Source organism: Chelon labrosus (genome assembly GCF_963514085.1).
Source record: "Chelon labrosus genome assembly, chromosome: 22".
Classification (NCBI taxonomy): Eukaryota; Metazoa; Chordata; class Actinopteri; order Mugiliformes; family Mugilidae; genus Chelon; species Chelon labrosus.
The window spans coordinates 15,084,284-15,156,372 of record NC_140355.1 but is presented as its reverse complement, the minus strand read 5'-3'; the positions used below and the strand labels follow the sequence as shown (position 1 = coordinate 15,156,372).

The 72,089-nt window shown below is 42.1% G+C and overlaps 1 protein-coding gene across 1 annotated transcript; it reads right to left on the bottom strand.

The window, feature by feature from the left end:
- Nucleotides 1-36,358: 36,358 nt before the first annotated feature.
- Nucleotides 36,359-47,160, bottom strand: tmem38b (transmembrane protein 38B). Its single transcript, XM_084572363.1, has 6 exons — nt 46,398-47,160; nt 40,322-40,478; nt 39,509-39,693; nt 39,255-39,342; nt 38,505-38,622; nt 36,359-37,400 (listed from the first exon to the last, which is right to left on the bottom strand). The coding sequence occupies exons 1-6, from the start codon at nt 46,522-46,524 to the stop codon at nt 37,098-37,100; spliced, it is 978 nt and encodes a 325-aa protein (XP_084428489.1). The 5' UTR covers nt 46,525-47,160; the 3' UTR covers nt 36,359-37,097.
- Between the last annotated feature and the right edge of the window lie 24,929 nt (nt 47,161-72,089).

Sequence of the window (72,089 nt, the reverse complement as noted above, 5' to 3'; positions counted from 1 at the left end):
GTGTCTTCTTCTGCTTTTTCTTTTTCTCCTCTTCCTCTGAAAAGATTTCAGAATAAAAGTTGATGCACCGAACTGACAGTGTAGTGTAGATTCATGCATTTTGGGCTGTAAATCTGCATCAGACAGAAGGACACCGTGGTTTTAGCATAATAATGCAGCTTCTACTGTACATTAATATTCATATTTATAGACTCTGCTGCTCCTCTGACAACTTGCACCTGCCAGACATCTGTGTCACAGCAACAAGCCAAAGTGTGTCTTTGCACTTTTGCACGTTTGTGTTTAAATGATCTGGTTTACTCTTTTAGATTGTCGTTCTTCCACCCATACAGGAATGAGAGGTTAACACAAAAAGGGTTTAAATTAATAAAAGTTTTATTCATCCTTTATCCAGTTGTGTTAACTTTGGCTCCATCTGTTGCCTAGGCAATTTAGATTTCTGACTGATTTACCTAATGGCTCCTTAAAACACATCTAAAGCATTTGAGAGACAAAGAGGCGGGAAACACCTATTATTGTGCAAATGTATTCATTAACAGGGCACTTCATCAAATATTTACTGGAATAATGAATTAAAATAACTGTGTCAGTTTCTCATTTGTGAGAGTTAAAGGGCCTGCTCTTAATTTAAGCCGAGCTGACAAACTTGAATGACAAAGCTGATAATGGATTTTAGCTGTTTTGAGACACATTACAGCCGTTAATGGTCAATAGGCTCAACAAACACTAACAAATTATGAGATAAACTGGCTCATATTAAGCATTTATTACATTTTGTATTTCACTGACCCATCTGATGTGTAATGACTTGGTAGAAAAATGTGGCAGAAGAACTCTGGTTTGTTTTAGTTAAGGTAACAGACTCTACCTATCAGTTTATGGTGGTGCAGGACTATATTGCATTACATCGTAAAGGGGTTTTGATGATTTTTACCACCTTATTTACATCAACTTCTGCATTTTTTTTTTTTTTTGTCTTTTTTTTTAACGTTGCAAAAATGGCATTCATCAGTGAAATCCCTTAAGGGGTGCTAATGCAAAAAGGCAGCACCTCTCAGGCCCTGTTCAGACCTTGCATTAACACCCAGGCCTGGGTAATCTGATCGCAGGTGGCCAGCTTAGGTTACTTCCAAATCATATGGAGTGCGAGGACAAAATACTCACATTTCACTCATTTATTTTGGTTCAAAGTCATGGGATAGAGAAAGTGGTTATCACTGAAATTAAATTGTGTATCTTGAAGGAAAATTACCGTTTTTTACAACCTGGACCTTATTTCTGGCATAAAATACGTTCGTTTACTCACCCATGTAACTTTGGTGTCATTTGGAGTCGTTCAGAAGATATTTAGATCCAGCAGAGCGCCGCGTATATCCATATAGTGGGAGTGACTGGGGCACCAAAACACAGCCTCTAAATAACGCATTATCTGCCAATATTTTGTTATTGTCTATTCGCTGCACGCCCGCGAATAGACAACAGGTAACTCCGGACTCAACGGGGAATAGCACTAGCGTATCATAACAAAATATTGGTGAATTTTTGGTGAATGAACGAGTTTCGTGGCGTTATTTAGAGGCTGCGTTTCGGTGCCCCATTCACTTCTTATATGGATATACGCTGCGCTCCGCTGGACTCCAAATGACACCAAAGTTATATGGATGAGTAAACGATTGTATTTTATGCCAGAAATAAGGTAAAAAAAAACGGTTATTCCCCTTTAAGTTTTTGAAGAAGGCCCCGTGCCAAACGGTGTGAGCTTAATTTTGCACAATGAGCCAAAATAAATTAAGTCATTAAATTTGACATGTGGTACCTTTTTTGCATATTTTCAATTTTAACTCCGTTTGAGCTTTTGCTTCTTTCACTTCAATAATTCTTCCAAATCAAAAAACACACGTACGAGGAAAACATTCCAGACAGTGTCTTACAAGAGGAACAATGCATGCTTCGGTTTTACTTCTTGAGGTCTGTCTTGAGTTTCCCCTGAGCCGCTGCAGCTGTGTTGCCTTGTCTTCCAGTGCGACTCATGCATCCTCTGGCCCCACGTGCGCACCATCATGTTACTCATACCATCCTAAACCACACACAGACACACAACATCTTACTCATTTCATCCAAAATACAAGGTCTGCTCAGGCCATATTGCATCACACGCCTGCCATCTATAACAAAAAAAAAAGAGCAACAAAACAGGGATTCTTCATTGCTTATTTACATTTCCTGTTCCTTTGGTTCTCTTATTCTCCTTGGAGATTTCCCCCATCTACTTTATATTATTGAAAAGGTTTGTAGACATAGTAGATAAATAAACAACCTCTCCAATCCCTAAAGTCTCTCCTTGCAGAAGCTTTACTGATACCACAAAATCTGGTCAAATTTGATCTATGTCTGAGTCATTTCAAATTTCTATCACTCTTCCAAAGCCTTTCATTTAAATCTGTACATATATGTGCTTGAGACACATTTGGTTCCTCTTTAGAAATGTAATACTTCCACATGTCACTCTGGCATTTTCATTATTAGTGATCATCTTTTCTGTTTGCCGGAAAAAAGGCGGAGGGATGTATCAGAGGAATCGGCTGCTACCCTTCAGGGGAGAAAACAAGGAGCTCGGTTTTGTCATTTAACCGAGAAACAAAAGCAAAGGTGATTGCTGTAGAATTAGAATTGGGAAAGGGAAGCAACAACACTTGGGATTCGGGGATATCATCAGAGGACGAGAGGAACAAAAGGTGGTTTTGCAGGGTTTGCAGATGAGGGGAGGCTGTGTTTATATTACCACGTAGACATTTTGTCCCCAAACAATCACATTTTGTCCGTGTTTTGATCTAAACCCGTTCTCCACGGATGACGACGGATCTTTGCTATTCGGGAACCTGTCTTGGGTGACACTTTTTATTGCGACAGAGACGGTGAAAAATAGTTGGTTCCTCGCGTAGATGTCGGGCTCGTTCTCAGAGGTGAGCGCCGCACAATTAGTATGCAACCAAGACGCCTCGATGTGGCCATAATCTGAATAGAGAAAATGAAAGTTGTGGAAAATATGATGTGTTTTCAGAGCCATGGGAGAAAGGAGCTAATATGCATGTCAGTCAAGCCCACTGGCAGCAGATAAAGCCGAGCTACCATTTTATGCCTGATAGTGGCTATAAGATATTGGTGTGAACCAACTGACCGGATGCAGTTTTCAGTCAGTGACCTCCAAACAGAGATTTATGCAGAGCAGGGGGAGTGTGCAAGAAGGGAACAGTGATTCTCATTTGTCCCGGATGTCATTCAAATAGGGAATGGAGTGACACTTCAATTAACTCCCCGTCCTCAACAAAGTTTACCCTGGTCTCCAGAAAGACTCTGCATTTCAGCTCATCCTGCAGGATTAGCCAATCATATTTCCAATCTCAGACCTGTCACAAAGGTGTCGCTCTGTGGCAGCTGGTAGTCATATTGACAATCTAGTCTTCAGGAAGGGAAGAGCTGTTTTCCCCCCTCAAATTTCCAAAGTGGAACATTGTGTTTTTTACTCTTTCATATTTTCTCCTTTATATTAAACCCAGTGTTTTTGTCTGCCGCTATTCTGTTTATCCATCTGTTTGTCTGTCTACCTATCTGGACTTGTTGCATCACTGTTCATCTGTCTCTCCATCTGTCTGAGATTTTTTTTTTCTCAGTTGGAAGAACCAAAAGATTATATTTCAGGTGAAGTTTGATTTTTTTTTTAAACTTGTATTTACTTCGTCCTAACATTCCACCTCAGGACTGAGTCATACCAGAGGTTTGTATCTACAACCCTGGCCAGCCTTGTCTTGTGATGTATTGGGATTCTGGTCCAACACCTTCCACTCTCACAGTGAAACAAAAACGTGGTTTTAAAAACCCCGAATCTGGTTTGAAGAAACACTGGGGATTCTTGGGATTTCAGCGAGGCAGCATATGGACCAGTGGAAACTGACATTGTTCCAGATGTTGCAGTAGGACTTCATTGGCCGGCATCACCTCCCTCTGCTTCTGGACTAAAGCACCAAGAGACAATTGAGGAATGCAAGCAGATGTTTAGCATTACTGTACGTAGGCCTCGCTTGGCTCGATTGTCACATGGTGGAGGCTGTGATGGCTGACAAAAAGCGACACTGCCTCCACTGAAAAAATACACAGTTGTGGAGACTGGAGGCATATTTTCACATGATACAGGCCTACACATGTACATGGTATACATGACTAGTACCACAATGACAATTTACTTCATCAATCCATGTTATGGCTCTCACGTACTGCCTGTTTCACATTGCATCACAACATTTCACTTTGATTCAAATCTAGCTTTTGTTTTCCTTGCCTTGGCCATTCTATAGACTTTTGAGCCATTCCTTGGTGGATTAGTCTGCGTGCTAAGAATTATTATGCTCCAGAAAGGTCCACTTGCAGTTCAACATTTGGACAAATGGCTTCTTATTACCTACAAGCATGCAGAATTCATGGTCGAATCAATAGCTGAAAGCTGCACAGTTCCCCAAGACAGCAAAGAAAGAGCGAATCTTAACATTTTGCTTCAGTGTTGGTATGAGCTTCCTCTCCAGAAAAGCTGTCCTCGGTCAAACCGGCCAAAATACTCTATCTTTGATTCATCTGTCCAGAGCACATTATTCCAAAGGAGCCCGGTCGTAGCGTCTATGTTATTTGGCACCCTGAAGTTTTCTTTTAATGCTCTTTTTGGACAGCGAGAGCTTTCTTTCCTGGCAAAGCTCACGCTCGGGTCAAATTTGTCCAATCTCTCTCTATCAGATGGATGCACTTGACACCAACATATTTACATGCGGATGCCGCTGACAGGGGCTGACAGTCCTGGACAAACAGGCAGCCGTTTGAAATCTACACCAGTGGTAGGTGAATTTCCGGACGATTTATAGGCTCATAGACATCCAAAACCTTTTTTTTTGTGTAAGCTTCAAAAGCAAAACGATTTCTATAATGCCTTCTAAGGCCTCTGTGGCTTTTTCATGTCTGAGAAAACTGAAAAAGTGGCACCTGCAGGCCTCATAAACCTTCGTAATTCCAATTATCTTGCATGCCTCACAACACAAATATCAACTACAGCTGCCTTCTCTTTTTCTCTCAACATATCTCACAACCTATTTACAGTATATAGACATAAAAGAGAACAAAGTAAGTCAGTAAACAGTACACAAGGTTCACAAGAAACATGTAGACCACTGTAAAAGTGAAGAAGTGAAACAGGAAGTGTGCATTTTCCTGCTTCATTCTTCCCCGGCAGCCTTCACGCGTGCTTGCCACATGAACTTGACAGTGACTGGGCTTGAGAGCAACAGTAAGTGTGAGAACTGGTTTCCCACAGTAAAGCTTTGTGTTGTTGTTGTTGTTTTTTTTTATTCTGCGACAAGCTACTGCAGCTACACCACGATAAACATTCATGATCACGTACTCAGACAATCACATATGTCGGGCCTGCGTCGCCCGCAGTCATTATATCCGTTTCTGAAGGTGTGTACGTCAAGTACCTGCAGCTTGAATCTGACACAGAACCATAAATCTGGCTTAAGTGTGGTGAACAACCAGCGGAGGACCATGCTGAGGCCTTAATGAAAACATGCTGCTAAACTGCATTATGGGACGTGCAGGATCCGGTGTAGTTTTAGCTCAAAAAGTCACGATATTTCATTCTGCGTCATCTTCATGCAGCGTTGGATGAGAATTTGTGTTTTATCTTAACATCAATCAAAAGAACTAAAAGCTGAGGTTTTTGATTGAATTGCGCCCCTCCCCCGCCCCTACTCTTTTTCTTGAATTCATTCCTTAATCTTTTAGTATTTGTGGGAGAAAATCGGTGCAGAGGCCACATGCATGCTGACGGTGGCTTTAAATTGCCTCATTTGTGCAAATTAAAAGGCTTTCTCTCTCTGTTGCTATCTAGTTGATGCTCTGACACATGACCCTTTTATTTATGCGTATGTGTATACATTTGTATTCATGTTGCATTGTAATGAAACCTTAGCTGAGTAAAAAAATTTATATTTGAGCTCACTTGATTTATAGGGGTGCTGCTCTACACAACACAATCATAATGTCACAATTGAAGGTTGCCCCCCCCCCCCGTCTTTCTTTGTCTCCACTCTCTTGTTTTCCATTTATTTTCACTTTAATTGTACCTCTCAGCTAAAACGTGTCCCTAATTGAATGCATCTGTGACATTATAATGTTTACCCGAACACATTCGTCGCTTTAACATCTTTAAAATAAAGTTCTTCCTCGACTGCTTCACCTTCCAAATCTAATATTCCTCCCTGAACAACAAACAACTCTCCTGCGTTAGACTTGCATCACATGTGAGACTAGATGATCAAAAACCGCTGTGAGTCACACACAAATCTAATATACTTCTTTTTTTTCCCAGCCCCAATCTGAGTGAAGGTGTCATCCTGTGCGTGCAACACTGGCTCATTCCAGCTGATGCAAACATAACAAATATTATTCCCTCTATAGCCTCGTGTGGTAGGACATGACTCCTCCATCATTACACACCTTCGAATGTGCATCTGCGGTCATGAATATAAATTCAGGGCTCCATAAAGGAATGGGTCTCGACTACAGCATCTAATAAGAATATTCATACTGTATATCAACCAAGACATGCATGAATAAATATAATTGAGCGACGTGGTGCAAAGGTAAAAGAGAGGAAATGACAGACAGGAGAAGTACTGTAAGGAAAGCGAGAGGTGGAGGCGTCGAGAGTGGTGAGCTGAATGCAGACCTTAATGACGAAAATAAAGCTGCTGTTTCCTGTTGCGTCCAAATATTATTATCAGCACTGCAGACTGTGCTAGAAAAGTCACATGGAAGATGTAATTAGCTGCTATTTAAAATACATTACTGATGACTCAACAACAAAGGTATTTTACTTTCAATCATTCGTCTTCTGTAACCGCTTGTCCTGTGAAGGGTCGCGGGTTTTGCAAACTCTTAATTCTTCTCTGGAGCCTATCCCAGCTGTCATTGGGCGAGAGGCGGGGTACACCCAGTCTATCTCAGGGCTAACACAGAGACACAGACAACCATTCACACTCACATTCACACCTACGTCCAATTTAGAATCCCAATTAACCTAAAAAGCATGTTTTTGGACAGTGGGACCCACACAGACACAGAGAGGACATGCAAACTCCCCACAGAAAGGCCCCAATCGGCCTGGATTCGGGTATTTTACATTTAAATTAATTTACACTAATTAATTCACCTTAATTTCTTCAGCCCACTTCTGTTAATCTGTCTTTAAACAAACACTAAGCCACATGCTTCGTATCTAATAAGCATTTACAGGTGTTTACTGACAGCAAGCTACGTTAGCTTAACGTTAGGCCCATTTCTGACCTTGACACAGTGCCGCTCTGTGCGCTCAATGTGGCTAATCTTTGTTTATGGGATTTTAAGCTCTGGTTTCACCACGAGTTAAACATTTTATCTTCTTACCCTGTTAGATTGACTGAGTAGTACGCAGACGTCAGGGGTCGAGATTTCAGGTATAAAGAGTCAGCTAAACAGAACTAAATTCAGACTACCATAACTAGACTGAACCAAAGATTACCAACTAGCTGTAAATACAATGAAACAGGACAGCTGGTCTATCAATTTAAAGACTTTTAACAATTTGAACAAAACTAAAGTATCCACAAAACTAATATAATCAAACAGAAATAACAATCTCTAATTCCCTCTTCTTGAATTTGTTCCTCTGTGCAAGGTACGATAAGAAAACGCCCAAAAATAAACACAACTAAGATAAGAGTTTGATGGTTTTGTGACAATTAGTAGTTGTAGTGAGTCTAGATTGTTACTTCTTCTTGTTTTAGGCAATTGAAAAAACATTTTACAGTGCCTTACTGCTTTTTGAATTGGAGTGTAGAGTCTGTGATTTAGGCTTGTGTTGTTGTTATGATGCTAAAGTTTGATGGATTGTACTTCCTTGAGCTGATACTTAACGTACGGATGACATCTGAGTTCCATGCAGAAGCTGGATAGGCTACGATTTGTGTTGTTATAGTTTCCTAATACAACATTTAGCTTATTAAACAGCAGGGCTGAAGTTATTTTTTCACTTGGATGTGGCTTACGTACATTTACACCGAATCATTTCACATCTACGAGCCCTGCTCAGGCCAGAGCATTGATCGTATCTAATGATGAACAAACCCTTTGTGACTTCACTCACAGGATTTCTGATGAGCCATTTACAACCTCATTGTGGGGGTGGGTCTTACCATAGACTGTGTAAATAAGGACAATGTGTCTCCACTGCCTTGCATTTTCCTGGGTATACGGGGGGCGCCATCTTGCGAGTTTGGAACCAGAGTCTGAGCAGTATGATCCGAGGGTGGAGCCATGTGGGACCATGATATCGATGACCCCCACCACACTTACGCCACGTCTCGCGTTTTTGTTTAATTAACTCTGCGCTCTGCTCTACCTCCAGCAGTTACAAGGAAATGTTGGATTATACACTGTACTTATTTTTTAAAATGTATTTTTACAACTCTTTAAGGAGCTGTAGGCATGGCAACTGTTAGTCGCCGTAACTATTATAAAACGAAACTTATCCAAAAAATTGACACTTGAAAGTTCATCAGAATTACATTAACTACCTAAAATGACCATCCTTATTTGATGTGTACTTTTGTGTTTTAATTCGTCCCATCCACTAACATAGAGGGGGCGGAGCTTATGCAGACCTATACTGCAGTCGGGCACCAGGGGGAGCTCTACTTGCTTTGGCTTCACTTTTGAGGAGCTGTTCGGTCATTCATCTTTATACAGTCTATGGGTCTGACAGTCGCCATCTTGGCTCTCCCTGACCTCTCGAGCTAGTCTTGATGTTATTTAAACTGGCGAGTTATATAACCTCCAGTTCAGTTGTGATGAATCGGATAATTAGCTATAAAGACGACAGAGGTCACCATTTGTCCCTGGCAAAATAGTGCTCCAGCACCGATAACTGAAAAGAAAGCTGAAATAAGAACAACTCAAAGGTGTGGATGTTCAGAAGTTTATTAAAGCTGAACTCTACAGGGTGTAAAAATGTGTCATTTCTGTTTGCTGATGTCAATGGAGCTACAAGGTGCGCAAGGTCAAACTAAGTAATTAAAACATGTCTGGCAGCAAATAGAGCCTATACCTCGAAGGGCTGGCCATGACTGAATGTGGGGACCAAACTGAAAATGAACGGTTAGGCCAATACCGACCAGAGAACGTGGGAAATGGCACTGGCACGCATGCTGCGTGAAGCCAGCGAGTCGTCTAACCTGTTCTGAACAGAATAACTTAAGGCATACCTGGCCGTAACAAGTAGCGACAGTGCCACCAAAGAAGGAAATAAGAAGTTTAAAAAGCACCCTCACAATTCTTGGCTGACGGCCCAAATGAAGAAGAATAAATTAAAACATTGATTCTGTGTTGTTCTTTACCGCTCCGGAAGGTGAGGCCTTTTATAGTTCTTTCATACTTCACACAATAACCCCGCTCCTTTGATCCCGAGCAGCTGGCACACGGTACATACATGCTTTCTGCTTCTGAGACGCTCATACATGTCGACGTGTGATGATTATCATTTTCAAACACTGGCCACAACTTGTGATAGCAGCGTTTCCTCTCTCTTTCTCCAGACATGACACTCAGTTGCATTTCCTGAAAAGACTGCAAGGTTAACAGAGTTTATTTCAAGAAGACGTACTTGTCAGCCAACTTTCAGTTCAGCGTCTGCACAGTCGAAACTTTGTTTATTCGTAAAAGATAACGAATCAGAGACAATATAGCATTGCAAGTAGCATAAATTCAAAGCTATCAGTTTTTTAAGGGTTTAATACACACACATTTCTTTATGGCAAATGGGTAAACTCAATCCACTGACAAAAAAACACAAGATGTGACCGAAGGGTCCAAAAGAAATAAGTTATAGTCCTTTCAACAAATCAAACCTGGTTTCTGATTATACTTATGGAGTGCATTTGATTCTGTTTGTGTATTGGTTTAAAGATAGCTGTACTCTCATGAGAGATTCACAGGAAACTATGCATGTTCAAAATCATTAAAAACACAATTTATTTGCCATTTATGTACAGTATACACGCACAACTCGACCAAGTGTGCAGACTTGGAGCAGAGGGCATCCATGCAAGGTGCCTGGGGAGCAGTTTGTGGTTTGGGGAGTTTGCTTAATCCTCCTCAGCCATGGGCACACGTCCCTCCCCCTCACTCTTTACTTTTCATTGTCTATCAAATCTGTCGATACACGTTGAACATCCCAATGCTGCTGTTTCACACTGAAAGATTCATATATACAATACGAGTCAATACTTCCTCAATGCTTTGTCTTTGTTTTTACCGACTGTTGCCACCGTTTGCTTTCATGACAGATTTGCAAACTCTTAATTCTTCTCAACCAGCTTCACAAATTCGTCAGCTGGAGCTCGTCCACCGGCCTTGAAGGAGCTCCCACATGTGCTGAGCACTTGTCGGCTGTGTCGCCTTCACGCCAAACTCATCCAAAACCACCTCCGTTGGGTTAGGCAGGGTTATATTTGAGGTCAGGTCATGTGATGTGCGAGAATCCAGCCTGAAGTTGTGTTTTGGCTCATTGTACAGCTGGGGGGGAAATAAATAAATGGTGGTCCTACTTAGCACACACCAGATGTTAATGGCTGCAGCATGTTTTTGCTGGTAATGATGACTGCAGTCTGAATACCTTTTCAACACGGACACCACCATCTGTTCACCTTCTCACAAAGAGACAGTGGTCGAAATCCAAAATCTCACTTTTGGGTTTATTAGACGATAGTTCAGTTTTCCACTGGTCTAATGTCCATTTGTTTCTTGGCAGGTCTCTTCTTCTGCGATATTCATTCTTTTGTAAAGTCAACTGTATAAAAAGAGGCCCTCTTCGAGAGTGACGGAAATACTTGAACTGGATCTGATTCATCGCACTGACTCTTTCAGTCTCCTGAGTATCATCAACTCTCAAACACAAGAGTTTCCATGACACGTCCTTCAGCAAGTGAAGGCCTGATTCATGCAGCCTCTTCCGAACCGCTCGCGTTGAGATGTCTCTGCTGCTGGGAAGCATTGATGTGGGCTTAACTTTCTGAATATGGTAAAGCTAATGAACCTATCATCTGAACAGAGAGGAATTTTGGAGTTCCCCTGCTGAAAAGAGTCTAAATGAATCGTTCAAGGAAATTTTTAAATTTTATTAGCTATATATAAACAATGACTAGGCACTACACAACAGATGGCCTCAAACACTTTGACCAAAACACTTAAAATTTTTGGACAAGTCTCATCTGTTAATACCAAAAACCATTCCTGGGGATGACCTCATGAAACCTGGTTGATATTGTGCAACGATGCGATCACAGCAAACTGTGAGGAATCTAAAATGCTCCTAAAAAAAGCGTGTTTTGCCTCGTTTCAGCGATTACTATTTAATCCCATTTGTTTGTAGTAAAACTAGAATCACTGCCTCGCTCCCTCTGTCAACCAGTCAAGTTGCACTTTGCATACATGTCTGTCCACACTCGTACGACACAGGCAGTGAATGACTCCAGTGAATCATTTCCAGCGAGACTTGTTTGCACTGAGGAGAACAGAGGACTGATTGAGAGCTTCATATCACGTGGCGCAACAACCACCATCACCTAAAGCGCAGGATCAGCAAAAGCAATGAGTTTGTGGTGGACTTCCAGAGGAACCTTTGGCTCCCTGTCCCGGTTTTCAGTCAGAGGAAGAGGAAGTGAATGCACCAGACTCCCATAGACGTTTGTGTATATTATTTGTTTATTAAAATGTGCTTTGGGAAGTCGTGGTGACCTTAGACCTCTGAGCACTAAAATCTAACCAGGTCATCATTGCGTCCAAGTGCCGGATGTATGTAAATTTCCTTCCTTAAACCCCTGGCATAACAAACGATCAGCATGATTCAGGAGAGACCAGCTCTGCATGACGGTTTGTGGCTCTTCCTTGTTTCGTAGCCTCCCAGGTGATAGTAGCATTACCGGTTTTTCCTTTTGAAGATGGACTAAGACTACTGCCACCTGCTGGTGTGAAGAGTCATTACCTCTCATACAAGTGCAGATGTGTCAGCTGGGCATTGGTCCAGACCTTATAAACACATTATAAACTTGTATTTATATCACTACATTATAGTGCACATACTGTATAGTTTATGTGCTGCTTATGAATTCTAAATAAATAGAATAGGTTCAAATAAATCATTACATTTTTGTGTGTTTTGTTTTTTTTTCCTTATCACTGAACACATTTCACATGGGAGCTATGACAGTTCACCTCTTCCTGCTGCATATTAGTCTTGATCACATTTAAGTGTATAAGCTTAACACCGGTGACCTTCTCCTAGCTAATGACCCTTGTCATCGCGCGGGCCCCACACCAGCACTTTACACCAGGGGAGACAGTATAAACAGCAGCTCCGGTTGACCGGTCCTCAATCACCGCTCCATAATGGCAGTTACCTTGGCACGGCGATATCCATCATCATCACCCAGCGTTAATTCATCATAAGGGATAAGGCGGCGGGAAAGTGCATGGGGGACACAACGTGGCACAGCAGTGACAGGGGCTCCCTCTGGTGTGGTGGAAAAAAACGCAGAGAGATTCAAGCTTTGATGGGCGAAGCATTATTTTATGTCACTGATGAGACAAATGATGTTTGGGTAAAGTGGACAGATTATAGTAATTATAGAGATTGTTTATGTTGTCTAAAAATGTGTTGGCACTTGTTCGTTTTTCTTATTATCTCTACATGTAGTGACTCCTATAATGCACGTCTGATCACCAGGAGCTCAAGAAAGTGGAGCAAAGCCTTAAAAAAGATTGATAATGCAGAGGTCATGCAGTTCTAGTATCTTTAGCAGTAAAATAATTAAGCTGTATTCCTTCCATAGAATGTATCAGTGGCAGCATGGTGAGTTTGTCATGTTGATAAAAGCCACGTTAAAGCCAGATATGATTTCTTGCAGAAAGTATGACAAGAAAGTCTGAATAGGATAAGATGCATGAAATGCTCTACAGAAACTTGTGAGCATCGCAGACCGTGCACACACTGCATGGGATTTTCACTGTGACACTGTGCAAACAAGCCCCAGTTTACAGTAAGTAACATGTTAACAGTAACCCTGGTAGGTTTACAGACAGTTCCATAGGGGCCTTTGAAGAGCAGCTACTGCCTCTAACAGGCTTCCAGAGCAGATGGTTGCCTGGGTGTGCAGGCTCGGTGGCATTGCCTCCTGCCCTTTTTCTTTTCTTTTTTTCTTTTTCTTTTTTTTTTTTTTTTTGTCTGGTCACCCCGGCATCATGCAGCTCCTTCGTGGAGGGCAGCTGACAGCCATTCACCCGCTGATCAGCGCACGCATCATGTTGGAGCTTGTCCTTGGTGTAGGAGGAGGCAGATTAGAACCAGATTGCGGCGCAAGGATTTGAGGATGTTTTCAGTCGCTGATTTACAAAAAACGGAGCAGGATTGGAGGGATAATACTGGAGTTTAGCATGTGTTTTTATTTTCATTTATAGCGCTGCAACCCTATCATCACATTTATGTTGAACAATTTTGCAAAGGCCTTCATCTTGTTTTCTGCAGCATCTTTAAATAGTAACTACAAAAGTGTTTAATATCCCAAAGGATTCTTAATCACTTTCAAGCTCAGTTTAGAAGCTCCAGACGATTCACAACGTTCATGATACAGTAAAAAAAGATCTGAACATCTGCCTCATTAAAGTCACTGTTACTGTTACTGTTAATAACATGAAATACATGTCTGTATATGGATACAAACTCTGGTTTCTTTGCTGGATATTCACAATTTGGAGCAATTCTTGTCAAGAACCAAACATCTGGGACAAAATGAAATGATTCACCTTCAGGTCATGAAGACAGAGGATTGATGCTGAGACTGGTTGATTGTTGAAGACAACAATATAGCACATCTGCTGATCCTAGAAGCATCACTCCTCTGAACTCTGAGTCTGAACTCCACATGTTGATCTGTCTCGATCACATGGTGCCGCCACCTGTTTCCCCGTCCTCTCCAGGGATTTCCTTCGTGTCATGATCCACTTCCTGTTCCTGTTCTCATAATTCTCGTAAATCTGGTCCTCGTTCTTCGTCGCTGTCCACTTCCTCCCCTGGCAAACTCCTTCCTTTGGAAGCTACCACATCTGTAATATTTTCGTCTAACACAGACACACAGGCACAAACACACACACACACACACTCTTGGCCCAGTTTACACAATCAACTTGACCTGTGACACAATTACAGAGCTCAGCCTGCATAAAAAGCATTATTAGCCCAGCCAGTATTGATATTTGCTGTGACTATACAAAAAGCGTGAGGCCTCGCTACTTCTATCTCACTCGTTCTTCCTCTCTCTTTCTGGCTGGTTTCTAATGTATTCTACCCCTTTGGTGGCCTCTGGCCAGCCTCACTCTTATGTTCTTTAACAATGGAGAGGGAGGAGGTCACTTGATGCCTCTCCTAAGCTCGACTCTGCTCTTTTGCTCTCCTCATATTCCCTAATATGCTGTGTCTCTTTTCTTCGGCTCTCTTTTCCTTTTTGCTGTTGACTCCCCTCCCCTCTCTTCCCGTCTTCTCCCCAGCCCTCTGGGTGAGGTTGTCCTACCAGGATGTAACTAAGCTCGCTCCCTCGCTGTCTCACTCTCGTTCTCTCCGGAGAAAAGACAACGCCGATCCGAGGCACACCACAGCAGACAAGTTCTTCAGAGGACAATGGGATTCTTGAAAGAGAAAAGTGCTGCACATTACTCAGGCAGATGTTACAAATACCGTCAGGCTGATCGTACATAGGATACTAGTAGTGACAAATCGGCTCTCTATATGGACCTTGCAAAAGGCATGGCCAACATTGTGGTAACTGGCAAATATACACCAATCAGGCAAAACATTATGACCGGCAGAAGACATAAATAACATGGACCATCTTGTGACAATTCAATGTTCTTCTGGGAAAATCTTGACTTGGCATTCATGTGGATGTTACTTAGACATGTACCACACACCTAGACCAGACCAGGCACCCCCACCCCATAGCAATGACACTCCTTGATGGCAGCAGCCATCCCCAGCAGGATGCAGCCTGTCACAGACACACACATACAGAAACGGTTTAGGAACAACTCAAAAAACATGAACAGCACAAGGTGTTGACCTGGCCTCCAAATTCACGAGATCCCAAACTGATCAAGTAGCTGTGGCATGATCCACGGAGGTCCCTCCCCTCAACCCATAGGACCCAAAGGCCCCCACTAACAACATCCTGTTGCCAGACACCACAGGACACCCTCAGAAGGCCCATGTCCGTTCTCTGATGAGAGAAGATGTATTGGAGGCACAAGGGAGACCTACACAATATTAGGAAGGTGGTCATAATGCTGAGCCTGATCAGTGTACAGTCCAACTCTGTTTGAATTTGCAGGTGTATTTGTGTTTTTAGCAAGAATGCCGTTCTGCCGTGATAGTTTGACCACAGCTAAGCGTGCGGTATCAGGGAAACTGTATGCAGTGTGTGTGGATTATGTGTGTGTGTTTCATAGACGATCTGGTAACCTGGGTAACGTCACACAGATGTACAAAACTTACGGATCTGTGTAAGATGATTATTCATAACAAAGTCTGAGGGCTGTGAAAAATATCTGGCAATACAACATCAGGGCGGCAGAAGATGTCCTTAAAATGCATTAGAAACCCAGGATAAATGAGAGTGTTCGTAGGTATTTCTTTAGGGATTTCTCCCCTTCAGCCGCAATTGCATTAGTGAGGTCAGACATTACTGTTGTGCGATAAAGTCTGTATTGCAGCCACTGTTCTTAGTCATTCTAAAGGCGCTGAAGGAGGTTAAGGTCAAGACCCTGTGCAGGCTAGTCAAACTGTTTAGTGCAGCATCCGTCAGAATGGGGTTGTATTGTGTTTAACTGAAAAAGCCTTCTGCCAAATCAGGAAGTAGCAGGTCCTTAAAATAGCAAAGTGAAAAGTAAGTGTGTGATTGTCTGGATGGTAGTTGAGCTTCAAATGAATTTAACTTTCATGCAAGAGACCTGTACTGAATGTTTTTCCAACTGTAATCACATATTTCCCTTAAGGCTTCTGCAGCCTGATCCTCTCTATTAAAGGTGAAAATAACACATCACATGATATGGCCCAACACTAAGCTCTCAGTGGACGTTTTCAGTATGTTTTCTTGTCTGTACTTGTGTTCTTCTTGACTTGTGTAATGCCATCACAAAGTAGTTGGTCAAAGTACCAACCGAGTGCAGTCCAAATGTCTCCATGTATTCGCGCCACACCCGTTTTATGGAGGACGCATTGGGAGGCAACTCGTGTGAACTTGGGACAGCCAGCTATCCCAGAATGCATTTTGTGGGCTATTCACTAACAAAGACCACACCTTAATTGATGCAAGGAAGTTTATTGGCAGACAGGACATGAGGGAAGGGTTGAGAAGGATAAGAGGGGTCAAAGGGAAGGGCGCATTTCAGGAAGCTCCAGCTCCTTGTCCCCCAGGTTCCTCTAATAAAAGATGGAAGAGGAAGAAAGAAAAGAGAGGGACAGGGAGGGTGGGGGTTAAGAACTGAGATGAACAGAGATGGAGAAGGTTAAGACACCTTTATAGGTAAGGATGGGAAATGGATATATACTGTATATGGGATGTGGTCTTGTTCCTGAGTTATAGTAGCTTCATATGGTGAAATGTAGAGTTGTGCCGCAGAGCAATGAACCATAATGGAGTCGTCATGCCCAGATATTTTTCCAAAATCATCACTGAAGATAATTCAGGGTTTTAAAATTTGCTCGATATTAATGTTCTTGTCTGGTGAAAGGATTATCTCGTCTGTGCCAGACTCCAGGAACTGTTTCTTTAAGAGGGGAAACGGCTACTCTTCAATCTTCTGCGTTTCCTTCAACATGTAAGTGAAGCTTTCCGTTAACGATGATGAAAAACTTGTTCTGCTCGGCCCACCTTTCCTCCACATCCTCACACCCTCCGCCGCCGCCGCAGCAGCATCAGGAGCCAGCAGCTACTTCTATAGCCTCGTAAGCTGGATGTGGAGTCAGCAGAGGAACTTGCCATCAGGTCCTGATCGACCTCCCTTCAACCCCCCTCCTCCCCTCCATCCCTCCATCCCGGTCCTGGACCACGCTGGCGGCCATGATGAATGATTCATTCCCTGGGCAAAAACAGCTGACTCATCGCTGCATTTCAGCTCCATATTTCCAAAGTGGGCAGAAGCTAAATGGCTTTACCAATAGACGGCAGGGGCCTTCTCGCCAGCCACCTTCTTGTTCTGCTGCTGAATACGCAAAAGAAGGACATACCGTATCAAAATGTATTGCGGCGCTTTGAGTCGAAGCTATAACAGCCTGTTTTTCTACGTAGGCTGCAGTTGATTAGTACAGTGCGGCGTATTTGCGTAATTTTTTTTTAAACGTTCTATCTAAGCTGCATCCTCGTGAGGTTGTTTCTCAATTCAAACGAGCTGATCGTTTATTAAAATGTCATCTCAAAAGCCAAGGTCGCTAAATAGAATCGAGAATGTGACCGGAGTGAACGCCTGCGCCATTGAAGATACTGGTTTTGAGGGCACAGACGTTCACATGCTCTCGCTCACAGTGTGACATCCTGAGATGAAGGACATTTTAGTTCTGCTCTGCTGCAGTGGGCTAATGGTCAATAACACATTTATTTTCATCACAGTGCGTGTTTGTGTGTGTGTTTTGTGTGTGTGTGTGCGTTGTGCATGTCTGTGTGTCCCTCACTTCCTTCTCCGACAGTTGTTATGGACATTTGAAATTCTGTGCCAGCTTCTAGATTGAGCGGGGGGGATTACTCATCTGCCTCAGATATTGTGCTCCTTGGTGGTGCTTGGCTTTGCGGCTGACTTAATGAGAGTGGAAGGCTTTGTTGTTGTGAATTTCTCTATTCATCCAAAAGAGGAGGAAAAGGTGTTCCAGTGAGGAGAGGGGGGGGGGAAATAAGGTTGGTACTCTCAGCTCTTTTCCTGGTGAAAGGGAATGACAACTAATACCTGAGGGCACTTCCTTATCTCCAGCCTGTCAACACAGACAGGCCATATCATTCACTGGGAGCTTTGCTCAGTGGGAAAAAGCCATCCACCAATGGGAATAAGCCTTTTCTTGAAAACAGCGATGCTCTATCTCTCACTGTGACTCTGTAACCTTTATCATACAGTGTTTATGGAAGAATGGTTCCTCACTCTGCCAAGCACTGAGACTTTCTTTCATTTCCTGATTTCAAAGCAAGGCTGAGATGTTCTCGGCTTAGAGGAAACAGGATGAGGTGAAGAGGCAGGAAGTGCATTGTGGGAGAAAGATGAGATTATGGGGTGAGAAGAGAAGATCAGGTGGAGATTCAAAGAGATGTGCTGACCGCAGGTGGCGTTATTAATGTGTGCGTGTGTGTCTGCATCTGCGAGAACGGTGCCCGCGCAGACATTTTTCTTGAGCCCATGTTTAAGGATCACAGCCGAAATGATGAATCGGTTTTGAAACGCTGCACTCCTCTTCCCTGGGACGCACACAAAACAGGGGCTTGAAACGTGCAAACTCCACTTCCCGAAGAAAAGTTGGGTTTTTATTTCTAAAAATAAAAGTGACCAGAGAATGTGCACGCCTGTACAGACACTCTGACCATATGTGCAAACACAAGATTCGGCCTGACGCACACACACACTGAGCCTTCTCCAGATCACTTACACCTGTCCACCACCTGCACTCATCATCCACTTTGAAAATGAAACATATGCACAGTATGCTACAGTCAATACAGTGATTATTGTTTCGTAGATGCAGAGGGTAGAAGTACAGTACGAGAATCTGAAGACATCCACTCATTCAACAGTTTTTCTTTATTTTTACTGTATTACAAACTGTAGAAGACAACTGAAGGCCTCAAAACTATGAAGTAACACAAACACTTGAAATCAAATACATGATTCATTATGGGTAGCCACATTTTGCTTCGATAACGATTTTTCACACTATTCACTTTCCCATCAAGCTTCATGAGGTCCTCACCGGGAGCATTTCCACCAGCCTTGAAGAAGATCCCTCACAGCACTTTTTGGCTGCTTTTCCTTCACTCTGCAGGCCAACTCATTCCAAAGCATCTCAACTGGGTTTAGGTCGGCTTTGGGTTTGGGTTGTGGGAGGCTGTGGCAGTAGGCAGGGTCAGCGGTTCGATCCCCAGAATATGCCACATGCAGAAGAGTCCATGAACATGACACACCATGTTTGGCACTGGTGTGTGAATGTGGTAGCAAATGGGTAGATGTATCACTGTGACTGTAAAGCACTTTGAGTACCAAAAGAAAATAAGCCATTGTGGTTTTTAGTTGGAAATATGGTCCAACGTGACTATGAAAAATTCGACTTCAAAAATCATCATAAATATATTTCACATATATTTTCAGAACGATCTGAATCTGCCCATTCAAATGCCAATACAAGGTTACTCATCCAATTTACAACATCAGTTTCAAGTGTACACCCATCTATATACTTAAGCGTGCCTTGAATTTGAAGTACATTGATAAAACGTCACAAGCAAAGCCCCTAATCTGAACCATCAGACCACCAAAGTCCAGATTTCATCTAGTGTAATGTCCATACATATATACATACATATATAGTACATTATTTGATTCAATAAATGTCAATTTGACTATGAAGGTCTGTTTCACACAGTCTTTTCCAAACAGTCGAGACGAGATGTGTCTGCTACTTGAACTCTGGGAAGCAATCATATGGGCTCTAATAGGACCTGCCATTAATTGGTTGTTTCTGAGGGCTGGTAAATCTAAAGAACTCGTACTCCGCAGCAGACGTAACTCTTGGTCTCCGTTTCCTGGGGCAGGCCTCATTAGAGCCAGTTTCATCGCAGTATTTGATGGTTTTTGAGAGTGCACTGAAAGATGCCTTCGATATTTTTGACATTTTTTTCCGGGAATGTCATCATGGGTTGCTGTTTCTCTTTACTTAGGTTCTTTAAATATGGATTACGATGTGCACTTCTGCGTCTGCCCACTGTTTAATTTAGGAAATGGTCTTGTTTGTTGCATTAACAGCAGCGAGAAATGTCAGCCTGTCAAACACATCCAGTGTATATCAGTCCAGTATTTATCGGACTGATATACAGTGTATCAGTAGTCATAGGAGATTTACATTTACCAATTATTGATAAGGGGCGACACAGCTTCTGGGTCCAAATCCATGGACTGACTGGGCCTTTCTGTGTGGAGTTTGCATGTTCTCCCTGTGTCTGCGTGTGTTTTCTCTGGCTTCCTCCCACCGTCCAAAGACGTGCTCGTTAGGTTAATTGGTGGTTCTAAATTGCCCGTGCTAGCCCTGCGATAGACTGGCGACCTGTCCAGGGTGTACCCCACCTCTCGCCTGATGTCAGCTGGGATAGGCTCCAGCCCCCTGCCCCCGCAATCCTTCACAGGACAAGCAGTTACAGAAGATGAATGAATGAGTTATGGATAATCGTAGATCTTAATTGTGGACTATGAGACTTTCAGAAGAGAGCACACATATGTACATATCTTAATCCATCATAAATTGCAATTAATGATAGAACATTTGAGTGCAGTTCCGTTTGCACACATTTTATTATTTTTTTTTTACGCAATTACATTTTCTCTTTTGTTTTTCCAAACAGTTTTATAATTCTGACCTCCGGTGATTTTGTGGAACAGCTGACCAAACAAGGTTTGAATCATTCTTGGACCAAATTGATTCTAGTTGGTAAAAAAACAACACACACACAAAAAAAAAAAAAAAAAACCCAGCCACCAAGCCACATCCTGCAAACACCCACCAAAACCACATCCGTCTAAACAGAGGCCAGTAGTTCTTCACTCTGTGGGAATTCACACGTATAGAAAACTCACTCGAAATAGTAATGCTATTTGGCTCACCTTTAAAAACAGTGTGCTGCTGAGCTCTGGCAATTTCCTGATGAAATTGTGCACCTACATCACCCCCAGCCCTACTCCCAACACACACACACACACATGGACACACTTCCTCAAGAAGAAATCGATGACCTTCTGTGGGAGGTGGAGATATGCCACAATCCACTATACTGCCCACTAAATAAGCAGCCACTGGCAGATGATGTTAAATGAGGTAAGGAGGAGATAAAACATTTGGTTACAGCATTGCTCCTTTCCCACAGTAATGCAGGAAATGATTCAGACATGAAAGGTTCTTCGACTAGTAGAAAAAATGCAGCTCAAGACAAAGGTGTGATTGGTAGATATTTCTAGCGTCAAGACCAATCCTAAATCATCTTGGAAAAGCAAACATTTGATCCTTTTGCCACAGCGCCTTTATACCTTTTTACTTTCAAACTAAATTTCTTCAGTTGCCAGATTTCTTCAGTCTTGCATGTGTGGCCTCTTTCTAATCCCCTCTCATCTTTATAATAGGCCTTTGATTAGGTGATTCCACAGCCTTCCAGTTATTCTTCTTCTTTTTTTAGTTTTAGCCTTTCCTTTGTGGTGTGCTTCGGATCATTATTCAGTTGAAAGGTCCACTTCTGGTTCAACTTTCAAACAGATGGCCATCACATTATGTTCAAGCAGTCTTTGATATGATGAAGAATTCATAGTTGGATCAATGACTGCAAGCTGCTCAGTCCCTAAGGCAGTGAAGATACACCAAACCCCAGCATTTCCACCACCGTGCTTCACAGTTGCTATGAGGTTCTTCTTCTGAACAGCTTTCTTTTGGCAGTATCGAACGTGACAAACAACTCTATCTTTGACTGTCAACTGTCAGAGGGTGTTTGGTGGTGTATTTGGCAAACTGGAAAAACTGAATGCTGTTTGAAATCTACATCAGATGTAGCTGATTTCCACTGGCATTCACAACCTTTACTCTCAAGGCCTTGGTAAGCTCTTTACATGTTGGTAAGATGACACCACTCACTTCAAAGAGAACAACATACCGTAGATGTCAACGGTTTAAATTAGAGGGTTCCACCTGTCAGTCCCTACTGAGGTCCTAATCATTAGAACATAATCTGGAGCCCCCGATCCCTACTTTAAAGGTTTGATGGTATGGGAAATGTAGGGATGTGCTTTTTCTTTTTCACTTCAGTTTTGCTAATATCAACATGCTTACATGTGCACAGTGACAAAGCTGAAGTTCAAAGGTTTAGGTCCTTGAACTTTGCTCACCATGCTAACATTTGCTAATTAGTACTAAACATATCAGCTGAGCTTGAGGTTTTGCCAGTATTTCGTCATACACACGACTATTGGACCAGTTAAAGGTTTGACGTCATAATGACGACTGTAGACAGGAAGTCAGGGAATCACCAAATGTCCACATGATGGGAACCTTGAATGTGGGTACAAGATTTGATCCCAATCCATACATTATATCTTGAGATAGTCCATTTGATAAATGAAGAGGTGATGTTACAGCAAATTTCATTTAAGTACGTGTAATATTTGTCAAGATATTTCGCAAAAAAATAAACAAAACACCAATGTCATGGAGACACTATACAACAGAAGTCAAGTAATCACCAGAATTAATATGATAAAACATCTGAGGAACATGGATGCCAAAAAATCCATGAAAGCCATGGAAATGGCTGCCCATTCAATTTGAACAAAAAACTGCAGCACAGACCAAGAAAGGGATGAAGAACGTTGTTACATACTGTATATTTTCAAGCCAAATTTAAGCCTTTGTACTGGGGAAAAAACACAATATCCCCATACAGATTGTACATGTTTACTGAAAAAAAAATAAGATTAGTTTTTTGACAAAATACTGTGATTTCATAGATTTTTTTTTACAGCACAGAGATATTTTTGGAGCTACTTTTTTTCCTCCAGTACTCTTACTGTCTGCTCTACCCAGTAACACCATGTCTTGTGGTCTATGTCTGATAATGACACTGATGATGAAGTATTGAGGACCCTCAGTCTCCAGAGTTCTGAGCGGCTCACATCCTCTTTCCATCTCTCTCCAATATGATTGGTCGCTGAGTTAATTGTGGAGGTCACACATGGATGGGGAATTGAACTTCTTCCTTGGAGACCACAAAAACTAGATCAGTGAGAAGGAGACAGCATCATTAAAAGTAAACGGTGGCTGTAATATTAAAGACGGATTGTGACCATGTCTTTGTCCTTAGTAGGATATCATACGACGATTCATTCAAAATGGATCATTAAATTAATGTTCCATTAAGGTAAATACGGCATGATGTAAAACACAGGATGGAGTGGAATTTATTAGGAGAACCTGTCACAGAAATCCAAATGAGCTAGAAACAATGAAGTAAAACAATCGCTCTGATTTTCTTTGTTGGGGATATTTTGCCTGGAGTGAGATTTGCTATCTCAGAGTGATGGGCGTTTGGCATTTATTGCTTAATTTCCCTACATTTCTTCTATGTCCATCTAAATTAGAATTGCAAAAAAGAAAAGTATTTTCATATCTGTAAAGGACATGTTAAGAAAACTCTATTTAAATCACGTTTTAAAATGTTATCTCATGGCCTGAAATTTCTCTGTTGGAGAGTGATTCATGCTAATTTTGTAGATATAATTACAATGATGTCTTACTTGGTTCTTTCTCAGTGTATATGCCTGAGGATTAAGATATGTACATATGTACAGGGCAAGCAGCAAGCTTCAAAGCTTTAAAATGAAGTTTGCATGCAGGTGCCAAAGATGCAGTTCCTCAAGCGGCCACTAGAGGTGGAGTTAGTCAGGAGGCGGAGTCAGGCACAGCCAAGATGGCGACAACCAGTGCCACAACACTGAGCTTCAAAAACAGCTCTTCAGGAAATGTAATTATGATGTCAAGGAGAGTTCATCTGTCTTTATATACAGTTAATTGTTCATGATCCTGATTATGACACTGTTCTAATAGACAGACAGTATTTAGATGGTATACACTGAATATGGTAAAGTCCACACTGAGACACTGCCAAGCATTTTACTGCATCGTTGATTAGGAATTCACAATTCTAACGATATTTTAAACCAATTCTAAGTGATACAGAAATGTTCCCAGTTACTTTGTGAATATTACAGTGTCATTTTACAATACTGGTTAAGTATTCATTGCATGTCACTGTCTTCATTCTTATTTGATCAAACCCACAGTTACTGGGTTTAATCCATTTTTTTTTGCATGCATATCTGCCTCTATACTGATACCGGGGAGAGCAACAAGATGAACAGACACAGGAGCAGAAATCTGTTCCCGAGATAGTCAAGATTAATGATTGAGTACAAGTGGGCGAAGCTGAGAAATATTCCACTGAGGAAAATACAACTATAAATACTGATGCTTTGCTTTTAAAGAGCTGGGATCAGGTTGGAGCCCTGCACATCCATACGAGCTTTTTCTCCTTTACCATAACCGCTCATTGTCTTTACAGTGACAAGAACATTTTGTTTAGCTGCTTTAAGACTATGTAAGCCATTCTGAAGGTGAAACTTAAAGGTTACAGCTCCTGACATTTGTCAAAGTGGTAATTATTCTATTCAAATCACATCAGATATTTAATGAGCGCCGTACAAGTGCTGTATAAGTGCTGACCTTCATGGACATGGAAGGGAGTAGCCGAAAATCCATTTTGCACTTCACGACATTGGTCTTAACCTCCTGATCATTTTCTTCATTATGAAAACGATGGAGGAGACTGACCTGACGATCTCAGGCTTCTACTGTACCTTTCCTACTTTTTTAGAGGACGCTACCGTCGTGTAGCAGTTAAAAATAAATAATTCAATTTAATCAAATTCACCATTTCTGTTTCTCTTGGTGGAACTATGAAAGAGAATAAATGCTTAGAAGAACTTGTAGAAACTGATTGGTTGGTACCTCATGCATTACACACAATGAAAATAGAAAGTTGGGTCCCACAAAATATAAGGACACACAGTGTACAAAATTTTTAGGGGGTAAGTAATCTAACTACCATTGCCACCCAGATCTTTTTCTTACCAAGGTATTAAAGGCATTTAACTTTGGTCTTTGGTAGATGTGTGTTTTTGACAGTTGGAAGAAGCGTTCTTGTTGTTAGTGAAGCCTTCACTCATGCATAATGCAGGAGCCACAGATACAAGAAGGAAACAGCATACTGGGGCCCATACAATATAAGTACATACAGTGTATGAGCCTTTCTTTGGGTGATTAAGGAATGTCTCAGCGCAAGGGAAGAAAACAGAAGCCCATCTACCATTAGCATCCCAATCATTTTCCAGCTGCAGAGGTTAAAGCCGTTGGTCTTTGGTAGGTGTGCGTTTCTGACAATTGGAAGAAGCTTTCATGTTGTCTTCTCTCAACAGTAAACACAAGCTGTGCAAGAGGACCAATTACAGTTCTTAAAGCCTCCGCATGGCATCTCCTAGCTGAGGAGCTTAAGCACGCAGTCACTGCAGGTCATAAGCCCTCAGTGCATGAGTGTAAATGAGTGGGAGTCGTAATGTGTGTGACTTTTCGTGTTGTTGTGAAGATGAGATGAGAAAATCCTTTATTGATCCTGTAGTGGGGAAATTTGGAGTGTTATGGCAGTAGAAGTGGGAAAACAGTAACACACAAGACTGGTACAACATTAGGTATGTATGTAAGTTCAAAGACTAAGTCAAATTAATATTGTGTAAGTCTCCCTTGTGCCTCTAAAACAGTTCGGACTCAACAGAGAATGAACATGGGCCTTCTGAGGGTGTCCTGTAGTATCTGGCAACAGGATGCTGTTAGTGGGGGCCTTTCGGTCCTATGGGTTGAGGGGAGAGGCCTTTGTGGATCAGGCTTGTTCCAGTGCAGTTTGGGATCTAGGGAATTTGGAGGCCAGGTCAACACCTTGTTCTGTTTATCATGTTTCCTTGAGTCCTAAACCGCTGCTGGGGATGGCTGCTGCCATCAAGGAGTGTCATTGCTATGGGGTGGGGGTACCTCGTCTGGTCTAGGTGGGTGGTACATGTCTAAGTAACTTCCACATGAAAGCCAGTTCCAGAGGTTTCTCAGCAGAACATTGTATTGTCACAAGATGGTCATAATGTTATGCCTGATCAGTGTAAGTTCTCTGAACAAAAAGTGCCTCACAGAAAGTCAAAGATCTTGACTACAAAGGCTAGCAGGCCTTGTCTGTGGGTGTTTCTTGGAGGTCTGAGGAGTGCAGATCTTTTAAAACCCATCCAACCAATAAAAAATCATTTCCTTTTTCAGCATATTGTTTTCTTTGTCTCTTCAGTTTATTTTCCTTGCGTAGCACTTCTCTTTTGAAAAATGCTCCCCCCCCCCCCCCCCCCCCCCGCCCAAAAAAAGAATGACATTGTTGTGTTTGAAGGCAACACTCTGTCTGTTTTGCCGCAGCCTTTCTCATAGTTGGACTCTTCCTTCTTGCATTCCTTTCCAGAGGCAGGTTGGTCTCAGTGCCAGGGTAAGCTGGAGTAACAGATGGTTGCTGGAGCAAGTCTGGCCTTTCCCTCTCTCTCTCTCTCTCTCTCTCTCTCTCTCTCTCTCTCTCTCTCTCTCTTTCACTTCCTCTCTCTCTCTCTCTCTCTCTCTCTCTCTCTCTCTCTCTCTCTCTCTCTCTCCTCACAATAACCCCTCCGCTGTTCTCATGGTAACACTATCTGCCAACTCTGAAGGATTGGATTTTTACAGGACACATGAGCTCAGCACTGTACCAGAGGTGGACACTCTGCTCCCACTAACGCTCTCCTTCCCTGCTGCACCTTCATCTTTCTCTCGGCCTCTTTTCTCAGTGTTTCGTTTCCTCCTCCTCGCTGGCCCAGGATCCCTTTGTCTCCTTTATCTGGCTCCTCCTCTCCTCGGCTCATCTGTCATCGCTGCTTGTTGAGTCAACGGTCCCTTCTCTTCCTCCTCCTCCTGGTTTTGTTTCATCATCTAGAAACCCCAACCATGACTGAGCTTTATCAGTTAGCGTGTATGAATCTAACTCCAATCTAATCTCCTGCATCTACTGTGCTATTGTTCCTCTCGTCTTTGTTTCACTGTATCTTTAGTAGCTTGCCTCTGCTGTATCATGTTCTCCAGGCTGTGCTGATAGTCTTATCACATGACTGATGGTTTCAACTGGAAAAAAAAAAAAAAAGTGAGGACCATTGTGGTGTAAAGTTCTCCCAGTGTGGCTTAGTTTGCTCTTTGCAGGGGAGGAAGTTAATCACGCGCACATGTAGACACTCATACTAACACACTTATTAAGGATATTAAATTGAAACAGACACAGCATGGTGTGGGATAGACAGCCAGCTGTTCTTTGGGCCAACTTAGATTTCTGAAACAGTGGCCATCTGTGGCACGCCGATCGAGGGAGTGACCCAATCTGAATTCAAAACATCTTCAAATCAAATGCAAGGCCACACACACACACATACACAAGCCCAACCCCTGCTCCATCAAAGAAGAAATTCAAATCACGAGACTTAAGAAGGGAAGCTGGCTTTCTGTGTGTCTTGCCATGTTTCCACCCACAAGGTGAGCTTTCCTGGCTCTTTCTACCTCCTCTTTCTTCCTCTGACGGCATTGTAAATGGAATGAGTCTGGTTGCATTGCTGTATTACGGTGGGATAAAGTATCAGTCCTGGTAATCTTCCGTGGATTAATGGCTTCTTCTTTATCTGCTGCGGCTGCTCCGCTCAGATGTCTGGCCGGGCCAGGAGCCTCCTGCTGGAATACTAATGACAGACAGACAGACAGCTCCAACTCTCCCTGTCCCCAGCCCCAACCCAGCCCACGAGAGATGTGTGTGTGTGTGTCTGCAAGTGTGAGTGAAAGAAAGGGAGCACATATGTGTGAAGTGCATATGCATGTAGATAGAGAGCAGGGACAGAGAAGGAGACTGCGGTTGTGTGTGTGTGTGTTTCTGTGTGTGTGCATTTTTCGCCCCCCCAAGACCCCATCGCCTTCTTTGTGAGGTAGTCGCTGTCCTCCTTGTCCTGGCTGACACCTGCTTTGCATACAGGAGGGGCCAAGTGGAGAGCAGGGGAGGGGCAACGACGGTGAAATGAGGGTCCCCCAGGGTGTGTGAGACGGATAGAGAGGGGGACAAGGGAGAAGGAGAAGAAGGGAAAGAGGGAGGAAGGCAGTAAACTGCAGATTAGGAGAAGAATATAAAGCAAAAGTGATGAAGTGCAAGAAGAAATCACTGAGAGAGGAACAATGAGACATGTAAACATATCGCAGCAACTGGACCACACATCGTCACCCTTTTCCTATGAGGTGACACACTTATGGACAGCCGTGCGGTAGTAAATAACCTGCTCTAGGGTGCAGTTATCCCATGGTAACTACAATGCCATTCCCTCAGCAAGGTCACATTTACACCATACAGACCGTCGGCTAAGAATATCTAGTAGGTCCTTCATGAAAGGGAAAATAACCAACAGTAAACGCCATCTGCTTCCTCGGTGAAAGAAGAAAAGAAGAGGAGGAGGAGGAAAGAAAGAGGAGGGGGAGTGACTGAAGCACACCAGCTATACTGGCCATGCTCATGTGGACAGAAATACAGAGGAGAACAAAAGAAGAATGTGCGCTCCAAGCTCTCCACTTTTTCCGTGGTGGAACAGGAACCAATGTGAGAGCAGAAGCACCAAAAGAAAATTGGAAATTAAGGAGGATACTTCAACCTCAGATACTCGAGAAATGTGGCTTTGTTGCAACAAGTTTGTGAAATCAGCCAAAGAAAAGAGTAAAACCTGCTGTAAAGCATAAAAATAATTTTCTCAGAAGCGCCAGATTCATGGACGTTTGTCGTTTCTCTGTTGTCGCAATGTTTCACCTTCAAAACTGCATCTCGTCGTAAATGAACTCTTCATCCACCAACTTCTCTTTGACCCCCACAGTCCCACTAAAACACAGCAACTTCAAGCATTGAAAGCTGAGTATTTGTCCGAGCTGCCACCCAGAGACTTTGCACGTGTTCGTCCACAAAGCTCTCACAAGACGCACAACACCTGAATCCTTGGGAAACGGTTTGATTTATTAGACGTGGACCCCGGAGACCTCTCTTGTAAGGAACACATGTCTTCTTGTATTCTCGCTTGAGGACTAAGGTGTCATTCTTAATGAAAAACAACTGCGGTACGAGTGACAAGCCTTGGCTATTAAACAAGTATGCAATTAATTACTTTAATAGATAGGAATGTGCCAATCCCAAAACACAGTAGTGGTATCAGACCAATAATGGATACGTTTGATCCAATCTGATATTAGCCTTAAGCATAAAAAGCGTTAAAAGTCAAGGCTGTACCGAGTTTATCGTGGCGTACTCATTAGTGCCAATGTCCCTTTTAATCTGCCATCTTTAAATTTGTTTCTGTGTTAAACCGAAACACAATTTACCCAACATCGATAGGGATTCTGTTCATATTCTTTCTGAGATTCAATGGCAGTAAATACAAAACAAAAACCACACTGCAAAACAAACATCCTTTTAGGCCTCTTCGTGTGGTCCTGTATGCACAAGTCTGGTCAACTCTGAACAAATTTTATAGCTGTTGAGTTTCTAAGTGAAACAAATCAACATAATAAGCTGACTTTTTTGGGGCGAGACATTTTTATTCTCCAGAGTTTCTGTTTTTCACTCTCTAAGACACGCACATGCAGCCGGCGTGCTAGTCACATTACAGCAGCTTCATTTTCTGGCATTCTCCTTGCAGCTGTTCTTTACAAGTCAGATCTTGAATAGTGGTAGACGTAGGCCGCTTCGTTCGGCGTTCAGCCCCATGAAGAGACCTCTCTGTTCGCATGTGTGTGTGTGTGTGTCTGTGTGTGAGAGAGAATCAGAGAAAAAGAGGCATGTTATTCCTCCATGGTACCCCCATTTTTCTGACGATCCCTTCCTTTTTCTCTCCTCCAGTTAATGTTTTCCTCTTTATTTCTTTCTTGCCCTCTATCTGCCTTTTTCCTTCCTTCTCCCTAACAAAGTCTTTTCCTGTGTGGTCCCAAGCACTTCTCCCCCTACTTTCATCTCACTTGAAGAGCTAATGAGTTTGATTGCATCACCCGCAGAGTCATTTGTCAGAACTTTGGATTAAGAGACACAGACTTTGATCATTTAAAAAAATAATAATAATAAAAAATCCCAAAAGGAAGGGGTTGTCGGCGAAAAGTAATTAATGTCTTTTATGCTATCAAGCACCTATAAAAACTTTTTATTGCACTCGTTTTTATTTCATTATTTGATATGTCATGCATGTCGAACAAGAGCTCAGGAAGACAGTTGGCGCACATGATCCCACTAGCGGTCATGTCAGTATGTGGTAAGACGTTCAGCCTGTGAGATTGTTTAGACAACACAGAGTCGGAGCAGGTGCACAGCCACAAGCCAAAGGACTGCAGCCAGTTTAACACTTTCACAGTCATTTTCATGGCGTCATACGAGGTCTGGTATGGCACAGCATCAATGGGACGCACAAACAGTCATAGATTTGTTAAAATTATCGAAAGAATGTGAAGAAATAACAGCCACGATGCTATGTCAAAGAGTTAGCATGCTAATCGGCTAGTCCTGGCCTATGACATCTCATAATGCTTCTTTGTACCACAACAAGATAAAGTGAGTCAATGTTGTGTCTGGTTGTGTCCTCAGTCCAACATGCAGAACACTGATGCTCTTGGCATGAACTTAGAAGATCAGTGTGTACAGCTAGGGTTTGTTTTTAGCCAAGCACAGACCCTCGCCCTTTCTGCTATACCTCCTCTACATGGAACACCGCTTACAACGTCCTACCCCCTGGCTACTGGCATTAGGCGACATCAAGGCCTGGAGGTCTAATCCATGCAGCAAGCCAGGACAGCATAGTTTATCCAACAGCTCATCATGCAGGTTTGTTTTTGGATGAATTCTACGCTGTAGCAGTGTCTGGCAATGGTAGCCAAAAACTGCAGCTGTGGGATGCACTGGAACAAGCCTGATCCACAGAGGCCCCTCCTTTCAACCCATAGGACCCAAAGGCCCCCACTAACAACATTCTGTTGCCAGACACAACAGGACACCCTTAGAAGGCTCATATCCATTCTCTGATGAGTCACAACTATTTTGAAGGGGGACAAGGGAGACCTACACAATGTTAGGCACATGACCATAATATTATGCCTGATCAGTGTATGTACATCAAAGCACATGATGAAAGTGGTTTCAGTATTTCAGGGCTACTTAACAGATAGGACAGCGTCCCCTATCTGGAGAAATGACCATACTTTTTTGTTGCAAACTATACTATACTGCCAAAAGTATTTGCTCATCTGCCTTTACATGCATATGAACTTAAATGGCATCCCATTCTTAATCCATAGGGTTTAATATGACGTCGGCTCACCCTTTGCAGCTATAACAGCTTCACCCAGAAGAGGGTGGCTTTCCACAAGGTTTAGGAGTGTGTTTATGGGAGTTTTTGACCATTCTTCCAGAAGCGCATTTGAGAGGTCAGAAACTGATGTCGTACGAGAAGGCCTGGCTTGCAGTCCCAAAGGTGTTCTGTCAGGTTAAGGTCAGGACTCTTTGCAGGCCAGTCAAGTTCTTCCACACCAAACTCGCTCACCCATGTCTTTATGGACCTTGCTTTGTGCACTGGTGTGCAGTCATGTTGGAACAGGAAGGGGCCATCACCAAACTGTTCTCACAAAGTTGGGAGCATGGAATCGTCTAAAATCTCTTGGTATGATGAAGCATTCAGAGTTCCTTTCACTGGAACTAGGGGGCTAAGCCCAGCTCCTGAAAAAACAACCCCACACCATAATCCCCACCAAACTTCACACTTGGCACACTTGCAGTCAGACAAGTATCATCCTCCTGGCAACTGCCAAACCCAGATTCGTCCATCAGATTGCCAGATGGAGAAGCATGATTCATCACTCCAGAGAACATGTCTCCACTGCTCTAGAGTCCAGTGGCGGCGTGCTTTATATTGCATCCGATGCTTTGCATTGCACTTGGTAAAGCATGGCTTAGAGGGAGATTGGCCATGGAAACCATATCCATGAAGCTCTCTACACTCTGTTCTTGACCTAATCTGAAGGCCACATGAAGTTTGGAGGTCTGTAGCGATTGACTCTGCAGAAAGTTGGCGACCTCTGCGCACTATACGCCTCAGCATCCGCATCCGCTGAACCTGCTCTGTCATTTTACTTGGCCTGCCACTTCGTGGCTGAGTTGCTGTTGTTCCCGCTTTGTTTTACAACTGGACTTGTTGCACATGTGGCATCCTATCACAGTACCACGCTGGAATTCACTGAGCTCCTGCGAGTGACCCATTCTTTCACAAAAGTTTGTAGAAGCAGTCTGCATGCCTAGGTGCTTGATTTTATACAGCTGTGGCCATGGAAATGATTGGAACACCTGAATTCAATTATGTGGATGGGTGAGTGAATGCTTTTGGTAATATAGTGTATTTTACATACTGCTCCTTTAAGCAGAAAAATAAACTTTACCCTTTATACATTATAGTAATATTTTTGTCTCAACAGATATACACTCACTGTATTTTGGAACACCTGTACACAAGCATATTCAGTCAGTTATCCACAAAATCTGCTGAAAGACAAAAACCCTCCATTGAGCAGCGGCATTGGAGATGGTAACACCTTGTTGATGACATCAGTCTCAACAGTTTGAATTTCACAGTAACTCAGATGACCCTGCATTTTCAGCTGTGGTGAGAAGAAAATCAGCGCAGAATGCGCATCATATCCAGTCTGGAGGCAGCTAGGCGACAGCAGCAGAGCACACTGGGTTCCTTTCATTCCTGACAGCCAGGCGTATAATAAATCTGAGGCTGCAGTGGGTACAAACCCACCAAAAGTGGACAGTTGAAGATTACATAAACATTGCCTGGTTTGAAGAATCCCAATTTCTGCTGAGGCTGCAGATGGTGGACGCAGAACCAACAGCATGTATGCATGGACTCAACATGCCTTGTGTCAACAATCCTGTTGCAGGTTTTCTTGGAATACTTTGGACAACTTAATGCCAATTAGTCGTTTTTTTGAGTGTCACAACCTACCTCCAAGTGGAACTCTTTATATCCCCAGTTTAGTATTTTCTAATAGCCATGTCCAGCTTGGTAATGCACAAAGTCACAAAGCAAAAATCCGCTCAGGAGAGATTAAGGGAACATAACATCAAGTTTAGTGCCCTTCTTGGCCTCCCCAGTCACCTGAACTGAATCTACGAAACACCTTTAGGAATGTGGTAAAACAGGAGCTTTGTAAACATACAGCTAAGAAAATCTGCAGAAACAATGTGATGCAATCATCTCAAGGAGTGTTTCCAACATCTTGTGGAATCCCTGCCATGAAGAATTGAGGCTGTATTGAAGGCAGAGGAAGACTCCACGTACGATGGTCCTAATAAAGTCCGTGCTGAGTGTATAAAACTATTGAAAAATTGGGCTGTACATATGCATTGACAGCAGAGGTGTGAATGCGTGTGTGTCGAGAAAGAGAAGAAAACAAGAAAACAAAGCCCCCTGGTCTCACTGCTGATTGGAGGGGTTTGGTGAGGAGGGCTAGTGTATGTGTGGGTGCATGTGTGTGTTTTTTAGGTGTGCATGCATGTGTGTATTTGTGGCCCAAGGCTCTTTGTGCCTTTTTGATGGGCTCAGCCTTTGTTGCCACTCTACATGTCACATGCACATGCACCGGCGAAAACACACACGCATCTAAATGCAAGTTGGCTGGTTTTGTTACACTTGAGAGGGCATTTTTCTTGTAATGTCTTTACTGTGAGGTGACCATTTAAACCTCAGCCCAAAATTTAAAAATACATTCCACAATTTGAATGTATGTTAGAGTCCCAGAAACCTCCACATTGTCAATTTAAGAAAACCCTCAGCTATATTTCAAAACATATAGAAAGCAAATTTGAACTTGATAGCATCCAGCTTTGGAGTTTTAACCACTAACCATAATTTCAGCTTTTTTATAGTCTCAGAAATGTTCTCACAATGCAAGATGTCCTCACAAGACTAGCGAACTGTCCACAGTGATGCCTCACAAACGCAGCTAAACCAGACCACACACCCTCACACATGCAGGCAGCCACCATTGGCTCTGCAGAGAGGGTCCCCTCCTGTCCCCATCCATTCTTGCCTGCAGCTGCTGGCCACGCTGTCAGTTCCCAGGCATCAAGCCATCAGAGATGACGCCTCCTCACGCCACCAAGTGGTAATCACCTGTCCTGCAACCATGTTTGCATTAACAGAAACAATGTCTTCTAGGCAGCAGTGGAAGTGAAGTCGCAAGTGTTTATAGTTTTATCATTAAATTTAAAAAATAAATAAATAAATCCAGTGTTATACAACTTGTATGAACAAATCATGTTGGTTTATTATGATACCTTGATTTCCTTATGCGTTCTCTGAGTTTTCATATCACATACAGTATTATCATATCATCATGAAACAGCTGACTGGTGCATGTGGCATTGCTTCTAAATGAATTACAGTGTCCGTGTTAATGATAATGAAGGAACAGATCAACAACCAGACAAATAAGCTATATATATGTGTCAATAACAATATAGAATATTTTGACATTTATCCTAACTGTAATATTCAGCAATTAGCCACAACATTAAAACCACTGACAGGAGAAGTAAATAACACTGACCACTTGTGCCAGTGCAACGTTCTGCTGGGAAACTTTTGGACCTGGCATTTGAGTGGATGTTACTTAGACATGTACCACCCACCTAGACCAGACCAGGCACCCCCACCTCATAGCAATGATGCTCCTTGATGGCAGCAGCTATTCCCAGCAGGATGCAGCCTGACATAGGCACACACACAAAAACAGTTTAGAAACTAAAAACAACAAGAAAAAACATGAAGAACAGCATAAGGTGTTGACCTGGCCTCCAAATTCACTAGATCCCAAACTGATCAAGTATCTGTGGGATGTACTGGAACAAGCCTGATCTACAGAGGCCCCCTCCCCTCAACCCATAGGACTCAAAGGCACCCTCAGAAAGGCCCACGTCCATTCTCTGATGAATCAGAAGTGTTTTGGAGGCACAAAGGAGACCGATACAGTATTAGGCTGGTGGTCATAATGTTATACCTGATCGGTGTAAGGGGTGATGATAACAAAAGACAAAACATATATTAATTAGTCCCAGACTCATCCTCTAACTGTCAAATATGCACTGATAGCTTCCAAATATTTAGCCAAAGCTGTCGTTCTGCTCTCTGTGTCTGTTGTGTGTTTGTTTGCGTGTCATGTGATATGTTTCTGGTATGTCCCTGAGCTCTAAATAAAAGATCTCCCTGGAGGCTCAGGTTCAAGTGGAGTACAGGAGAGTTTGTGCTTACGGTATCCTTGCATTGTGCTCCGGTACATAAGCTGTGCTGTGCACCAAATCCTTTCTGCATCCATAACCTTTACTCAGTGTCAGAATCTTGTGCAAGAATGTGTGTATTTATTGTGCATGCAGTGCATGTGTGAAATCCAGCGTGTGTGCACACATTTAGGGATTAATTTTCAGGACCTGACACACGGAAAACAGGCAGAAGTGAAGGGGGATAAAAAGAAGCAGAGGAGATGTGCCGCAGAGCAGGTAAAGTGCACGGAGCGAAGGGGCCGGGGCGAAAGGCGCCTGGGCTCGACAGTGGGGGGGGGGGGGGGCTGCTCAGTTCGGCGAGTAATTGTGGTGGAGGGGGTCACACAGGTCTGGACCTCATTAAGAGAATTGCCTGGGAACACTGAGGCTCTGAGCTGTTGTCATGTCCCCTGCCTTCTTGTCATAAGAGGCAGTGTAAGGAAAACAGCAGCACACCATTAAGAGTCAGATAGATCAACACGAGGCAGTTCCGGAGCAAACACTCGCCTGTACCTGACATGCATACGTCTGACATCTGTGGACTTGAGGCAAAGGCAGGTACATCATCTCAACCAGTATTGCTTTTGATCGTCTCCTCTTTTCTCCTTGGCACCCAACCTCTGTTTTTAATTTGTATTCGCAGGGGAGTTCTTCGCCGTCTGAGGTTACATAGATGAGAATTGGTGGGGATTTGTGGGATTTCTCTCCAGCAGCTTTTTAAAGAGGGTGAGGTATCAATCAGGTGCTGATGTTACACTGATGCAATGTTTCAGCCTATAGAGGGGGTTATTTCTGGATGCTGAGCTGCTCTAGATCAACTTAAAAGCAGTTAAAGCAGTTATGAATTGTTCTTTGACACGAAATACAGCGAATTAATAATGTTTGAGGACGTATTTATGAGTAGGCTGTGTTCAGGAACATGCAACACCAATGTAAACTAATTGTGTTTTATGATTTGAAGTAAGGCAACATGGAGTTATAAATTCAGAGGCCAGTAAATTTTTTAAGTGCATTCAAACCGTTTTATTCTCATGCTTTCAATTGTCATTCAAAGCGTTCAACAACAGAATTTGACTATGCTCCATTTCAAAATATTTTACATTCAAGAGTGCAATTATTTAGTATAAATAGAATAAAACATCTGAATGTCGTAGAATATAGTTTTCTTTTTAAAAATGTGTCCGTTTCAGAGTAAGAAATTACGCATTTACACGAAGCAGAGTATATACAGAAAGACATACATTCGCAGATCAGCAGGTGCACAGAACTGGTCCCAAAACCCAGGAATACAATTATGAATATTGTTTTCAATATAAATATATATTTATATATATATATTAAAAATTAAGCTACACTTTTGTACTGCTTGTGTGCAATCAGCCCAAGGATAGTATGATGTCCACATCCGACAGCATAAATATTACAGTACTTTAAGGATGGGGTGATTATCCCAGAATAAGGTGCAGGCTTGTTTGGAGTCACCTATTGTTCAAGTTTCCTTTTCAGCAATCAGATTGACACTGCATTCTATGAAATGCAAAAGTTTGATTAGAAGATACAACGGGACAGGAGTAAAAGAAACTCCTGACATGACTAATCTGAATCATAAGTGACTCCACAACCCTGCTCAGAGGTGAAAAGGCGCTGTGGGGCGAAGGCTGACTAGTCCGTCTTCTTGCACTTTGTCGTCGCTGCAGTCTCTGACTCCTCTTTGGCTTTCAGCGAGGTGCTCTGTCCGTTGACGGGAGACGTCGGGGTGCGCTGCCCTGCCGCTCCTTTCTCGCCGGACTCTTTGGATGTGGCGGTGCGGCCCCCCCCGTTTGTCGTGCCGTTATCGAGGCACGTTGTCTTTGCCTCGCCGGTGAGGGCGGCGTAGGCGGGGTGCCCTGTGAAGAGGGTCTTGTAGATGGCTGACTCAATGGTGGCGAAGGGTGAGGTGGAGGAGCCTGTCAGCATCATCCTTGACTGAGGAAAGAGCGTAAATGTGTCAAAGGCAAAATATGAAGGAATGCTAAATGAAAAGAGAATAAAAATAATTAAAACAGTCCATTTTAGCATCTTTCAGCGCATTGTTTTGTCTTTCTTCCATGCAACTTTACTGCTTTGGTTCACTGTCCCCGTTCTGATCAGGCACCTGTTTTCACTAAATTAAATGCACCACACAGCAGACAGATAAAGTTAGCTACTAGCCAGTGAAAATAGTGGAGCATTTAGCGCTTAAGCAGCCAGTTATTTCCCTCAGGAGGATGGGCAGTAAATGAGCTAAAGGGACGGAGAATATTGGATTTATATTAATCAGAATCACAAAACATGCAGTGAATGCTAACGCTGCTCTGTATTTGTTGTGTGCATAGTGTACGGAAGTAGCTGTTTGTTAGCAGGTTTGCCTTTGCAGATTTAACATATCTTCACACGAGGAGGTCAACTCAGCACTGGAAAATAGAGTATGTGCTTAGTCTGCAAGCCTACAGTCATTTTTCATAGAAAGCTGACCAGCCATGCGATGGTGGCCTAGTTTACATATAAAAGAACTTTATTTATTAGCATTTACTGTTCATTAGGGGATGAGAGCTTAGCATGCGCACCATCAAGAACGCGAAATAATAAACAGCGGGTTTGGACACAACTTCTTAAATCTGACGAAATGGTTCGCCGTTAATTTGACGGATCAGAGTCGGAGGGAGCTAACAGAATGAGAGTTGAAAGGAGACGGGATAGATTTATCTGTGTCTCAGTCAAGAGCACAAGTTTCCCAGAGAAGAGAAAAGTGGATGATGCAAGCTGATGAAAATGATGCAAAAGCCTCAGCCCTACGGGTAATACCGAGCTAATGTGAGTCACCGCAGCCAAAACTTCAAAAAAGCACAGGGAGAAAGGTCATTTAGAAGACGAGACGGCGGAGATGTGGAGGGAGCCGGAGCGACACCAAGTTACGATCCGATTCACAAACAAGAATGGTATTTAATAAACTGATGCTGTGATTACATTGATCCAACACACCTATCTAAACTGAGCATATATTCTGGCCACAGTTTCGGGTTTGAACTTCACCCGATACACCGGACTGACCTTGTTGACAACGGTAAAGACGGTGTAGACAAGCATCAGGTGGTGCTTCTGGACAGGCAGGTAGTGATTCTGCTGCAGAGTGAACAGCACCGCTCCAATCAGGGTGATCTTTGTGGGACTGAACAAAAAAAACAAAACAAATCTATCTATTAAAATGTCTCAAATCGTGAGCATGATTACTTTATGCAGACACAAGCAAAACTATATGCGCAAATAAACGAAAGCAGGAGGCACGTCATCACATGTGAGGTCATATCTGAGGCCGTGTTGACAGAAGATAACAAAGTAAACATGTTCATTGAGGTATTTATGCGCACATAGGTGCCAGTGTTTAATATCCTCAGCTTTGAGTGTCTTTTTTTGTCAAGAGTAAAATGAAATTATTGATACCACTTGTCCGTAGCCGGTTAGCTCATCTTAGCTTAGCATTAAGACCAGGTTTTGTCCTGTGGTAACAAATGTCAAATCTAAAGCTCGACAAACACAGCACATATCATATTTCTGTGGTCTGTGGATCATTTTACGTGGTGGTGATATGATGGATTATTAGCTCTAGGGAGTGTGTACACCTCACTGAGACATAGTCCAGCATGTCGTAACACTACAATTTGTTTTTACACATGTATAGTTGTATTTCCCGAGTGTCTCACATTACACTCAATACATAGGTTTACCCTCAAAGTGGATATATTGTACGTGCAGAGAGGTGACACCAAAATCGCAGAAGTAATATAAACGAAGAAATCTTACTAAGACATTTTGAGGAGCTCATTGGTCTCTGGCTTCCAAACACCTCGAACAAGCTGCTCAAAATTACTTATCAGACCACCTCCGGCACCTACAGAGGAAGAGGATAGACGTCAGGTTAGACACACATTAACATGCAACACACAGTAACTAAGATTGCTTTAAAAATCAAGCACATTATGGCTGCTTGGAAGTACTCGCAAAATGATGTCACCAAACTAAATCCACGCGACACGTGTACGTGGTCACCTACTGACCTCTGGCCCAGCCAATGGCAATCATAACCAGCAGGCCGTCCTTGTATTTGCTTTGCGCCAGAGTGACCCCGCCGAGGACCTTCCACGTCCTTGTCACTTCCTTCATTCCTGACAGCACCAGCCTTAGGGGCAGCAGGGCAGCACAACAGTACACCAGGTCCATGGGGCAATAAAACACGAGGTACCTGTAGAGACATATGCCTCACGTGACTTGTGCACACACATCGACATTTTTCAGCTGTGTGTAAACGGTGTGGCCGGCAAACAAAGACGCTGGTTATTGCAAAAGTATGACTCCCTGCTTGGTATATGATTTCACCAGCAGAGGGCAGTGTGGGGTGTTTTTCTTTCATGAGAGGGGTGTAATTATATGTGCCACCAGTAGAGGGCACCAAAGGCTTCAAACTTAGAGATGGGGACCCTTTTTTATTTTATTCAATGTCCTCCACATTTCATGCTCCCTTTACGGCCAGTAAACAAAGAAAGAGTTGTTTGTGCATTTCTTTTCCTTAGTGGGCAACTCTCACTAATCCTAACAATGTCTTCTTCTCTTTTTCTTTATACACTGTTGCCTATAAAGTTGGAATACAATATTTTTTTTACCTCTTCTCATGAAATGATTGTGACAATGTGATTTGTTCTTGACAGATAGTGTATTTATTTATCTAACTTTATTGAACAATCTCTTCCAAACTTATAACTGATTTGTACACATAGGAATAAAAAGAGGAATGTGTCTGAAAACAAAATTATGCCAACTTTATGGGCAGCAGTGTGTATATTTATGCTACATTTTCAGTGTCAGACGTTTACCAGATGACTGAAGCAAGCAGAACACTGGTGCTGTTGGACAAAGGTGCTACTGGTGGCTCGGCCAGCATGATCCCTGACAGCACTGCTCCGCCGAAACAGAAGAGCATGGAGCTGAACCAGCAGGCCAAGGGGCTGACTCGGGACACCTCAAGAGCTCCTGCACAAGAACAGAAGGATACGGTGTCAGCATGATCCCTTATATGCTTATATACATACTTGTTCTATATTTTAACAGTCTCGCATTTTGTGTGAGTCTGTAAAAACCTGTGAACACTCAGCCCCGGAAATGGCAATAAGTCACAACACACAGACATGATTGCTATTATTGTATAAGTCTGTGGATGTGACTAGAGCGCAGTCTAGACTAGACTTGCAGAAACCAGTTCAACTTGAGCCGTTCAGTAGACGACAGTGGAGATAGTAGAGATAGGGACAGAGTTTAATACTTTGGCCTCTCCCCTGCCTGCAGCATGTGCCTCCCAGTCTCTGCCTAAATATTAACTAGCTTTGACATGTTAAACAGAGTAAAAGGTTGTCAATCAGAGCTACAGTGTCTGCGCCTGATCAAAGTGCAGCGCGGCGTAAGGACATTTACAATTAGAAACCCTGATGAGATCACTCTACTTTAGATAACGATCAGAGGCTCTCTGTTCCCACACCGTTAAAAACAAATACTGCATTCATTCTTCCATTTGAACCAGTTACACACTAACTAAACAACATTAGGAGTCATGAGTTGTAAAGAAGTCAAGAAGCCTGAGAGCGGGCCTGTATTCCTAGTTTTTGATGTCCTTACTGTAGAATATATTCACAGCCAACGTACTACCTCAGACAGGTAGTTCTCAAGTCAACCTTGAGCCACCTGCCCCAAGTCACCGTGACTGCACACAGGACCAAACTGGTAATCTGAGGATTACAGACAGATTATAGACTCCTGGAAAGAGATCGGTAAACCAGGTGGATTTATAGCTCTATCCACCTCCTCTGAAGACTCCCTTAAACTTGGTCCGTGCGGCTCACCTTTTAACATTCATCTCACACAATGGCGATTCCTTTTACCGCCTTCTACAGCCATTTGTGAGTTTTCCACATTAAAATGAATTGCAGAGAAGAAAATGTTGCAGTCGAAGTAGGGCAGCAGGGCATTGCACAAGTTCCTAGCTTGGTGATAAGGTTATTTTCACAAGTGCTTTTCCTGCTTTGACACGTCAATACAGAAGTAGCACATATAAAAATAATATCTAACATTGTCACAGAAGGATACCAAGGCGGAGCATCTTAAAATATTTCAACCTTTTGTTAACACGGTCAAATATATTAAAAAACAACGGGACAAAAGTGTAACTTCTCTTTTGCTTTAAAGGGGAACTACTGTTTTTTTACAACCTGGACCTTATTTCTGGCATAAAATACGATCGTTTAGTCACCCGTATAACTTTTGTGTAATTTGTAGTCACATATAGTGGGAGTGACTGGGGCACCAAAATGCAGCCTCTAAATAACGCATTATCTGCCACGAAACTCGGTCATTTCACTAATATTTTGTTATTGTATACTAGTGCTATTCCCCGTCGAGTCTGGAGTTACCTTTTATCATCATCTGAGGTCTGTAGATTAACCTACAGACCCGCAATGGTTGGCTTGTTTACCTGTAATTTGCAACTGCTACTTTTTTGCCATATAGCAGTCACCCCGGATGATGACAACAGGTAACTCCAGACTCAACGGGGAATAGCACTAGTGTACAATAACAAAATATTGGTGAAATGAATGAGTTTCGTGGCAGATAATCAGATAATGCGTTATTTAGAGGCTGCGTTTCGGTGCCCCAGTCACTCCCACTATATGAATATACTCAGATCTAAATATCTCCCGAACGACTGCAAATGACGCAAAAGTTATATGGGTGAGTAAACGATCGTATTTTATGCCAGAAATAAGGTCCAGGTTGTAAAAAATAGTAGTTCCCCTTTAACACAACAACTCAAATATATTAAAAAAACAACAAAAGTGTAACTGCTCTTTTGCTTTAAGGTTGCGATAGCAATACAATATCATACTACTGTACTACTCTGAAGCAATGTGAAATATCTGTGTTAACACATGTCATATGTTGTCGGTTTACCATGTGTGCTCATGAAGTCTGGTGTAACGGACTCTGAGTTAAAAAAAAAAAAAAAAGTAGTTGCAACAGTTAGACAGAGAGGAAGTTTGAAGAAGAAAATGGAAAGAAGAAATATGCCAGATAAGGAAGAGAGGTTAAAAAAAATACGTTCCCAGTCTGGCACCGTGACTGTTGTTTGCATCCTGTTCTCTTGTTGTATCCTCAGCGAGCCCTAAACGCTCAGTGTGACTGCTTTTGGTGTTAGAGTAGCTGCACCGCAGAGTTCACAAGTGCAGCGCGTTGCTTACACGGTAAACACTGTTGCTCTGTCACCACCTTTAGTTCCAGAGAAAAACAAACTGCTGCAGTCAGTGTCTGAGCCTGATGCCAGCTAGAGGAGAACACACCAGGGGTATGGAAACAATACATTTCAGGCTGATCAGTTCATTATACATGAATGATTTGATCTGCAAGTTGAAAACAAAAATACAAAAAAGGCTTGGACATGCTGGGCTACAAGTACACCTTCAGCTGATAAACATCCTGTCTCCTGGTTTTGCATTCAAATGAGACACATTTAAAAGTCAAATTCTCTTCTCGTCCGGTCTCCCGAGAATTCATAGCAACTAATATCTGTTCCCTTTTCGGATATCACTCTTTTTCAAACCCAACTAAAACAACAGTTGCGAAGACCAATTTTGAATAGGAAATCATTTAAATTATATCAAAGGCCATTTGTAAATGATCTTAGATTGACATATTGATAATGTATTGATATGCATACTGTATGTACTGCTTGTAAAAGCCAAGTGACAACACAAGTGTTAAAACTGTCGTACCACAAATGGCCACTTGAGGCTGGCTTCAAAAAGTGAGACGGTCTCTGTAGCTAATGCTATACCTCAACTCTTAACAATTCACATAACTGATCCTGAACAGTTAAAAAATGGGCAAAGAGGTGGAGTCAGGTACTGCCAAGATGGCGACGGCTGCAGCCACCACACTGAGCTTCAAAACTCTTCTTAAGGAAACCTGTGGACAATCTCGCTACCATACGTAACAAAGGGATCATTATCTAAGCTTCAAAAAGGACAAAGCTCCTCTTATTTAAACCTCAGCTTATCTGGTTCTTCATTCCTCAACTCAGTTCTCTTAATGTGCATTTTTATATAATTTCATTGTTCTTCCATAAGATCCTATCCTGATCATAGACTGTACGAAGGAAGAGGACGTAGCCACTATAACGTCACTGGCCCGTGGACTGACGTTTTGAAGTCTTGAGCCATTATCTTGTTTTTCTGGAGCCAGAAATAATGGATGAGTGTGGATTTGGAAAGGAGCAAGTTATGGTCCATTTTACTCTGATTTTACAAAATGAACATTGTGTAGTGTTAAAGAAGACTTGCAACTAGTGTTTGAGACCATAAACTTATTAGTAAATGTTCAATGAGCAAATAAATCCAAGGGGAATCAGGGACATTTTACAATCAAACTTTGCAACCGGTGGTATTGCCCCCTGCTGGACATTAGAAAAACATGCAGGTTTAAGGGAGTTTCAGCATTGGCTTCACTTAAAGCTACTTTTTTTTTTTTTTAAACACAGCCTACGAACCAATTATTTTATAACTTATTCCTCTTCCTCCTCTGCAGGCAGAGCAAATACAGACAGCACAGGGGGCACTAGATAACAATCATCTCCAGTTATTTTTAGTTTGAAGACAGGACCCCTGACAGACATATAACTGCTGCTCCTCCTCCTCCATGTCCATGTCCTTCTGTCTCCTTTACAATCCATTAACAGCAGCATTTACAAATGTTCTTAAAATAACTCCACAATGTGATGAACACGTGGAGAGAGCCGACAAGTTCTTTCAAAGCGCTTGGCACGAAACTTGTTTGCGTCAAATGCATAATTAAATGAACCGTGCGACTTTCTTGGAAGTTCAGTAAAGATTTTCTTGCTAAAGCCTGGAGCACTGAAGAGCAAGAGGGAAGGACTAAACACAGGAAAGAGAACAAAGAGGGAGGGTTGAACGGTTTACGACATTCCTTTCCTTTTTGGGGAAGAGACAAAGTGTAGCTTCTTCAGTGTCTTGTGTCTTTGACTGATTTAGAGATTTAAACCTTTCGCGATTTTCCCCGTAACTTGTAGTTAAGTTGGTGTTCAAACCATCTTTGATTAAAATCACATGCTGATACAAACATATTTTTCCTTTTAGATCATTACTGACATGATTTATCACCCGCTCTGGATTTCTTGCTTTGAGCTTTTGCATGTTGTTGGTCTGTACTTTGACTCTCTGTGTATCTTTCCTTCCATCAGGGACGGAAGTAAGAGAAAATAGGTTAAAAGGTCACAGCAGCTTGGATGCTTTGCAAGGCAAGTTTGAAAATAGAGTGTAGATTTACAGCAGCGGGACTACAATAGGCTGTGTGTGTGTGTGTGTGTGCTCCTTATGTTTGTACATGGTTGGAAAGTCAAGTCCCCGCGCAGTTAAAAGTCCACCTGTTCCCATAGTCGGTGACATAACCTGGCTCAGTGCCTGCCTACGCTCTGAGCTGTTACAATAGGCTGCGGCCCAGTTAGTTTCTTATATGTATGTAAGTCAGTTAAAAGAGGACTAACCCACACTACAGCCACATGAGAACGATAAAAGCAAAACTAAAAGGTGTAAACTGCGGGACACGGTATGTTTTCTATTTGAAGAACTTTTCCAGGAAGTAAGTAGCATCAGCTCTTCACTGAGAGACATCCACCAGCAGAGGGGCAAAAAATCTGACTGAAATCAATATCACAATATTCGTAAGAATATTTCCCGACGTCAATATGTCATATTTGTGCAAATTCATACATCCAAAAATAGATTATGCTTTATTGTATCAAAAACTGAGGTGGAATAATAATCCATATAGTAGTATTTTATTTGAATACCTCAACTTTATGACTGTTTCTGAGACAAATCTATATAGCGGACATTAAGTTATTTTGCGGATTGAGAGTTTAAACTTGTCATCGCTTTATAAATGATGATCCAGTTCTGTAGATTAAACTACTCAACAGCACATGAAGCAGTAAGGATCGGCAAACAACTCAGACAACTACAACAGAGGACTTCAACCAGACTTTTAAATTTATTTGTTTGGACTTGTGACCTTGAACCGTCCGTTAGTCTGGCTGCCATAGGTCTAGGCTGTTGGGGTGGTGGTAGGGGGGGGCTTCCCATGATGCACCTATGCTCACCTCTCTCTCTCTAACTATTGTTATTTATTCCTATCTAGATATTGCACAATTCTCAGACCCCTGTATTCATATACTATGCCACCGTCTGCCACTGGGATAGTTTTAAACCCTGGCGCTCTTGTTTGCTCTGAGAGGATCAACTTTGTGAGCACACCTTATACCCAAGGAATACTTTAAATGCAGGTTGCAACTGCAGACTGTTTTCATTATTAACATGCTTATTCATTTTAAGGAAATTATGAATTACATAATTAATTATAACATAATATTTTGTTTAAATGTTGAAAATGACAGAAAATTGATTATTCAATGTTTTTTTTGCCAATGTATTAATCATTGATGGACTATCTGTATCTGTATTTTCTACAAAACATAACCAACATCAAGGAAAAATGGGTAAATACTAAATATATAAACAACAACAAAAAAAAGCATGAATTAAATTAAGCTTATTGAAATAATTATAACTTTATATGATGAAGGGGTCTAGATTAAATGGACATATGGGTGTTGTCATTTTGAAAGAGCAGTAAGGAGAGATAAGTTTATCTGTGTGCAACATCCACTGTGGCTGCGTGGCATTCAGGACGTGAGACATAGCTGCAGGACATTTATCCCCAGATCAAGTTTCTTCCACTCAAACTTCGGCAAAACCTAGTAATCCAAACAGATGCCTCGTCCGCACGATTAAAACCGTAAACTCAACGACGCGCTCGAACTTCCCGTCTTACCTGGCTGCTCCCTCAGAGCCATGACTGACACGATGTAGTGCGCCATGTCAAAGTACGGAAACATGGACAAGTTCGCCAGTCCCTGGGACAGCTCCTCCAGATGCAGCAACCCGAGCAAATCCATCATCTTATTTCCAAAACAGTTCAGGAAGAGTGAGCTCTTAGTTCATCTCGCAGGGGAGTTTAGAGAGGAGGAAAAATAAAAAAAATAAAGGCACTGGTCCAACTCTGAGCATCAGGCTTCCTCCACCTTCTGTCAAGTATCAAACAAGCCTGTCCTGGCAGCTGTGTGTTTGAGGAAACGCTGCAGCCGAGTTGCTCTCAGCTGGCCGGTTGACACTTCAGGGGATTGCCGTTCGTCGCTGGGCAACAGACCTGTATTGTGCAGAGGCTGGTCATCATCGGCGTTGCCCCATCAACGACGCTGTCAACGTCGCATAAGCGGAATTCCTGCTCTGTGTTCCGCCATGCTAGTGATGTGGCGGGCGGAGCCAGAGCCGCTTTGTGATTGGAGGACGGAGAGCACGGCGAGCCAATCACGTGTTAGAATGTGGCGACGTGAGGTGATGGGACGGGATTTGTAAAAGCAAACAGAAGTACACACACCTGTAGTAGTAACCTCCTCTTCTCCTTCCTCTTCTTCTTCTATTGTTTCTTCTTCTTCTGTTGTTTCTTGTTCTTCTATTGTTTCTTCTTCCTCTTCTTCTTCTATTGTTTCTTCTTTTTCTTCTGTTTCTTCTTCTTCTTCTACTATTGTTTGTTCTCCTTCTGTTGTTTCTCCTTCCGTTTCTTCTTCCGTTTCCTCTTCTTCTGCTATTGTCTCTTCTTCTATTGTTTATTCTTCTTCCGTTTCTTTTTCCGTTTCTTCTTCTTCTCCTTCTACTTCTATTGTTTCTTCTTCTTCCCTCTGTTTTGGTGTAGGCTATATAAGAGGTGTAACCAGGGTGAATTTGATCCCATAAATGTATAATAGCGTGGTATTACACCACTTTGTAAAAATATTGAAGCACACTGAACTACTATGAATGTTTTAATAACATTTTCTTGGTTTTCTTTTAATAAGTGGGCTGTATACACAGATCAGTTACAACACTGACACCACTGGTGGACAGGTGAAGTAAATAACATTTACCATCCATCTTGTGGCAATTCAGTGTTCTGCTATTAAACATTCGGACATGGCATTCGTGTGGATGTTACCCCCACCTCATAGCAATGACACTCCTTGATGGCAGCAGCCATCCCCAACAGGATGCAGCCTGACACAGGCACACACACAAAAACGATTTAGAAACAACAACAACAACAACAAAAAAAAACATAAAACAGCACAAGGTGTTGACCTGGCCTCCAAATTCACTAGATCCAAAACTGTTCTGTGGGATGATCCACAGAGGGCTCAAAATCCCCATTCTAATATCAAAACTATTTAGAATAGTTACACTACATGCACTATAATTACAATATTTAGACAACATCTCATTATAAAACAAATAAATGTAATGGAAATCACTAATTTGTCATTTGTTGACAGTAAACCTGTCCAGTTGACATAACAACATGTCTGGACCAGACTGGGCCAGTTGTCATGCGGAAAAGAGTTTCCAACCACCAGCTCAAAGAGAAGCACTATTCATGTCTTCGCAGTAACATGTGAAACCACAGCACTTGAACAAATTCAGAATGTGTGGAGAAAGACAGAGTTGGCTGACTCTTCTTGAACTTGTGACATTTTATTCTGAATGAACAAATATGAGTGAACAAAAATCAAATTGTGCATTTCAATTAAATGTGACAGAAGTTACAAGGCTGTCTTGTGCGCTTTGACCCCAAAATACAAAATCAAGAAACAGTTTTTGATGAGTCCTAAGCTATTATAAAATGGGACATTTAGATGCATATGCCATCCTCCTGGCTTCGCTGTACGGGCATGACACCTGGTGGTGATAATGGCACTTTGCTTCTTTTACATTCAGCTACTACTGCATCACACCTAATACTAATTATTCTGTTGCAGTAGAGTCTGCTGACACTGTAGTAGCTCCACAGGTAGGTTACTATTACTTTAGGACACAGAGACATTCGTTCTTGTTTGAGTTTTGAGAACCAACCTTTACACATCCATACACATTGTCTTGGCAATTAAAAATTACACTTGCCCTGCTCTTTCTGTATTATAAATTGTCACATCTACACAGTCGATTAATAAATAATTACATATAAAATTGGTATAGAATACCAATCAGAACATCTCTTAATAGCACAGTATTTAAGCTGCTGTGATCAAACTAGTTTAACATGTCACAGAAAAAAAATGGCTCTGCCTATGACTCTGTAGTGGCATCAGCCATCTTGTTTGGAGTGGTCTGCTGGAGCAGTGGCTTCACAGAGAGGGAGAGGAAGAAGCTGGATAAGATCATTAGGAAGTCCAGCTCTGTCCTGGGCTGCCCCTTGGACTCAGTGTGGGAGGTGGGTGACAGGAGAGTTCTGGCTAAACTGTCCTCCACGCTGGACAATGAGTCCCACCCCCTGCACGGTGACCTGACGGGACTGAGGAGCAGCTTCAGTGACAGACTGCTTCACCCTCGATGTGTCAAGGAAAGATACAGAAGGTCTTTCCTTCCTGCTGCTGTTAGGCTCCACAACGAGCACTCCTAATATGTGCAATATATCTATTATTTATTATATCTGTGTCATTTCTGCATGCTGTTGCAAACTGCAATTTCCCCATTGTGGGACGAATAAAGGTTTTTCTTATCTTATCTTATCTTATGCAGGCATCAGATTTTAAGGCACATGAAACAGGAATTGAATCATTGATTAGGCTGTATTTTACTGTAATTCTAAATAATCTGTGAGACAAATCTGTACAGTGTTTGAAGGTCTTTTGAAGATGTTGAGGAGAGCTGTAATACGAGCCATTAGCCAGTGGATGGCAGCAGTTGAGCGTCCATTTCCCACCTCACCACTGCCCTCATAAATTATAAGAAATGCAACCATTCCCTCAACCAGGAACAGTCTAAAAAGACAGTCATTTAATATTTCATGTTCTCTTATTAAAAAGATAAATCAGTAAGTGCATTTCCAGGTTTCACACAGGATACTGTCAAACGTCTTTACTTGACAAAGTTCACCCCACTCTGACCTTCTATCCTCCACAGGTCATTGTGTTGCTGTGATGAAAAGGCCTGTTCGAGGGTGATGCGATCATGACAACATCATGAACATGCACTCGGTAAACACCCCAAGGGCATTGAGTTGAAAAAGAAAGTACCTAACATGGCTAGGTGATGATGTAATTACGTATTTGAAAGCCATCATTCACTGTGAAACTCCACCCAAGACCACTCCTGTGTTTGTGTTGGTAGCCAGCACGGCACTGAGATGTGTATCATCTTGTTCAAAGCTCTGAGTTGTACAAAATGTCGTCAGAGAAAGCTGTAGATTATTTCCAGGGCCGGCCTTTTTAGATATGGCCGAGCGACACTGAATGACAACTCCTATAAATATGTTATAGGACCACAGGCCTTTCAGGTTCAAGGCTCTGTGATTGTCAGTGCTTTCAAGGCACGCATAGATATACTCCTCCTCCCCTGCCATCTGAGCGTTTCTCATCAGTATTCTCCAAGTGGTGCAGGATTAAACTGTGTCCTCAGCTCTTACAGCTCAGGGACCGCCTCTCATTCCTCAGATTTCTGGGGCCCACCTCAAAGACCCAGAGCCTAAAGCTGGGGTTTTCAGAACAACTGGAATCTTTATTCAATTATGTCTGTGGCCGCCGAGCCTGTCACCAGCGGGTTACCCCCTGGTTCAAAGCCCTAATGCTTCACTGGAAGTCAGGCAGGGGTGAAGCCACATGATATTTGTGCTAGTGTTTCTATATGTACATGAGTGTTTCCTGGTGCTGGAACCCCTCCCGTTACATTCCTGTCAAACAATTGAAGGTCAAGTAATGAAATGGAAAACAAGGCTTTGTAGATGCTGGAAGATGTGTTAACAGCTAAAAATGAACCACAATGTTCTGACGTGTGTGTGTGTGTGTGTGTTTGTATGGAAATTTAATTTCCGGTCAACATTCTTCCACATTACAAATAATTATTTTTTAATTTAGTAAAATGCCAAATTTAATCATCAAGTTTTGTCCTTTCCCTTTGTGTCTTCTGTCCATATTCTCAGAAAGGCTTCAGCTCATGCAAGTAAACAAAAAAGAGGTGAATGCAATCACATGTGATTCATCTCTCCATAAACGGACATTTTTTCCTGTAAAACATCCTGGGAGAGCTCGGAGCAGAGTGTGGGTAGTTTGGGCATCTGGTGAAGATGCCTCCTAGGTGCTTCCCACTGAAGGTTCACCAGGCAACCTGGGGTAAAACTGAAACAGAATTTGCTGGAGGGATTACATATCTCATTAGGTCTGGGAATGCCTCGGGATTCCTTACGAAAAACGTTGCTAGGGAATACCTTGCATAGACGGTTGCCTTCACAACTCAACCTCGGATAGGAATGGATGGAACTTCCTCAGATAAGTCAGGAAGGCTCTAATTCTGTAAAATCAGGTACTGATAAAGTAAGTCTATATTATTTATAAATTTGTAAGTTTTTTTTCACTCAGAATACATTGTTTGTTGGTATCCGGTCTGGGAAAATGTATGTTGCTTGAGATGTTAGATACTTTTTCACTTCTCACTAGCTAGTTGATAGCTTAGGCACAGAGAAAACATATGTATATTGATAATTTATTTATTTATTAATAGCAAGTATGGTGCTATTGAAAGACCTGTAAACACACCAAATGTTGGTGGCCCTAAACTCAAATCAGTAATCTTAAAGATGCTAAAATGCTCCATGGAACAGAAGGATTTCAGAGTTGCTACAAGTCTTCACATACACATACTTTTACAGTCCATAGTTAATAAGAGATTAGTGACTGTAGATATTTTACATTTCAGGGAATTAGTATGCCCTCACACCACAGAAGAAGTCTGTGTGAATGCAGACTAGCAAACTGAGGCGTGTTATTTTTACAGCAGAGGTGTTGGGCTGAAACAAATATTAATAGAATCTGCAATTAGACAACAAAATAAAACGCAGGAATATGTTTTGAGCTATTTTGAAGGAGACGTCGCAGCGAGGGAGAAGGTGGGCGCAGGTAACAAGCCACACCTTGTGAAAGATGACATCAAGACAGCATGAGTAAGCCTGCAGCTGTTCTTATTAAACTTCTCTCCAGGTGTCTTAAGATTCACAAGAAGAAAAAAATACACAACTGAGAGAAAACACGGAGCATTTGAGGATCTTTTCCTGTAAACAACGTGGCTGGTCAGCATGTTGTTGTGCACTGTATGTGGCAAACTGCAGCGTGCACATCCATTAATCAAACTGAACCACTGGGAGGATCTGTGTGTGTGTGTGTGTGTGTGTGTGTGTGTGTGTGTGTGTGTGTGTGTGTGTGTGTGTGTGTGTTCTTGTTTTTATTGAGTTGTGGGGGCCAAACTCTCATGGAATACTAATATTGTGGGGCCATGTTGTCTTGTGGGGTCATTCGGGTTAGACAGAGATAGATAGGTTAAGGGGATGAAAATGTACTATATCAATGGAAGGTCCTCACATAGATCAAAACACAAGCTTGTATGTGTGTGTTACTACTTGTGTTACTAACATTCTGGGGACCTTTGTTACACTATACTATTTTTGGAGACCAAATGTCCCATAAGTCTCCAGAAGATCAATGTAAGTCAGCGTATGGTCCTCTGAAGTGACGTAAACACGACTGAGAGTGTGTGCCAGAGAGATGGAGTCTATGTGCTCTGCAGAAAGTAATATAAACTTGCGCAGACTGGATTTTTATTTCCCTCTGTACAGACAGAAAAGTCAAGCAGAAGGTCACGGTCAGGGAATTATTTGAACAATGAAAGTAAATTTAAAATAATACTTTTGGTTTTTGGATGCAATTTCCTCAAGACAGCAGAGCATTATTAAGGCTAAAAATATCTCGAACTTTGAGGCAAAAATTTGGCTTGCAGCGCCAGCCAAGTCTTCATTTTGTCTACATTTGTTTATTCAAAAACAAGCTTCCAGCTGATCCCTGGACCGGAGATTGCTTCACAGCTGTGGCCCATTTCTCCTCACATTCTTGGACTCTTGTGAATCATTCATTCAGATGGCGTTTTAATTATAGTTTGAAACCATAATCTCCCTAAACTGCCGGCTTACGTTTCTGAAAACAATTAGTCTTCAAAGTTGAACTGCATTGTCAGAGGTGGATGAGGTTTTTTAAGAGAAAGACTTACAGTAAACACATTAACAGCACATGGCAATCCATGGCATGCTCTGAACATGTGAACTTCTAAATAAATCTTAAATAAAGTCAATGTAATATCGATCCTTAGCTCATCATGACCATCACCAAGAAAGTAATTAAGTTGATTTCCTCAATAAATGTTAATGATATTATTCCACTACTAATGATGATAATAGTCCAGTGACAATAAAAATGGCCCTTTTAAACACATCATGTTAGCCTTTTGATAATCCATTTAATGGGAGAGTGCAATAAACTTGAAACTCCACATTCTTTCTGCGCACGTTTGCTCAGAGTATTTGAAAGATGAATGAAGACGGAATCAATGTGGGGAGAAGGCTGAAAAAAAAGTGATTCTGTCTTGGTTCGTCTTCTTCTACTGAATGAATTCTCTGTTGTCAATAAATTTTTGAACTCCTTCTCGTCTACACAGCTGGCAGATTTGATGCTTCGCAGCGGGCAAAACCAATATTTGGATATCCAAAAGTGCTATGCTCTTTGATGTTTTGTGACATATCAACTAATTTCTCCCTGTTCTGGATGACATTATTCACAGTCCATGTAAACAGTTAAGTGGTAGTCTCTTTCAAACAATGATTTCAGTTGAGTTCAAGAGAATATTTTGTTGTTGTATAAACATGTCCTCTTGACTTGTTGAGGCTCTTTGTCATGTGTTAGATATCCATGAGTTGTTGTGTCATATCCCAAACGACTATTTTAGGCTTAAACTTATCCTTAATTCTATAAAAAGAACAATAGAGAAATCATTAGAGAACATTATTAAATTTGTTTGTTGATTTGTGAAATTAATTATATCAGAAGCTGCACTTCAACTAGCGACCCATATAACAATGTCACAGAGATGTGTTTACGTCTGCATCTATCTCAGACCTGGTGACTCAGGCGACGTGACACGATACCTTCACACTGTAATCCCCAGCAACACGGCTCAAAACGGAAACCAACTCCAAAATGCCTTGGAATAACCACTGACATTTTGTGGTTTGCTAAATATGTCAAGCGATAGCAACATAAAACCAGGCATATAGTGTTACAGTGGTTTGGAAAAACACCAGCCGGTTGCAGCTACAAAGGACATTTACCTGGTTGTGTTTGTTTACACCATGTTTATGTGATACAAACACACAAGCCATTCCCGTTGGGATCAGCTTTCCGGAAGAATAATAATAATAGATAACAGCATCAGCTTTAATGCAGCATGATGACGCTTTAGTCACTTCAAGCGGCGTGACAAACCGCTGAGGTTGCTCTCACTCCTGTGGATCTCGTGATCAAGCCTTGTGCCGTAGACACAAAGAGGTTGGTTACACAAAGGTTCGCTTGTCTTCATCCTCAACGCTGTGTTTATATGAAAACAGAAGTGCTGCCTTCACAATGACTAAGGAGGTCAAAAGAGGTTCGGGATCAGTTCCTTCAAGTAATGCAAGCCCTCCCCTCTTCCTCCTCTCTCTCTCAGTCAAATAAAACCACTGCAATTAGTTTCAATTGGACAGGCAGAAGTATTTCTTTTTAAAACTAAATAGCTTGAAACATTGGAAAAAAAGCTTTACCACGGAATGACATATAATATTCTATAATTAAAGCTGTGACTAAAGGCTGGCTGTGCTGTAGCAGTTTGCCATTAGACCACGTTAACAAACACCATGTCATCTGAAATAAAAGATAAATGTCTTTTCAAAAATAAAAGATATAGTTCTCTGCATTGCTCATTTGCCTCTCATGATCCCTTGATAATTACTTTGAGGTCATCCTTATATCTTTATGCTTTGATGCTGCCTTCTACTGTTTATAATCAGTATGCAATTACCTTTACAGAAGCTTTGCTATGTGCTGAAAAAACAAAAAACTGTACAAACAGAAGGCCTGACTACGTATTATTTATGCATGTGAGAAGATTTAGTGTAGCGTGAGCAGCCCACATATATATTTCTGGCACAGGGATCAGCAAAGGTAGGCCAGTCCTAGGACATCTTGAGGACAAATTAGATGTGGATGAACCAGAACTAATTTCTGGATGAAAAAGAACGACATATATTGTGCGGAAAGAACACTGACAAATCACATGTTGCATATCCATTGTTAACCAATTAACTGTCAGGCTAAATTGAGCTGGACCAAACCAGTCAGACTGTTTCTCAAAATATACATGAGAAAAAAGAAAGCTTAGTAGCCTGGCCTGAAATGTTTACCAGACTGGATTCTTATCTGAATTTGTGTCTGGTAACACAACATTTGGATGTTATTGGCAGCGTGTTTCATCTGATAAAGAGAAAAAAATACTTTTGCACACAATTGGAAAGTCCTAGAAGAAATTAGAGCAATATATTATGTGATGTACTGTATGAACCTTGACAAATGCCTTAATCGTTGTTAACTGTTCGTCCTGTAAAGTTATTCCACTGTCAATATCTTTTCCAACAAATGCAAACACTGCACTTCTCTGCTGTTACTCTTGCGTTCTGGGAGCTGCAGATCTTTGCAGGGCAATAATCAACGGAGCGAAAAAACATTTCCAGGCCAGGGGAAATTCGGTCTTGCTTCCAGGCTAACCTTTAGTGACCTACACAAAGAGCCATGTTATTGTTCCCATTGGATATCAGGTTGTTTTTTTGTTTTTTTTTAGACTTAGGCTGTGTTGTACGTCTGCTTCCACAGTCTTACACCATGGTCCTTAGCTCCGGGGTACTGAAGAGAACCAGATTAGTTTGTTTTCGTGCTTCTGATCAAAGCTGCACTAATCACTAGGTTTACGTATATCAACAATGGGTCAAATGACAGTGTAACGTGGCACTCTTTATATTGCATCCCCAACACCAAACAATAAACAGACAGAGTCCACAACTGCCGAGTGAAAGTAATGGAGCAGTAAGCAGCTAAAGGGTCGGATATTTTACTCAGGAGTCGGTGGAGGCCAAAACAAAGGCAAAAACAGACTTAATGTTGGACTTAAATTCATCTGATGAACAGAAAGCGATACTCCAAATGAAGCTGTCTTTGCTTCCTCTTCCCTCTTTCATCACCAGGGAGAAAAGGAAACAAAGCTTCAGAGGCATCTTTCCTATCCTGAGTCTTGCTCCCTAGATTCATTCCCTTCCCTTAACCCCTCGTATCATGTCCCTTACAGAACTTCCTAGCATCCATTAAGGCCCATGCCTTCATGTTAGTGCAATGGAGACAAATTAGTATTGCTTTAAATGTCTATACATGCGCTTCACCCCCCTTCATCTAACAGTCAGAAAGTACTTTACATTATTGTCAGCTGCAATGTCTTTCTGCATGATTCAATTGACGCATACCACAACCAAAAGGATTTTCATCTACCTTGACAATGTGTAACCAGCTGCAGCCATCCTCACAGTAAGTTTTGGCTGTTTGGATCATTAATGGCTTTTATTTCTCACTGGACAAGTGTGTTAAAATAATCAATTGAAACCATTTATCACTTTTAACACGTGACGGTGTTCGGAGCATATTCCATGTTTATATAAAGGTCAGGCAGTGAGTCAGCTGCCTCGGGAACTAGATGAATTTGGGACATCGGCCGCCTCTGGGTCTGGCTGGAAAATCCTCTCACCCTTGAGACCTTTGCACAGCTACACACACACTAGACACATCTAGACACATAAATGCAGTGAATTCTATCTGCGGCATCCTGAACCTCGACTGAGTGCGTGCTGGTGCGTATGCATCTCTGTCAGCCTGACCACACGGGGACGCAGGGAGTCGTGTGGCTGGCGTCACTCTGTGGTAAATTAGTAGTCATGTTATAAACAGATTATTTTAGTCTCTGATTACGTGCTCACCAAATGATGGCTTAGCCTAAGCACCAGTGACTCTGCCCAAGAGCACCCTTTCTGATTACACAGAGGAGGTTTTGATGATAATTATTATACTAAAGAAAGCTGCACAGAAACAGGATAAGGTATTCCTAAGAACTAAAAGATTCTTACATGCCCAGAGGGGGATTGTTACTGTTGAAATTATTAGGGAGAAACAGAAAGGTAGCGAGGTATATTTATTCCAGTTGTGTACAATTTTGAATACTTTTTTATGTTTCAGATGTGATCGTGTGGCCCTAAGAAGACATCTGTCCTTTCAACCTTTACCACAATGTAATTTAATCAACAATTTAAAGACAAAAATCACAAAAAAGCAAAAGGATTCAGTCAAAACAATTCTTTCCTCCCTCATTATTATGGGATTTATCTCAAGACTCTTCATCAGGACAAAACTACTTGACTCTAGATAAAGTAACAACCAGTTACCACAGTAAAAATGCTGTTTATGTGTGTGCCATCAGTATGGAGGACCTAATGACCTCTCTTCCTCTTTAACGTGGCAGGGGACATTTCTCTGGCTAATGGGTATTTTTCCTTTACCCATTTTAAACACTTGTTGCAGATAAAGCTTCTGTACTTTCCACGAATGCTTGTACTGTGATTTTCACCTTGAAAACATGAGGAAACATTTTAAAATGTTTAAAATTAACTCTTGACAGGTGTCCTCAATGCTATGTCACATTTTCTTAAGGTTTCCCTTTCCATTTCCTTCTCTATTTTTCTCCGGATGCAGCTGTTGTTCTCCATACAACCAGGAAGTGAGAGAGTTAAATGTTCCTGTGTGCAGCTCTATGCAGCACTAAAGACACAACTCAGATTTTCTGTTGCAATCCATTCCCCGATACACAAAACTAAAGAAAACATTGCTGCAGGCGTCACATTCGGAGGGAAAAGGGCGGAGGGTGAACTACATCCTCTCCGCAAATCTTACCCAACCACCTCCCTCTCATAAATGCATGCACTCATGCTCTTCGTCACCAAATCAAACCATGTCATTTCAGGAAAACCAAATGAGGGTGTTGCCTTTTTTTTGGGGTGAAGCCACGTCATGTTGCTGGTAAGAGCAATGGCTGTGGAAATACCATAACAGAAACTGAGTCACTCGGTCAGAGTGGAAGGAGAAGTGGTGACTAGAAAAAAAATAATTGCTTCACCAAAACGTGATATGTGTCCTCCTGTATGTCTATGTCTGTGTGGACTGTGGTCATTGCTGATACTATTGTATATTTTTTTTTACACAACCCTAACCCAAAGGGACACAAATAAGAGTGAGATAGGAACCCCCTCTGACACCCCAAGCAGGGTCAAATGCAGGCCATTGTTGGGCCATCACTGAATATATTGGCCCCTAGTTTTTACACTGTGTTATGCACCATTGGCACTAGTCGGATCCCTGTCAGCAGACCGAGAATATTGAATCGATGGAGGAGTCCATCAGTGAGAGCGATCACTCTGATTAGCCGTCCAGTTTAGCAAATCAGTGTATCAGAAACAACAATATTCCAGCAGTTAACAAAAACCCTGCAGCGATGGAACCAACGATCGACATGGCGGTTTGTCTTTTTTCAAATGTGAATACAAACTACTGCCCGCTGCTGGTGTAGAGAGTTAATTCTTCTCGTGCATTCGTAAAAATGCAGGCCCCAGATGGCTGCTGGTTGCAGTTTCTGCGGCGTGTTCAAGTGCAGGTGAGGCAACATCACGGTCGGCCTGTGTCGCTGCTAGCCCTTTGATGTCAGTTCAGTTTGTCTAGGTCTTTAGAAAGATTAGACCTCTCGCGTTGACCTTTAACCCATTCACCGTCAGCGAGAGAAGACGTCGCTCCGCAGGAATGTAGGTCATGTTGTTCCCAAGACAGAACCTAAAAAACTTACCCTGAGTATCACACAATTTTCATACTATGGTAGGACTGCATTTTTTCACAAGTAGTGCAACTCAAGTTTAAGCCTAGACAGAGAGTCTGCCCACATTAAGCCAGTTAAAGTCAAGAATGGCCTGACTTGGTGGGAGATTTCCCAAACCGAGTGATAACAGGAGTTTGGAGTTCCATTGTCCAAAGGGTAAACTGAGCTCTGGGGAGAATAATGAAGTAGCCTGCCAGATGGGGGTCAGAGGTTTTCACTTTCTTTCAATGTTTTCACTCATTTTAAACATCAAAATGTGGCTTGTATTTACAAGAAATCACTTTTTCATTCAGTTTTTTTTTTTGATAATTTAAGAAAACTAGGCAATAAAATGAGCTCTAAATTGTGTATATAACACCAAGCATAGATTAGTCCGGTAATCTAACAGAGTTTCTTTGTTGTGCTAGGCCCTCTTCTTAACAGATGCTGCACAGTTTTGTTATTTGCCAAGAGGAACAAATGCAAAGAGTGAGAAACTGAAGCTAGTATGGACATGTCGTTTTCACACGAGAGGGAGAGGAGTCTCAAATTTAACTTTCATTCTTTTGCAGCTAACTCGCAGAAGCAAAATGGGTTAAAACGTAAAATATAATTAAAAGCATCAAGCAATGTGGTGCAAATGGAAAGTTTAGTCTGTGCAGCGTGTGCAGACAAGCAAGCTAATGCTTCAACAAAGAAATGCACTTTAGTCAGAACGTACTTCTCAGTTGAAATAATCTCTTCTCTTTTTTCTCTCTCATTGCCCGTTTTCATTCAGGCCAGAGAACGATCTCGCCAGGGTGTCAGACTGCAGATCAGTTAAAACCCACTTAGACTTTTTGCTTGAAGTTTGCTTTTAACAGGTGAGAAAAGGGAAGTACAGTGTTTGTGCCTCAGCTTGATTAAGGCTCCACGGTGGGAAAACTGGCAATGTTCTGCACTTTGTGAAAAAGATACAGACCCTCCTTCCGAACCGAAGCACTCAAAGGCTTGTTGTCAGTAGCGCTCTGAATTAATTACGTCTGCTCAGTCTTGAGTGACACAAGCGTTTTCAAGTTGAAACTGTGATTGCACTACAACACTAATGAACACGTTCCATTATTCCTTGAATGTAACATTGCCATTATGTAATCAGCGGCACGTCAAGTCATGCCTTTTTAAAGCAACTTAATTCCCTGCTTTTGCATTCACGCCAATTTCCCGTGCTGCTTCAGACAGACATTTAGATTAATCAGGCCTGACTTGAGCGGCTGTCGTGCTGAGGAGGAATGCTCCTCTTGACTCTCTCCGTGTTTGAGGATAATTGGGACTGATTACCGCCTCTTACTGTGTGTACTCGCTGCTCACTGATGAGGAAATGCTTAAACACAAAGATGCTCACAAACACGCTTTGCAAATTCGACATACAGATGAAGGCTTATTCCTGCAGACACACACACACACACAGAGCTTCCCTCTTTATCTGCAGCAGTACATACCTGTAGAGGGGGGAGCTTGTTTATTTGAGCTGTTGTGTCTCTTAAAGACATTCCAGAAGGTGTTTTCCCACGCCGAGGGTGGTGCTGGTAGTCAGGGTAGAGGTGGATGGGCTTGAGGCCGCGGACCTTCTGGACTTTGAGTTGATAGCTGGTGCACAAACTGACAAAAAATTCCTCGTGTGTCCACCGGAATTCATAACACACATTCCTCTGAGACATGTCCGGACATGTTAGAAAAGAAAAGACCACTTTTCTTTCTCACAGTTCTGGTTGTTTGGTAAACGGGATGTGGGTTTTACGCATGCATGTACTTGTGGCTATTCGGATGAGGGGATTTAAATGCTTCAGGATTGTTGTTGTTGTTTTTCCCCTTTTGTGTCTCAAATCAACACGCTGCTGCAAGACGGAAATGTTAAATTCGGCGCTTCCAGGTTTACAGAAACGGCTGCAACAGTGAGGCTTTTTTTTCTTCTTCTTTTTTTTTTTAAGTGTTGGATAATCCAGCAATCATTAGAGACACAGTTGAGAGAAAAATACAAGCATGGAGTTGCCTCGAACGGTGTGGCTCCATAATAGATCTTATCAATGTGGCTCTTGTTGCCAGACAAGAAGTGATGAAAGACAACGGTTCGCTCTGTCTATTTATGCATAGACACATAACGCACACACAGGCACCGTTCACTATTATATCCCCCTGCAGCATCCCTAAAGCTCCCACTGTCAACGTACATCAGCAGCTTTTTAAGTGAAACCAGACCCCCCCGGACATCAGAGGGCCAAAGCAGCAGAGCAGAGAAGAAGGACCCCTCCCTTTCATTCTCACCACCAGCTGCCAGAGAGGGGCAGCTCGGTGCCCCGAGTAGCTGATTTATACCCTGCAGGTGTCCGGCATGTTCATGCGCATGCATGCATAAGCCCATGCACGTGTAATGTCAGAGCCAATCGGCCCCTCAGTGTATTTTACCATTTAGTTAAGGTCATGAAGTGGAACACTGAGATGAATGCTTCACACTTCGAGTCCACTCCATTAATCTGCACTGTAAATCCCTGCCTCAGAGAACTTCCTCTCTATTGTGCAGTCAGTTTGTGTTTGTCGCTTCTCCATAATGGACACGTGATACATTACCTTTGCTCTGTTTCAGCTTTATAGTTTGGTATTTTCTCATAAAAACTTAAATAAAATAGAGCACCACCAAGTTTATGCTTGTGTAAGATCACTAAATGTGTATTAATACGCAGCTAAAACTAGTTCCCAACAAATTCCCAGTTTCTATGACATTTTTTTAGGAAATAAAATGTTACATTGGCATTTTTGCATCTCTAGCAAATGTCCCAGCAGACAGGCTGAATTCACCACACATGTATATTAATGCAAACATACTTTTGTACTAGTTACTGGATTTCTATTAGATAACGCATGTGGCCAAAATGCGAAAATTTCCTAAACTAAAAAAAGACTTTGGCTTGTGTGTGCAGTCAAAACAAAATTGCTGCATACCGTCTCCAGTTCCTGTCTGCTGAAAACTCGGAGACGTTGAGGCCGTACCTGCTTGCCTGCATCTCTGTGAATTTCACAGGATATGCAGATTGTGTGCTGTGGGTCTGTTGACACATGCCAGGGCAGATAAATGCACATACCAAGTATGTATTTTCTTTACAAGGTATTTACAAGATTATCATCAAGTTTAGAAGCTCTGCAATCAGTTTTACTTTTGTAAATCTAGGAAGGATTTTACAGATTGCATTATCTTTATTTTTCTTTTCCAATCCACCTGTTTGTTTTTTTTCCCTGCAGTGCTTTCCTTGTCTCCCTCTGTCTTCTTTCCTGATTAAACCAGACTCTCCTTCCCTCAAACACCATCTCAGAGTGCTTCTCTTGTTCCGTGTTCCCAGACTGATAGACCTGATAAAGGGCGTACTATTAGAAAAGATCGTAAGGAAAAGGAGGAGATGATAAGAAAGAAAGAAAGAGGGTGGGCACTGGGGTTGTTGAGGGGGGTCAGGTCATTGCAGACTGCTGAATCAGCTCTTCAAAACACCCATCGCACGATCTATTCCCGAGTTTCCCCAGGGAGCTGTTATGTTCTCATGGCTACACTCTCTATATAACGGGAACATTCATAGGACAGACAGCACTTAGTGACAGGGATCACATTACTGGGAAGGCTCCACATAGCAGCTCATATAGCCAACAATGAGTCAAAGCAGAAAAAAAAGTCCATGCCTGTGTGGTTTTAAACACGACGGTGATGAAGGCTGGGACGTTAGTTGGGTCACCGTGCGGCGTTATTTCCACATGTCCCAGAGGAAATGCATGAAGTCAGATGCACTTAAATGTAACGTCTTTACACATCTGTCAAAACAATACAGTTTGTCCTCGGCTCTGTCTTCCTCATGTGGCCCCCGCATTCAGCCCACACGGTGCATCTCAACATCCGAACAATAGAGAGAAACCCGAGTAGGTCAAGGCTGTCACAGAAATCACTTAAAAGCCAGCTGAGCTGACCAAACGGCTCCGCGAAACGCTTCTAATTGGCCGACAGGAAGGAAGCAGATGAATACCAGGAAGTAAGGTTCACTGCAAAAGATCCGACGGCCGCCGTGGCCTCGCTCGCTTGTGGCATGAAAATTTCCCTGAGTCTGCCCAAGTCTGGCTGCTGTTGCCTAGCAACGCTGATTATCTTTAATCACTGAGAGACGTTTATCTGCTCGTGACTGGAAAGTGTGACCTGCCCTTCAGTGAGGTCACAAAGATACGTGTGGAGCCATGATATCCTGCGGCGCATCTGAGCATCATCAATTAGCCGCTCTGCTCTATCAGTCATAATCTGTTATGTGGGTAAGTAATGTCGAGAAAACCCGCCATGGTGTAATTTATAATATGTCGTATAGAAATTCAATTGTGAGGCCATTCACATTTCAATAATCATGAGTGGCAGGAATAAAATACCTGAAAAATCAAGGTAATTTATCACGTGGATGCACACATTTAAAAACTATTTTACCACAAAGCAGCCATTGATTTCCAATTACCTGATCGGTCTAAGCTACTTTAATGAACTGTCACTGGCAGATTGCATTAGCGGCTAATTAAAGCTACCGTTAGCGGCATGAGTTGGTTGAAAATGCTAACATTTCTATGTTTACACCTGTAAAAGGAGTTTTAAATAATGACTTGGTGGCTACATATCAGGCATTGCTTCTACCACAGAGGTTTTTTTCCTCATTAATTTCAGAATAAAAGTGGCTGAATAAGTACTCTGACTATTTAAATTAGTAAACATAGCAAAGCAACAGTTTTAAAATACTTGGTTGCAAGCAAATCAAATCAAAAATCAAATATTCCTAAGTACCCTTATCAGCGTATGTATTACACATCAAAATGGGCTCTGTCAGTGTTTTATATTTACTATTAGATTACTGTAACTGATGCATCGACATGCAAGCAGCCGATTTTACTAATTTTAAATGCCGTCAAGCGACACTGCACTTTATTGCATTTTATAATTTATTTCCAGTTCATTGTATTTTATGTCATTCATTATATCATTACAGATTTTTGAGGTCCTAATCTGCTAAAGTACAATATGTGCCTCTGAGATATGGTAGTAGTAGAAACTGTCATAAAGTTAAAATGTGCTGAAGTACAGTGCTTGCTTGAATAAATTTACATTTCAGAGTCACAATCAGCACTCCATCTCTGTTTTCTTTCTTTCTTGCTCTCCTTTTATCTCCATGCTTCCTATCTCCCGGTTGATCTGCTTTCTCTTTCTCTGCCTCTCGTTGCATGTGTCCGTCTCACCTTTCTTCCTCGGACCGTGCTCGTGGGGAAACAGCAGGTAAAGACTTTTCTTTCAAGGCTCCCTGGCACTTCAAGGCCCTTACAGAGACTATAAATAATTTATTATGGGTCTGAGGCGTGTTCTTTTTAAATTCATCTTGCATGGGGTATCGCCTTCTCTTGTACATCTAAAACGTGTAAAAGTGGAGGAACAAAGGAAATGAAAGGAGGGAAAGAAGAAGCAGGAGGAGAGTACGGAAGATATACCAAATGTTGAGCCAAAGCCTGGCGTAAGCCCACTTCTTTCATCAACTACAACATCTACGTTTATCCTTTAAAAGCATTGTTGATTCTCTAACACCGCCTGAGAGCTGGTGGACAACTTAAGCCAGCTGGATTTACTGTGTTGGGGCGTTAAAAGACAGATCAACACTCAGGGACATATATAAACATTTTGTGCCACAGGACAGAAAGAGACAGCTAACAAAACCGCCGTAGATATTAATCAACCTACTGATAGGACGAGACAGGTGTCAGGATGTATGCATGCGTGTCCATGACAGCTGTGGTTGTCATACGTGTTTGACGCAGGCCTTCCCAGGTGTTGCCTCCTGGGCTTCACAGTGGGCGCTGCATTTTCCTGTGTGTGTGTGTGTGTGTTGCGCCTGTCTGAGGGCAAGCGAACGCTTTCATGAACGTGAATGAGTTTTTTACTCAGGTTTCAACGTCGGTGTAACGCGCAAGTGTACGTGTCGTGTCACGCCTTTGTTAAATCGATCGTTGGCAGTAAATCTCATGCCTTGCCTCAAAGCAGTTGGCATGGAGAGACACAAAGAGAATTTTCTTTAAGCTGACTCAGCTCTCATGCTTGCGTTCTTCCCGTGCCAAAGCCCAGTCAACGCCTAGATTAAACAAAGGAAAAAGATACCTTTTACCCATTGTGTACTTGTTCCTGGCTCCATTGTGAGACAAGCACTGCTATTGAGATACTTTAAACTTGATTATTTAATGATAATTTAATGTCACATTGAAATATGAATAAAGTTTATACTGAGCTGCTCCCTTTTCATATTGTGCCTCTAAAACATCGGCTGCATCATTTGGGTTTTTCTGACACTTTGCAGTTTGTAGCTAATCATTCATTCATTCATCCATCTTCTGTAACAGCTTGTCCTGTAAAGGGTCGCATGGGGGGCTGGAGCCTATCCCAGCTGTCATTGGGTGAGAGGCGGGGTGCACAATGGACAGGTCACCAGTCTATTCCAGGGCACAGAGAGACAGACAACCATTCACACTCACATGTACACCTACAGCCAATTTAGAATCACCGAGCATGTCTTTGGATGGTGGGAGGAAGCCGGAGTACCCGAGAGAACCCACGCAGACACAGGGAGAACATGCAAACTCCACACAGAAAGGCCCAGTCGGCCCATGGATTCGGATACCCGGAAAACTTCTTGCCGTGAGTCATCAGTGCCAACCACCACGCCACTGTGCCGCCACTGCAGCTAATCAGTATAAATTAATTCATGCTTAAGTTTATATTGATGGATTTGATAACATGCAGATGTGTAGCTGGCTCCACACCGGAATTAATGCACCCACTTCTAAATGTGGTCAAAGGTTCGATCTCTTAAATGCGATCTCAATGCATCCTGGGCGGGTGTTCGCACTAGGAGTTGAACGGCTTCAGATTTTTTAGTCGTCCAATATGCGGTGAAAGTCGAGTCGACGTCGACTAGTCAATGACGTCACACATAAAAACGCAGTAGAAAGTAATGCTTTGCATCAATGAAATCTGTGTTCTTGACCTGAATACATACTGTAGCGTCTCACGCAAAAGAAGCTACGCAGGTTTTTCTGCAAGATAATGGAAGCTTAAACACGAGCTACTGTCAACACCACAAACCTTTCCTAACGTTGTTGCCTTTCCTAACGTTGTATAGTGATTTCTATATTTTATATTTTTTCTTTCTTAACTACCTGAACTGTTGACTCTGAGAGCCCTGCACAAGATTTCCAATGGATTGTTGGTTTATGCACAAATGGCCAAATAAAGAACCTTGAACCTTGAACCACAAACACCGTCAGCTTGAGACGTCTAATATGCGAATCTCACTCTACAACCACAGCAATAATGTCAAGTAATAGAACACAACATAACAGAGCTGCAGATATGTTTAGCCTACATAAAATGGCACAGTCAATAGCATTTAATAGGATTCTTCACAGTGTGTTGTAAGATAGCATAATGTAGCCGGGATAAGAAAACGCGGTATATCTCTGAAGCCTTTTCTGTGTATAGCAGCTAAAGGTCTAATAACTTTTTACCAACAAATTGTTGATGTGTAGCCTCCTTCTCTCTGTTACCGCAGGACATTTAGTGAAGTTGTTAATTGATCACCGCTGAGAGGACTGTTTGGACCATTCCTCAGCTAGTGTTAACGGATCCCTTTTCAGATGAGTGTGCAGTGCTTTTGTTGTATTTAAGGACTGACTAACATATTCTGCATGTCACGGTAGAATTGGCTTCATCTTGGATTTCCACACACTTCATGAACCGCTGCTAGTTTGCTGCAGTGACCCACAGGAGTCCTCCCCTACCTTCTTGGAGGCGACTTCCTGCTTAAAGCATCATGGCACAGCAGTAAAGTCGACTACAACCCTTAATCCACCCCGTCTTTTACGCTGGCCACTTGCGATTGGATCATAATACAAAGTCTGAACAGGCCTTCTGATTAGTCCTACATACAGTATAAACAGCCCATGAGTAAATTTGAACACCAGTGAGTCAGTCATTATGTGTGTGGCTTATTTTAGTCACAACCAGCTCACGAAGATAAAAAAAAAAAAAAAGATTGTGTGTTATCGCTTTCTGGCCTTGCCGGTGAGTATGCCATTCATCTACACCGTTGTCGTCGTCATCCCATTCTGGTAAAGGGTTGATCATGAACAAGCTTGAACAATGAGAGAAGTGTGTGAAGAAGTAGCTGTCACTTGCTGCCATCACGCATGCAGGAAGCAGGTTACTGACGGATCTTGTTCCACTTCCCCTTGCCAGCTCAAAAGCAGGAAGTCCGACTGATAAGCAAGAGTGGCCGCAGACAACGATGAACTGTGAAAAACAGCAGCAAGGAGGACCACAAGCTGGAACACTGGTGCATTTTCACAGAATTGCGTTTGCTGCACGACTGGCCTGGGACTGTGCGCTCAATTATGAAACCTGATTCATGACCAGATAAACGCATGCACTGTTTTCTTTTGTGTCCTAAATGAGCATATTGTTTCAGTGTCTGCAGAAAAAAGGGACACTCTGCAGATTTCCCCCGCTATGAATTTATCACATTTCCCACAAAATGTTTTCTCATCAAAAAAAAAAAAAAAAAAAGGCTTGAAGGAAACAAAGGAGCGTATTCTGTTCTTGCAATTGGAAACGGCAGAACTGCAACATGGCGGTGTGGAAATAATACAAACACTGGCACACAATGGGATACTTTCAGGAAAAATGAAAAGCTCAGGAAGCTCTGCTCTGCTGGAAAACTTCTGTGGCCTTGTGTAATTTCTAAGTGTGCAAGTGAGAAAAAAAAAACTGAGTAAACTGCTGTGATCACATTCATTCAGCATGCTGGCAATTTTTTTTGTATTTGTCTTCACACAGTAAAGGATGTCCTGCTGGTAGTTTCCTTAAGGAAAGGAGATGAAAGGTCAGCGTGTGATGTTAATTTTTAAGCAGTGAGAGCATGGGAAGTTGGTATTGTGTGTGTGTGTTTGTGAGCAGTTATGGGTGGCAGCTTGAACGAGGTCAAAAGTAAGCGACTATTAACTAAGCCTACTGCTGTATAACAGTTGTCCATTAGCATTAAGTGTACAGCAAAGTACCTTTGTGTTCTTCAAACATCATGCAGCAAAATGTTTTGCCGAATTTGCAGAAATTTTCCATCCTCATAAAGACAGTGGGGGTTGTAGCAAGAGTGAGTTTTGTGGATGGTGATCTTTTAAAAGCAAAACAGACAGGTCAAATATAATGAACAGATTAAACTGTATATCTATTCATACAATTACAGCATGTCTGGCTTAATACCTAGCCCAATGAGCAGATAACAAAAAAATAACCTGTTCATGAGCCTTATGTCTCCTGGTGGATCTAGGGGATTTTAGGGTTGGACACAATCAAGGAAGTTGAGTCGAGATGGAAGGAAACCTTAACAAAAGGTAACTGAGAAGTCTTAACACAACCACTGAGGAAGGATTGGACCACGTGGTTGTGCCAAATACATGAAAGAAATGCTAACAAACTTATACAATATGAAAACGTCAAACACAAGGCCTAACTATCGTCTCCACAAAAGGAGGTGCAGTCAAAAATCCAAGGGTGGCAACGGCAATAATCCTAGAGTGTTTAACAGAAAGCATCTAACAATAGTTCACAAGGCAGGAGAAACAGTAATCAAAGCATGCAGAGAGTAAAAAAAGAAGAGCAGAAAGAGAGGATCCTCCAGGTGGGTCCCTTTTCATGCAGGCCCTGGCCCGTGATTGGACAGCGTGAGGTTGGACCAACCAACCAGGTAGTCGCCGCCAGACCCCACAGGTGGAAATCAATTTCACAATCAAGACTTACAAAACAAACAGGGGGAAAGGAAGAAAGAGAGAGGAAGATAGAAATACGTTGCCTCCAGCCTGGCACGTATTAGTGACAAGATCATCCATTTCGCAGTTCTGTCTGGCCCCATATTGGATTTTGAGGGTTTAAACCAAGCAGCAAACCTCAGAGGCTGAAAAATTAAGCTAATGTGATGCAGTTCCTCAAATGGCCACTTGAGGCAGTCTCCAAAAGCTGAATCAATCCCCATAGACCTCCATGTTAAAATGACCAACTTAACAACAGAAATAAACATGTTTGCAGCCGGGTGAAAAAAAAAATTGTAATTGTCTCTATAGCCAATTACTCCATTCATGAAATAAACTGGAGAGAGTTGAATATTAAAGTCTGCTTTAAGTGACAGGCCCCACAGATTTTCCGCATAGGCGTCACCCAGCCACCGTGGCTCATTTTTGGATTAGCTGGGAGATAGGTGGAGTCAGACAAGGCTAAGAGCCATTACAGTGAACTTCAAAACTGCTCTTCACGAATCCTATCTGTGACATCCATAGCAGTAAGCCCAGCCAAAATCACCCAAGAAGGCACATAACACAACGCTCTAAGAACCTATTTACAGAATTCTGCTTTTAAGGATGCACCTTTTGTCTGTATCTGTCTAAAATCAAGGCCTCACTTGGTCAAATATTACAAAATGTGTTAATTTGTATGTAAATTTGTGCGTATAAATGAATTCTCTGTGCATATTTAGTCCAAGAAAGCGATTCATATGTCTCCCTGCATCCTGCATTCTGCATTGTGTAATGATCCATCCTTACCCCAAAAACTCTCTCCAGCTCTCTCACACACACACACACACACACACACATCTCCCTCAATACCGCAAACAGAGCATAGCCAATTAAGCGAGTTGACCAGCAACGCTTGGGGTTACTGGAAGCACACAAAAGGCTTTTGTATGGCGGCCCCAAACTGACACACACTGGTTGAATGTATGGGAAAAGATTAACCGTGCATACATTACTCTGTGGCCTGCAGCCATCGTGGGCCGTGGTGATTCATTCACACACACGCTGCACCTCATTTCTCCATCTTCGCAATGCCCTGCCATAAGGTCTCTCGGATCAATTAATTTTGAAGAAGTAGAGCATGTGAAATGATGTGCTTCGTATCATTGGACGATGAGTATATATATAAAAAAATATTAATGTTTTTGTAATTCAAAGACAGACAACAGAGAAAAAAATAATTACAAACTTTTAAACAACGTCTTAGAGAATGCATTGGTGTTTTCGAAATGAGGAGAGCGCAAACTGTGACAGAGACGGGAAATTAGGTAGCGTGGACGGAGACACCACAGACAAAGACCGACCCGTCGCACAGCAAAGGGGAAAAAAAAACAAAAACATTGTTCGTCAGAAAAGAATCATTATTAAATGGGACAAAGAAGAGGAAAAGAAAAGGAAAACAGTCAGAAAGGAGAGGCAGGATGGAGGAGTGGGCATGTCTTGGCTCATCCCGACAGACAATAGCTGAAGGATACAGTGTGATAATAATTCATTGTGTTGTGTACGGCTGGTAAAGAAACCCACAAAAGACTAGTGCAACGCTTTTTTGTGGGAAATCTAGTATGTAAAGTACGTCATTTGTAATTTCAGTAGAGCTATTGTCATAATAGTAGAACATTTCGGTAATTTTGACAGATTATTTCATACTTTATATTTTATTTTGCATACAACCCGTCCTGTTTCCCTACTGACCTTTTCGTATCTATTGCAAATATTCATATCGCCCACATAAGAATGCATACAAATAGATAAAACACATGGAAATTTAAGAAAACCTCTTTAACAAATTGACAGAAATGCTGCAAGTGCTACAGTTGCTTGAGATTTGTCCCTGTGGAAGTGGGAAAGTTGCAGCGAGCAGAGCTCTCAAGGCCACGGGACAAATACCTCCCAGCTCATAAAATGCATACATGTATCCAAGCGCTGCTGCACTCGCAAACAAATACTGACACGCATACAAATGCAGACAGTTGTTTTGATACGTTCACACACACACACACACACACACACACACACACTCACCCCTACACCAATATCATGCTCCAGTCTGCGCAGGGCTGTATGAAATTTAATAATTCATCAGCTGGCAGAGTTGCTTTTCTCCATCTTTTCACACACATACACAAACACAGTATACGCCGTGGTGCTTTATCGTTATACATTTTCTAAGGTCAGACCTGCTGAACTATTTGATAAGGACATCAGGAGGTTTAAAAATCCACAGTCTGAACTGTGTAAGAGCTGCAAGATGCTAGCTGACCTTATAAGCAAGATAGAGAATTATCATATTCATATTAAAATGTGTTTTAATTGACTCAATACTGGCTGAAGAGAATGTTACACATATAACTTATAAAGCATAAACCAATCAGGCATAACATTATGACCACCTTCCGAATATCACGTATGTGCCTCCAAAACAGTTCTGACCCATCAGAGAATGGGCATGGGCCTTCTGAGGGTGTCCTGTGGTGTCTGGCAACAGTATGTTGTTATTGGGGGCCTTTGGGTCCTATGGGTTGAGGGGAGGGGCCTCTGTGGATCATCCCACAGATACTTGATCAGTTTGGGATCTAGTAAATTTGTTCTTCATGTTTTTTGAGTTGTTCCTAAACCATTTTTGTGTGTGTGTGTCTGCGTCAGCCTGCATCCTGCTGAGGATGGCTGCTGCCATCAAGGAGTGTCATTGCTATGGGGTGGTGGTGCCTGGTCTGGTCTAGGTGGGTGGTGCATATCTAAGTAACATCCACACGAATGCCAGGTCCAAAAGTTTCCCAGCAGAACAATGAATTGTCCCAAGATGGTCATAATGTTATGCCTGATCAGTGTACATAACATTGAAGTTAGCTTCATCCCACAACTTCCAATTTCTGTGCTAAGATAAGCATTATATTACAATCGACAGAGTGGTATCGATCTTCTCAACTGACTCTCAGAAAAGAAAATAAGCAAATTTTTCTAAAACTATTGCTACAAACAATCACGTGATAAGTTACTGCACTCATGGGCGTGGTAGTGGGGGGAAAAGGGGACCTGACTACCCAGGGCCTGAGTAGGGAGAGGGCCCATGAATTTTTATTTTTTTGCTTGCGTGCTTTGTGCACTGACATGGATGGGGGCCCACTGACATTAAGAGTGTACAGGGTCCAGAATTTGGTGCTGCGCCCCTGACTTTACTGTAGGTGGTATAAAAACTGGCGGATATAAAAATTAAAGATGGATTAGCTTAAGGAAAACACCAGAAACATCAAGAGTCTTCTTCTAGTTCACTTGTTTAGCATGCTGTATTTACATGTGCACTCCATAAAATAATCATGAGATCAAGAGTCAAGAGTCATGCAAACTCAAACATCAAATGCATTTTTAATATTTCAAAGGTTGGGCCTCTGCGTAACGTATTCTACTTCACTGCACCACGAATGTGACTTAAAAGTTCAAGAGTACAAGGGAGATGTGTTCATATCCTCTCTTTGATTTATGTGACATTTACAGGGAGATGTTCCCAGTCTGGTGAATGCCACCCGATTGTTTCTCTCCCCGTTCAGAGGAGAGTAAAGGAAAAAGGGTTATAACCTTGAGGACTGCTGAATGTGCCTCCTCTTTTGATGCTTACAGCGTCGGCTTGGAATGTCCATCTAATCATCACCGCTGGGAGAAGCTGTTCAGGACAAGGTAGTCATTAGACTATCCCTCGCTGGAGATAGTTTCAATAATGAGTGTGCAG

What these genes read in the sequence shown, in the direction of transcription:
- tmem38b (XM_084572363.1), bottom strand. Translation starts at nt 46,524, where the DNA reads ATGATGGATTTGCTCGGGTTGCTGCATCTGGAGGAGCTGTCCCAGGGA. An exon ending in GGCTCTGAGGGAGCAGCCAG is followed by an intron (nt 40,479 to 46,397) that starts GTAAGACGGGAA and finishes GTTCTTGTGCAG; the next exon opens with GAGCTCTTGAGGTGTCCCGA. An exon ending in TGCCATTGGCTGGGCCAGAG is followed by an intron (nt 39,343 to 39,508) that starts GTCAGTAGGTGA and finishes CTTCCTCTGTAG; the next exon opens with GTGCCGGAGGTGGTCTGATA.